Source organism: Triticum aestivum, chromosome 7D, assembly GCF_018294505.1.
Source record: "Triticum aestivum cultivar Chinese Spring chromosome 7D, IWGSC CS RefSeq v2.1, whole genome shotgun sequence".
In the NCBI taxonomy this organism is placed as follows: domain Eukaryota; kingdom Viridiplantae; phylum Streptophyta; class Magnoliopsida; order Poales; family Poaceae; genus Triticum; species Triticum aestivum.
Window position 1 is genome coordinate 603,502,046 of NC_057814.1, and position 72,089 is coordinate 603,574,134.

The window sequence follows — 72,089 nt, forward strand, 5'->3', positions numbered from 1 at the left end:
GGCCCGAACCAAAGCCCTGTTTTCTACTAGTGTCAATCTGTCAACTAAGATACTATGTCAGCTAAAAGATGGAAAATAAATTTTTCTAGATATTTGGACTTCATACTCAGACGAACTCAGATAGTACATAGTAGACTATGTAATAAGGCTAGGCTGTCAATTTAGTGGAAAGAAAGGTGATGAAAGGTGCTCTCCCGTTGAGAGGTATCAAGGATTTAGCATCACGTAGTCTTCTTACTAATAGTAAAGCAAGATATGCTAGGAGATGAGCATGCTAGGAAGGGGATCTCCTGCTTCAGCTGGTATCAGGTTAATCAAAGTCTGCTAACACCGGGAAAGGTTCTTCGCCAACTCAGGTTTGTTTGGTTTGTTTTCTTCTTGCAAGAAGTTGTAATCCCAGTGGCTTAAATTTTATATAAAGATATTCCGGTCCTAAAAATTATCAGAGTTTGCACGTATTTTTCTCTTTCTTTCGTATTCACTAGATAAAGTGATTTTGTATTTCATTTGGTGGTACAGTTTGACGTTTCCCCTTTCTGCTCATTTTGTCTGCTCTTTGAACAATGACAACCTTTCTCGACAAAGGGTAAAAAAAGAAGACAAAGGGTAATAGATAACATCAAGATGATACCAATTAAACCTTAGTCTGAACTATTATGTTCCTCTTGCAGGAAGGGAAGAAATGGTCGTATCCCTTGCATAGATTACATAGGCTCAAAGCTGACACGTCTATTACAGTCCTCTTTGGGAGGCAATGCAAGAACGGCACCATGAACCCTGGACACACTCATATTGACCAATCCACGAACACACTTCTGTTTGCGACTTGCGCAAAGGAGGTTGTTACAAATGCACAGGTCAATGTAATGATGTCTAACGAAGCACTACTGAAGTATCTACAAAGAGAGCTTGTAAGATTAGAAAATGAACTGAAATTACAAGACTAAATAGAACCTTTCAGTTGAGGTCCCCAGGGGCATGTTTCTCCATATTACTTTCTTTTTAGATTGTTGTTTGGTGGTCCATATAGAATCACAGATGCAAAGGTAGAGATGCAGATTTGGAGATTGATCAATAGTTCTTTACTTTATGTGTATTGATAACAAGGATTTAATATCGGAAACAAAATAATTTCGGATGTGACTGAAATATGTGAAATTTCAGAAATTTCGCATATTTCGAAAATTATTTCTGATTTAGAGCTTTCAAATTTCACTTAATTTTAATGAATTATAACATAATTCAAATTTATTTTGAAATAAATTTGAATCTGCCTCAAAATTTCAGGGTTATTGAACCCCACTGAAATATGCGAAATTTCAGAAATTTCACCAAAATTTCCTTGGAATTTATAAGAACTACTCTACTTGTTTTTTGCGGATCGATTGTGTGGACATGATGGTTTAAGAAGTGATGTGCATATTGAGGCCTAAAACTTTTATCTGCATTTACAACTTAGTGTCCTCTGTTAAAAAGGTCTCCCATCTTCCTTCGTAGCCATGATATGCATTCATGCCTGGTTTAAACAATTCCTGACGCCGTAGGCAAGTTGCGACATATCCGATCATTTATCGGTCTTTTTTGACCGATAAAACTCTAGAAAATGCAAAAAATGTCGAAAACCAAACTTGGCATCTTGCCTTGAATTTGTCATACAAACAATGAAAAAATTGGGGTCATTTGATGTATGTCGAGAAACAATGTGCTCTCAAATGGATTCTTCTAGCATAACGGGACTCCATATGATGAACATGGTGTTTTTTGGAACATTCTTGAAATGATCACAACTTGCGAGAAGGTGAGGCATGCCCATAGTAGGCATTCATGCTAGGTTAAAAAAATATTTAGACTAATAATTTAAACAGGTACATAAAACTATTATTTTAAAATTTTAACATAATTAATAATACAAAGTGATAAAATTGAAAACAGTAAACATTTTTCGTAAAAAAAGCATTGAATAAATGTTTGACGGAAAAAGAATTTAAAATTATAATTTAGAACATTTCCATGAAAATGTTATTTTGGTAATCCACACTATTTTAAAATTTAGAACTAGTTTCAAAAAGAATAATAAAGTTCAAAATGAGAAAAATGAATTAACAAAAAAGGGACTAATAACCAAAAATTAGAAAAACAATGCTTAGGCCTTGGCCCAACTAGGCGACTGTGTCGCACCTGTGAGGCCCTTGTTGGGAATTCTTAAAACTGTTTGCATTTGAAAAAAATTCTTCACGTCTTCAAAAAAATATTAAATTTTCAAAATTTGTTCACATTAACTTTTTTTTTCAAATTTAAAGAAATGTTCCTGTTTCCATTGATTTTTGTAATTTCAAAATATGTACAGCAAAATAAAAAATGTCCGCACTTAAAAAAACAGAAGCTAAAAAATATTCTTATTTTCAATTTTTGTTCACAAACTAAAAAACAGGATTTCAAAATTGTTCCCGCTTTAAAAAATAACAAATCCAAATGGTCGGAGTTTGTAAATTGTTTTCAAAAAATGTTCATGTTTTTGAAAAGAAATCTTGTTTTTAATTATTTTTTCTTTTTTTTATAAAAAGTTTGGAATTTCCATTTTTATAAACTTGTAACATTTATCGAAAAATGTCTGGAATCCCAAAAGTTCGTCACACTTTTAGAAAATTGTTTTCGAATTTTGAAAATTATTCTTTTTAGAAAGAGTTTAGAATTTCATAAATTATTTGCATTTTCCAAACGTATTCGGCATTTGCAAATTGTTCACTTTTTTTATTGAAAAGTTTCGATATTTTTGGAAATTGTTTTATATATGAAGAATGTTGTATGGTTAGATCACTTGAGCTGACAAAATAGTGGTCTAGCATACTTTCTAAAGAACAGCCCTTGAGCATTTGTAGGTAAATAAAGCTACTTTCTTGGTACTTTTAGATACATACTCACTACTGGAATTTCCTCGTACTACCACATGCTGGATTTGTGCTCTGTTCAGATTTCAGTATAAGCATGCGAGAAAATAAGCCACTTAAATTGAGCACCTGGTAAATATTGTGTTTCCTATTCCGAGCTTCCGTCACAGCAAGGAACACTGGATATGCAATAAAAAAACGTAAACATCTTTCCGCGGGTGTACTTCACACATACGATAACAAACGGGCCGGTGCTATAGAGTCAAGGTTCGTTTGAATTGGGACGTTGCATCATGGTGTGAGTTATTTCCCTTCAATTCGGCATCACATGTTGTTTCCCCTTGTTCTGATTGTGTTGTTCTTTATTGCGCATGGGAAGGGCGACCAGGTGCAGCTGGGTAAGAAGAAATTCGGCAGTTTGAAATCATGTGGGAGAGGGATCCGACGCTGTATGCGATGGTCCAATAGCTTGGGAAGCGGCTGGTCAGATGCATGATTTGGGCAATGTGGAGGACGCTTTGGCCAGCACTATGAGTTGTTGATTGGAACCCGAAAAAGTTTGGTAGCATAAATAAAGAATTTCAGAAATCACGTAATCAATTGGAAGAGCTTTATGCATATGAATTTTGGAGAAAGAGATTGCATATGCCTTGTTTCAAATTGGTCCACTAAAACCACCTGACCCGAATGGATTTCCGGCAAGATTCTTCCAGAGGCATTAGGGTATACTGAAAGGTCAAATAAATGCCGTCGTTAAGGAGTTCTTCCAAACAATTATAATACCAGTTGGGGCAAACACTACTTCGATTGTATTAATTCCAAAGGTGGACAATCTGTCTAAACTTTCTTATTTTAGGCCTATCATTCTTTGTAATGTTATTTACAAAGTACTCCCTCCCTCCAGAAGTACTCCCTCCACAACTCCCCCAAGTAGCCACCAAGGCCATGAAGTGACACGAGGGTCGCCCATGGATCAACCAAGCGGACTACCGGTGGGGAGGAGCAGGCGGAAGGAAGAAGGTCTCGAAGTCACAGGCGGTGGCGTACTATATGTGGCGGAGCCAGGATTGTGTGACGCGCCGAGTGGGAAACCAAGGGCCAAAAATACCAGTTTGAAGGCATACAAAATTGAAGCTATGTATGTAATAAGAACCTCAACACAATATTCAATGTCAGTATTTGTTCAATGACGGGTCAACTAATAAAGCAAGACATATAAAAAGACAATATATAGCTAGATGATACAAAAGATGGTATCAAATTAAAGGATTGATTGATCTGAGCCTCCTATAACTACATCTTCAATGTTGGATCGGATGCGGGCGAAATTCCCGCCAATGGCTGAGATGTTCAGTCGACTCCTTCCCCCTTTGTGGGGGTCTGGACCCCTACGAGTGAGCAGAAAAGGGAGGAGGAAAGAGGCCCCGGTGAACCTAGAAGAAGCTAAACCTTCAAGGATAAATTTTGAAATGAAAATCAGTGCATAAATAGCAAGTAAAATGGTAAATAACATATGCAAAATGTGGAACTTACCTCCAGAACAAGGCAAAGTGCCTTTGCATGTGTGATAACCTTGAAAACAATCTACGATCTTTTATTTTTCAATACTAACTAATATATCTCACCGGATGTAAAATACCATTATATGATTCATCCAAACAACACCCATCTTGTTCCTCAATCCAGTCTTGATACTGATGTGCCGTTTGTTTGTTCATACGCATAATTAGTTAGTTCATTTGTAGCAAGATCTCTAATGTCCGCGTCCAAATCATCAATTGATATTCTCTTACCAAGTCTGGTTCCATATCACCCGGCTTGAGTTGAGCTGCAATACGAAGGATATTATCAGTTGTTCGAGTTGAAGGACCTGCTTCCCGGGATCTCGTGGTTTGAACATGAAAAGAAGATGTCAATGTCTTGCTTCTTTTATTCATCTTGCCTTCCTGTAAAATTATATAGCTACAAAAATTATTAAATGTCTAAACTGATTTCCATGTATATGCTGAAAAGCGGAAAGCAATAAGAATCAAAGATTATCATCAAACATACAGTGGCATCTAGAAAGAAAAATTAGGATCTGGATAGAGGATACCTTTCACGGAAACTCTTCTGCCATAGACTGCCTCTGCCACCCTTCCTCTGCGTGTATGGTCGCGTTGCCGGGGTCGCCTCCTCGCCCGCCGCGGTGCAGCCTGCACTCCTGCAGCCTCACATGGTTGGGCAGCCGGGAAGGGTTGGGCTGCCAGCAGGGCGAACGGGGAACAAGGTCGCCGCGGGAAGGAGCCAGTGGTGCATGACGGCGTCGGCTGGTAGGGTTCCTCTTCATCGGGTTCGTCCAAGCAAAGGGGCAGCCGGTTCATTTTCTCTAATATTTTTTTTAGGTTTTTTTAAGACAAATCATTTTTTTTAGGGGTAGAACGAAGTTTATGATCAAAAACCACAAATAGTGGAATACATCTTGGATCAGGGGCTGACCAAGCCACAAATGGTGCCCTTGACATAAAGAATATACAAAGTTGGCTAGACTATGAGCATATATATTCGACTCTCTATTTTGAAAAATAAATTTACAATTAAACATGGTAGCTCAAATCTTTTTTTGAGGTTGTTCGTTTTCTCTTGTCGCTAGCTGGTCATGAGGAAAAGCTGGTGTGATTAAGGTTATCTAAAGAAAAGCCCGTAGTGTTATGCCTTGTAGCTTATTCCACTCTCTATAGTAGTTCCCTTCGATTCCTAGACCACCATTATGAACAAAAAAAGCCATACCTAGTGAAGGGAAGCTCTTCCCTGCTGTCAATTAAGGACAGTATAACCGCACCTAAACCGAGCCCTCACGGCGATTTGAGTTTTTGGCCATTCGTTTTCGCGATCTAGACTTTCCTGGCCGTCAGGTCTCGTCTGGAATGCAGTCTGTGCCGCACTGTGTGAACTTTGGCCCAGCTGTCGTGTGGGCTGGCCTTCTGATTAACTGGGCCATCAGCCAGCCTATTCCAGGCTATGCGCTTCGGTCCTAAAAGAACTGTTCGCCCGAGTCATCCAGCCCGCAGCTCTTGCTGATTGATGCAGGCTCCGCAAACCGCAGCCGATCTGATTGCCACCTTTAGTGGCAAAGCCCACCGCGACTTGCTAGCTCTCCCGGCGGAGGTGGTATATAACCAGCCTAAGATGTACGACGTGCTTATGCCCTCTTTTCATGCGTTTGTTCCCCCAACAGGTACTCTCTCTCTCTCGCTTATTGTATATTAATTGAGAGGACTCGTGTCCTGATCGAACCTGACGGGAACACAACTACTATTGGTTGGTAGCTCCTCATGTTGCAAACAGTCCCAGGCTTGAGCTCCTCCTTTGGTGATTTTATTTTCTCTTTTCCCTCATGGTCGAGCTGTCACATTGTTTGGTGCAGGTTTTTCCAAATTTTAAGTACAAATTCTCATTTTGTTCATTGTGAACTGAAGGTTGTTCTGATCAAAATTTATCAGTGACACCTTGCTGTCCTGGGTGACATTTGTTGTCAATTAGTAACATTTCAGCATTGATATCCTGAAGTATTCATGTTCTGGAAGGAGATAAATCTGAGCTTTATTATGAGCTATACCTTGGGTTTTCTCCTGATAAATGTATAAAGAGAGAACATAGCTGAATCTCTGAGTACATTGTGTCAGACAGTGGCAATGTGAACATTACAAGTCTTGCTACTATTTTAATTACGAAGGTGTTGTTGCCTGGTACCAAGATGCAAGCATAAAAATAAGCACCTTATTTCTTACGGTATACTTATCATAGTTGCTTCCTTTGATTTACAGGCATATCAACTCCAGAAGATGTGCACAACGAAGTTAAGGTAACAAGCATCCTGAAAACTAACTTTTGGTGACACTTGCTACAAAGGTGTCAAACTTATCGTTTAGTCAGATTATTGTTTCCAGACTTGTTCATGGTTATATATTCTTTATAAACATGTAGATGTATTGAAATTCCTTGAATGATTTTTTGATCTTGTGCAGCAGGATATGCAAGAAGGAAGATGTTCGATCATGTTGACCACTATAGATTTGAAGTCCAGTTCTGGAGCACTTGAACATGTGAGGTTGGCAACTCCCTGATTGCATTCGTTCTGCCACAAAATTATGGTCTCGAACAATTTTGAGTTTCTCCTTGCCTACTTTTTGAGACATTGACCTTTATTGAAGGTACCACCTTTGTCTCTTTTACTCGCCGGTCGAAGGTTATTCTTTGCCAGTAGTTCCCTCTGTAGGAAGAATCGCTAAATGGAAAGGCTCTCTTAGTTACGCTGTGCCCCAACCCGAGTCCCCATGTCCGCTTTTATCCGCCCGCAACCCGGCCAACACAACATTAATTAGGGCCGTCCCCCCTCCCCATTCTATGCTGACCTGGGCAGGGGCTCGCTCAGATACAATCGGCCCGAAGAGCATCAATGAGCAGGCCTGGGCAGGGGCTTAGCAGGACAGGTGTTTCATTCACAGGAGCTTAGCTCATTTGACTGTCCCAGCCAGTTTCCATGGCCATAAAAAACTAGCGGTTCGACTCTTGCTTGAGTTTGATAGGTGAGATATTTATTTAAAGACAGAGGTACGTCATGTTTCTTTTCCTTTGTTTTATTCTGGCTGGATGGTGTACTATCTTGGTTTGGCTGACACTATTGAGTATCGTGGGGGTGATCCTTTTGAACCTAAATTCATATTGGCTCTTTTTGGCATACAACTTTTGTGTTTTCTGTGAAAGTCCTCCTTCCTGTGGACAAAGATTACATTAGAGGTGCCTCGACCCGAAAGAGGATGATACAATCGATTAGGACGTAGCTCTGCTACAAGAAAGGGTATGACTTTTGCCAGGTCTAGAGTTCGACTTCTAAAAAGAAAAAGAGGAGGAAGCTGGACATACCTCTGTTCAAGATACAATAAATCGAATAAATAAGTCTTATGGATGAATGTTGAAGATGGACGATACAACCCTACTAAAAGTCACAAAGCTCACTTCGATATTAGGATTCAGCGATTCTCACATAGCGGTCTTGGTTTGAAATCCCTTTTGAAACGTGAAATCATAAACAAGTTGGTTGAAGTAGTAATACCATTTTCTGATGAGAATTCTAAGTCGTATGTGTACGGTTATTTTGCTTTTCTAGAATACATAGGATTATTTTGTACTATCTGGTATAAGTATATACCTTGGGATCCATATACAAAACCTGTTGATTTAGCTCCACCATCACTGGATATATTTAACACCTATCAGGGCTGCTCCCCAGGCCTAATTGTTTTTTCCTCCGCTGAGAAAACATCAGTGCTTCTCGCGGATGCAAATTTATGCCTCCGCGACAAGGAAATCTGTGCTTCTCATGGAAGCAAAAATAATTGGTTTTCTTTTTCTTTTCGAGAGGCACGATTGTGCTTCCCGCGAAAGAAAATTTGTGCTTTTTGTAAAAGAAAGAAAAAACACGTATTTTTTCTTTTTCGAAAGGCACAACTGTGCTTCTCGCTGAAGTATATGTGCCTCCATGAGAAGCAAATTTATACTTCTGTGGAAGAAAAAAAATCAAGAGGCACAGTTGTGCTTCTACCATCCGCCGGTCGACCACCGGGGCAACATGCACTGGAATCCTCACGTCTGTGACGTGACGGGAGGCGCCAGAGACATCATTGTGTTTGACACAGCAGCCGAGTCGTTCCGGTTTATGCGCAGTCCCAGGCATCTCATGAAGTTGTTCGACATGGAGGGGAAGCTTTGCTTTGTGCAGCTACGATTGCCAATTCACCGCCTTGGATGTCTGGGCAATGGAGGGCTACGAGGCCGAAATCTGGGACCTCAAGTACCGGATTGACGTGGCAGCGATGGCGGCATCACGGCCATTTGTGTTAAACTGGATCATGAAGGAGAAGAAAAAGGGAACAACACACCCACTGGAGTCAACTACAGCAATATTCCATGGAATGAACGTGCTCAACGACCGTGAACTGCTGGTCCAGTTTTGCGATGAATATGTGTCACACTACGACGTCCATGGCAAGCTTGTAGGAATGGCAAACTTCAAAAAGATAGTGTACCATATGGAGCTTACTCCGTATCGTCTCCAGGAGAGCATTGTTCCAATTCCGTTCCGTGGGATGCGAGAGGATGGGGCGCCTCCATTTTCCACAGGGCATGCGTGAATATCCTGGTTTGTTGTACGCCGTCATCTTTTGGTGCTGGTTATGATGTCTGGAACATCATATCATGCTAATGTTCTAAACTATGGAGTAACTATCTAGTATGCTATTATAACTACTTTTGTAGCGTTTCTTCCTGTTGCCCAAATTTGCTTTCAGATTGCTAATGTTCTGGACTATTGAATATATGTCTATTATGCTGTAGTATTATGCTAGTATTGTTACCCATGCTCTTTCAGTGAAGGAATTCTTTGTCTGACAGGAATGAACTCCCATCATTTCCTTAAAAGTTCCAATTGCAGTTTTGGCTGTCGAAATGTTACTCTGTTCTCGCCAAAAAAAGAAAAGAAAGGAATGTTACTCTGGATCTCTGCCTCTATAGGTTGTTAGTTTGATCTCTCAGTGTGCAATTCTGCCGTAACTCCTAAAGTAATACTCCTACCTGTTATTAGTTAACACAGTTTTGCGTATGTTTTTTACTTAAGTGCTCCCTATGGCTGAAGAAAGAACCTTGGTACTATGGTCCTGTGTTGCAAGTATTGCATGGGCCTCTGTTCCCTGTTATTTTTCGTGTCCAGAGCTTCCCCTTTTTGGGGCAGAAGCAAGTTGAAGATGAGCATGGTAAATGTGCTGGTTCATAGTTCTTTGCCATGATAAAGATGTGTAAGTTTATCTATTATAAACTCGTGTATTAGATTACATGGAAAACCCAAGGATTTCAGGGATGATATGAATGTGTACCGATTTCCAGAGCAAAATTCGAAGAACAAGCTAACGTTAAGCTGCCAGTAAATAACAAAGCAGCTCTGTTATTTATGTACCGTTTTTCTTCTTTTAATACATGTGTTACTGTAAATGCTGAACAAGTAAAGAGGATACTGTGATCACTTGCCCTCGACATCATTGAGTTCATCACTCCTGCTGGACGATGAGCTTGGATGCATCCAGGGAGCCCAGCCTCACAGCACAGTCAATGCTTTCGTCTAGTATCTCCTCCACCCCATACTTGTACCTGAAGCCCAGCTCCACAAGCTTGTTCTTCTCGGGTTGCACCCTCGCTACCTCATCAGCCCTGGCACCAATTCAGCTAGTCAGCCGATTGCAGCAGCAAAACACATCATCACTGATGTCATCGACTTTGAGAAGAAGTTCACGATGAATCAACGGATCGAGAGACCGACAAAATATGTAGCATGTGCAATACGAAGGAATTCATAATTCTTGATGTGTTGCGGGGGAAGAATTCAGGGCTTACTCTCTGAGGAGATCCAGATGGGGGTACTTGCTGCTGTAGTGGTCCAGGATGTCGTGGATTGTCGGGTAGGCAGCGGCACAGAGGAACCGACCTGAGAGGGCAGGTTGCTCGATGCAGAAGATGAGCGCGGAGCACACGTCGTCGACGTGCACCAGCGGCAGCGAGCCCAGCAACCTCTGCAGGATCCTCGGCAGCATGAAGTAGGGCTCTTGCTTTGTTACCGGGGCCACCATGCTCTCCACCGTCTCTGGGAGGTGGCTGAGCACTGTGTCGCCCCCGACAAGGCCCAACGACAGGGTGACCACCTCGAACGCCGGGCTCTCGCCGTCGTTGTAGCTGAGGAGCTCCTTCTCTGACAGGACCTTGGACTCTATGTACTTCTGCAGATGAGCACCCAACACTGTCACCATGATGATTTTCCTATGAATTTGTACTTCTGTAGGTGTTAAGTTTGGCATTTTGCATCTATGTACAGATCATGAATCCATGCTTCAGTTTGAACTTTGAAGGACAAGAAGAACACTGCGACTTACATCGAAGTGCACGCTCCGGAGAGGGTAATCGACATCCAACAGAGTCCAACAAGATTCAGAGATGAAATCGCTGTACACAGCGGCCGCGGCGCTGGAGGACTTTGTCAGCGGCGAAGCGGCCGTCACCGATGCGGTGTGGATGACGCGCTTCACCGTCATAGATTCCGCGCATAGCCGGAGGATGATGCGCACCCCATCCGTGGCGGCTTCCGCCGATGTCTTGTACTGCCAGCCAAAATGGAAGCCAAATGACCCAATCAGCATCGACTGGTGGACTCTGAAGAGTCTGAACTCTGAAACTGCAGTTGTGCACAGCCCTATGCTTTTCCCCAAATTGATCTCAGAAATTCCATGTGATTCGGTTTGCGATCAGGAACCGGATCATGAACTTGGATCTCTGAAGAGTCTGAACCGGATCAATCGAATCTAACCACGCTACAACCGCAAATGACAGATCGAAGTGCCGGAATTTTCAGTTTGAGTTTGAGTTTCAGTTTGACTGACCTTGGAGGCGGCGGCCTCGTGCGCGGAGGGGTTGGCGACGAGGAAGACGAACTGGCAGCCGGCGATGGCCGGCGCGAAGCTGGCGGCGTCGAAGAGGTCGGCCTCGAACAGCACCAGCCGCTCCGGCGGCGCGGCGCCGGGGACGAGCCGCCGCAGCAGCCCCACTTTCCCCTCGTCCCCTGCAGCCAACCACACCAACCAGATCGGATCAGCCGGCGAATCAGACACGCGGCCACAAAGCACATCACCTACGGCGAGTAAATTAATCGAACGAGCGTACCGATGCTCCGCAGGGTGGCGTGGACGGTGTACCCGGCCTGGAGCAGCTTCCTGACGAGCCAGGAGCCGATGAACCCGGCGCCGCCGGTGACGCACACCCGGACGCCGCGCCCGCCGCTGCCCGCGCTGTTCCCCTCTTCCGCCATTGCTGCCGCCTGACTGACTGACGGGGTGGAGATGAACCTGCTGTGGAGTGAGGAGGAGCTGGGCTGCCGCTTCCGGCGGTTCTTGGCCATTTTTATACCGCGAGAGAGAAGACCGTGAGGGGCAAGGCGGTTTGACTGTTGACCGCGAGAGAGAAAAACTTGTTTTTCGCTTCTTCTTTTTTTTTGAAAACAAGGAGAAAATGGTGGAAGGCCTTGAAAAATAGGGCCAATCCGTAATATATAAGGAATAAAAAAAGTATAATTTTCCTCTTTCCTCACATGAAGGGGTTGACTGGTTTTGTGGTTGAGACTATACCTGGCCATGGGCAGCCCGACCCGATCCTGGCCCGGTCTTGCCCGTGCGTCAGGCTAGGCCTTAGTTTTGAGCCTGAAGGCCAGCCTTCAACTTGGCATATTTGCATTTTAGGGAACAGGCCCGGCCGAGGCACGAGGCCTGACGGGCTTTTCCTCCGATTGCCGGGGTTTAAGCGTGAAATCTAGGCCCGACAGCCGGGCCGGCCCGGGCCTAGGTTTTTCTTCTACGGGCTTTATTAGGCCCGGCCCCCGACTTGTGGCCAGGTACGGTTGAGATGTTGAGTTGTTCTATTTCGAAAGAGGCTTTCCTCCCGTTAATACAAGGTAGTGAGGAGACTCTGTTACAAAGCAAATCTAAAGAGTAAAGATACAGTATGAAGCATAGAATGACTAATACATTGTCGCAGCCCGATGGACGACGCTTGAGCTCCACGACAATTACTCCAAGAGGGTGACATGGATTTTTAGTCGGAGCCCTAGCAGGAAAGAGATTCGCGACAAAGTTCTCAAGAGGATACTGGCACCTGCAGCCGGCGCCGTTGCCTGTGTCAAAACGCGAAGCTTTTGCTCGGGAACTCACCAGCACCACCATTAGACACCTAGGTCACCACCGCGACGAAGACTGACCCGTCCAAACCAGATATGGGCGCCGACACTTCCGCTAGAAGAGAGCAGGCAAGACCTGAAGCCAGTACTCCGCTCGCCGCCCTCATGAACAAGAGTTGAAGCCACCACTGCCACCATAGACTCCACTGGAGAGGTGATTGGGTAGCCCACCAAACGGGGCCACCTTCCCAGCAAAGACAAACTCATCACCAACGCCATATCATGCAAACGTCACCCCAACCAACCCACGAATCTCCACCTCGACATGGTCGGTGGTGACCTAGAGCACGCACGAGGAGACACAAGCCCCGGCCAGGGGGCCTGTGTTAACCCATGCACCAGCGGCTAGCCCGCGTCGCCTTCCGACTGCAGCCAACTCTACTGGGAGGGACAGGCATGGCGCCATCAGATCTGGTCGTCTAGATCCAAAATGGCATCGGGTTCCTCAGATGCCCTGTGGCAGTCAGCGCCTCCGAGCACCAATCGCAATCACCTCATTCGCCTCCTAAAGACGGTCGCCTCATCGATGAGGGTCGCCGCTTAAACCAACACATGCGCATTGTAACATACCCGTGGGAGGAGAGCGCCCCACGCCTGAGCCTGCTGGGGGGCAACCGGCCAAGCCGCCATCGTAAGAACCCCACCACCACCATATCGCCACCTCCACTGGCCAATTCAGAGGCGGCAAACCGTAGGCCAAGCTGCCCGCAACGCGCCTCCGCCTGCACTGCCTGTCAGATGTCTGGAATCATATCAGGCTAATGTTCTAAACTATGGATGTTAGCATGCTATTATAATGACTTCTATAGTGTTCCATCCTTTTGCCAAAATTTGCTTTCAGAGTGCCAATGTTCTGATCTATAGAGTATGTATCTATATATTATGCTATTATAATGAATTCTTTTGTCTGACAGGAATGCACCCCATCATTTCATTAAAAAGTTGCCCATTGCATTTTTAGTGTTACAAATGTTATTTTGGATCTGCTCCTCCAAAGGCCCTAACCCCTAAAGTTACCCATTGCATTATTAGTTAACACAGTTTTGAGCGTGAGTTGATTGACAACAACAAGAAGGGGAGGTGAAGATATGCGAGGACGATAATTCAGGAAGAGGACCAGGTATGCCATGTGAAACATTACGACAAGAGGTGTCCTGCAAGAGAAAAAAACAAAGAGATGGGGACATCTAGCAATCAGCAGCGTGGCGAGGACGAGTACAACGATGTCACCAGACATGATCACCAGTACATGTAATTAGTCATGTATTCCTTAATATTTAGGCTTGCTATATAAAGCTACCACGTCTATGTTTGTTAATTTTCAGTCCATTGGTGTTTCCCTCATTATCATCTTGCGGACTTTGTATCTATCAGTACATGAATTCAGTTTCTACAATTTGTTTCTTGGTAATTTTCAGTCCATTGGTGTTTCCCTCATTATCACCAATTTGTTCTCAATTAAACTGCATATACTCGATGCTGCGTAATTAGTCATGTATTCCTTGGTAAAACGTCATATTTCTATCAGTTCTGGTCTTCTGGACCTTCTGGGTGACTCGAATAAAATGTAATTTCTCGATCTAGTATGAAGTCGATCGGTAGTTTCCATGAAACAAATTGTAGAAACTGAATTCATGTACTGATAGATACAAAGTCCGCGAGATGATAATGAGGGAAACACCAATGGACTGAAAATTAACAAACATAGACGTGGTAGCTTTATATAGCAAGCCTAAATATTAAGGAATACATGACTAATTACATGGACTGGTGATCATGTCTGGTGACATCATTGTACTCGTCCTCGCCACTCTGCTGATTGCTAGATCTGTCCCCATCTCTTTGTTTTTCTCTCTTGCAGGACACCTCTTGTCGTAATGTTTCACATGGCATACCAGGTCCTCTTCCTGAATTATCGTCCTCGCACATCTTCACCTCCCCTTCTTGTTGTTGTCAATCAACTCACGCTCAAAACTGTGTTAACTAATAATGCAATGGGTAACTTTAGGGGTTAGGGCCTTTGGAGGAGCAGATCCAAAGTAACATTTGTACCACTAAAAATGCAATGGGCAACTTTTTAATGAAATGATGGGGTGCATTCCTGTCAGACAAAAGAATTCATTATAATAGCATAATATATAGATACATACTCTATAGATCAGAACATTGGCACTCTAAAAGCAATTTTTGGTAAAAGGATGGAACACTATAGAAGTCATTATAATAGCATGCTAACATCCATAGTTTAGAACATTAGCTTGATATGATTCCAGACATCTGATAGGCAGTGCAGGCGGAGGCGCGTTGCGGGCAGCTTGGCCTACGGTCTGTTGATTGGACTGTGACGATATAGCCAATCATAACCCAGTATAACATCATTGCTTTCCAATTTCAGTAGCTTGAAGGTGTCTTGAAATGTGTGCCCTTTAATAAGTAGTATCTGCAGTGTAAGCTCCAGTAGTTAATTGACCTCCTCCAGCCACTTTGACAGTAAACAAATGTTTCTGACTCTCATATTAGTGAAGCCCACACCACCACATAATCTTTAGGGGTGCATAGGTGTTCTCATCTGACCATGTGAAATTTCTTCTTCTTACTCCCAGTAGAAGTGATTTCTTATTGTATCAACTTGTTTCTGTATTTTGACAGGCAAAGTGTAGCAACCCAGAAGGTACATAGGGACATTTGATAAACATGCATTGATCAATATATCTCTTCCTCCATAAGAGAAATGTTTGCATTGCCAAGAGTCCAACTTCTTTTCTACCTTTTAATGAAAAAAAATCATTAGAAGAGATCTTGTCTTTGCTGATTGGTAATCCGAGATATTATATTTTATTGGAAATTTGCCTATCTCACAGTTATATCAGCTACCCTCTACTCCTCCTCTACACTCAACCCTACTGTGAAAATATCACTCTTCAAGTAATTGACTTTCATGCCAGACATTTCCTCTAAACAGTAGAGAAGGAATTAGAATCCAGTAATAGACTCCATGTCATTATGCAAAAAAAGCAAAGTATCAGAAGCATATTGCAAATGACTAATCCCCCCTGGTATCAGATGTGGTACCAAACCTCTAATCACACCTGCTTCCTTAGCTCTATCCAGAATTGCAGATAGTGCATCACCTATTAGGTGAAAAAGCAAAGGAGAAAGAGGATCTCCTTGCCTCAAACCTCTGAAAGTAGAGAAATATTCTCGCCAATCTCCATTCATATTCACACACACTTTGCCTCCTTCCACTACTTGTCTAATTGTAACACCCCGGTGTAATGATGCTGCAGTAAACCTTGGGGTTAAGCTAATATTTTTGCTAAACATGTGTTTGTTCATCCTTGGTTCTCACTCCTTTAAAATTCCAGTTGAATTCAAATTCAAATTCTAAGTGAATTTCAAAATGCTCAGACATGAAAACTAAAATGTTCATCATGTGGACAATATTCTTCTGATAATATTGGTGGTGGTCCAACATTTTTCCTAAATGTCTAAGTGGCCTAAAATAGCTAAAACAGAAAAGCTTAAAAAAACTGTTTAAAAAGAAAGAAAAAAAAGGAAGAAGGGCCTCAGCCCCTGGCCTTCCCATGGGCCTCGGCCCACCACAGCAAGCCGGCCTAGCTCCCAGCACCGCGCCCCCTCCCTGTTCCTCCGACCAAGCGGGACAGCGCGCGCGCGCCCGTCGCCATCCAACCACCTCGCCGGCGACGCCCGGGCGAGGGGATAAGGCTCCACGCCTCCCCGCCTCCACTCACCCCCACTCCCTGGCGTCCTCATCCACTTCTTCCCCTGTCCCTCGCCCGCTTTCTTCCTTCTCCACGGGCACCCGTCGTCGCCGCCACCATGGCCGTGTCTTAGCGCGGCCACCGAGCCCCAAGTGCCTCTCCGACAAGCCCGACCGCTCCACCTTCTTCATCTAGTTCCTCTCCGCCCTCGGGATCGAGCCCGACGCCACCACAGCCTCGGGATCGAGCTCCTCCCCAACCCCGGCCGTCGCCCATCGCCGTCGCCGTACGCCTCCGACGAGCCTCCCCGAGCACGTTGCCGTCCCCCTACAGCCTCGTCGTGAGCTTCTCCCCCTCCTCCCCCTGTCCTTTCGCTCTCGCGCGCCTCCTAGCTAGCTCGCCCGCCGTCGCCCGAGCGCGTTGCCGCCGACGAGCTCGGCGCCGTGGTCATGGTCGCCGTCACATGCGGCCGAGCACCGCATCGTGCTCCTGGGGTTCCCAGGGGCCCAACGCGCGCGTCCGCTGCTCTCGCCGAGCCCCGTAGCCCGATCCCCGCCAACGCCCGTTCCGGCCGTCCGCCCCGCTCGACGCCGTCGTCGTTGCAGCCCGCCCCCGCCCGAGCTAAGGTCGCAGTTGGATGCGCCGCCCCTCCTGTGTCCGAACGAGCCCAGCCGCGCTCGAAACGGCCCCCTGTGGCGTTTTTCCGGCGAAGTCCGGCGAGCCCCGCCGCTGTTTTGGTCGCCGGCGTCGCGACTCCGGCCACCGCCGACGTGGCACACCTGGGGCCACCCCTGGGTCACTGCCAGCGGGCCCCGCAGGCCCCGTTGACTGGGTTTGACCCAGTCAACGTGCTGACTGGGCAGCCCAGTGGCACTGACGTGCGGGCCACACACATAATTAATTTACCTAAAACGTTTTCTAATTAAAATCAATAGTTAAACTAAATAGTCACTGACATGTGGGGCCCAGCTGCTAATTAGCCACGTTTAATTAAAATAACCCAATGTTAGTCCACTGTCTATGACATGTAGGACCCACTGGTCAGTTTGACCTGGTCAGCGAGTCTGTTGACTGCTGACGTCATCAGCACGCCATGCTGACATCATTTTATCTTTTTTGTTAATTTAAATAAATCCAGAAAATGGTTTAATCTTTGAAAATTCATAGAAAATAAACCGTAACTCGGATGAAAATGTTTTCTATATGAAAGTTGCTCAGAAAAATCCAATGAATCCGAATACGCGGTCCATTCATCAGTCAGATGCCTCTAACTATCTGAACATGGAACATTCCCCCTCCGATCATCTGTCTGACACAGGTCCGGAACCAGGAAAACATTCACGGTTGAATTCCCCCTTCACCTATATCATGTAGCCTAACGTTAGGTCACACCCGGCACCGCATATTGCCATGTTATGCTTTGTGATGCTTTGTCTGCTTTATATTTACTGTTTCTTCCCCCTCTTCTCTCCGGTAGACCCCGAGACTGATGCCGCCCCTGTGAGCGACTACGTCAACGACGACCCCTCCTTGCCAGAGCAACCAGGCAAGGCCCCCTTTGATCATCCCGATATCGCCCATTCCATTCTCTCATGCTTGCATTAGATTTTGCTACTGTTATTGTTTGCTCCTATTCTGATGCATAGCCTGCTTTTGTAACCTGCTCATTGTATCTTACCTGCTTATCCTAAACTGCTTAGTATAGGTTGGTTAGTGATCCATCAGTGACCCCCACCTTGACCTTGTTGCCCCTGCTTCATCATCGAAGACCTGATCAACGGGATCGAAGACCAGGCCCCGGCATCGCACATCACTTTCTCCTTAGTTGCTCGACACTGCTGGGTTACTATCGAGTGCCGAGGGTGAGACCTCTACAGCACTTCTGATGTTAACCCTATAGTGTAGCTATTCGGTCGTGGTCATCGAGGGTGATTCCGCCTTAACCACTTCCGATACGACTCTGTCGTGCAACCCCTCAGGTGTGAACCTCGGGGGTGATTCCTCTTACGTTCACCTTGATGATTACATCGAGTGGAATTCACCGGGGGTGATTCCTCGGGTTTTCCCCTTGATGTTTGGACACGCAGTTACTATGGTTACTATGACTTTACACTGAACCACGTTACTAGAGACGGGTCGGCCCTGAGGGGTACCCGCGCGAGCTTAATTGCGAGTGATGTGGAGTCGGGTTGACCTGGAAGGTGCCCGCGAGATAATTACGAGGCGTGGCCGGGCATTCCTAGCCCTTGCCGCAATTCCTCGAGACGGGGCGACGGGGTCACATCTTTCGTGAGTCTCTGCTTGTTACCGCGCGTTCCTAACCCACTACGATTTGGATATTTGATCCAAGGGGCCTCTGGCCAGATAGCACTAACCATCACGTGGGCATAGTATGGGCGCTCTGCGTCGTATGCATCAGCCGAAGCTTAATAGACGTCAAGCGACTGAGCGGCGCGCGCCGGGTTGGACTGGTAAGCTCCTACCTTTTTAAGGAGGTAGCTAGGTCTGCTCACCGGCCGCCCACGCAACGTGCAGGAGTTCCCGGGGCGATGGCCCATGAACCCTGGGGGCATAGGTTTAGTCCGGCGTGCTTGACCTCTCTATTAAGCCTAGGTCGGGTTGCGGCGTATTGTTTGGCCGAGGCCGGGCATGACCCAGGAAAGTGTGTCCGGCCGGAGTTAATCGAGCGTGGTGGGTAAGTTGGTGCACCCCTGCAGGGAAGAAAACATCTATCGATAGCCTGTCCTACGGTAACAGACACTTGGAGTTGTATCCCGATCGATACAACTAGAACTGGATACTTGTGATGAGACTTGGATATGAGAATTGGATTATAATTGGAACTGGATAGTATGGCTCTGGGATTGCTTTCTCGCAGGGAGTCGAGAAAGGATCTCTGGCCGAGGTTGATAACACTTCTACTACTTTACTTTATGCTACTCTACTCCCTCCTGTTGCTGCAAGATGGTGGTTTCCAGAAGATGCTAGTCTTCGATAGGACTAGGCCTTCTCTCTATTCTGGCATTGCTGCAGCCCAGTCCACATATACAACCTTCCTTTGATAATGTTGCATATGTAGTGTAGATCCTTGCTTGCGAGTACTTTGGATGAGTACTCACGGTTGCTTTGCTCCCCCTTTGCCCCTTTCTTCTTCTTTCCGGTTGATGCAATCAGATGTCGGAGCCCAGGAGCCAGATGCCACCGCCGATGCCTGCTACTACGTGGAGACCGCTGACGACCAGGAGTAGTTAGGAGGCTCCCAGGCAGGAGGCCTTGCCTCTTCGATCGTGTTGCTTTTTGTGCTAGCCTTCTTAAGGCATCCCTGTTCAACTTATGTCTGTACTCAGATATTGTTGCTTCCGCTGACTCTTGTGTTTTCGAGCTCATGTATTCGAACCCTCGAGGCCCCTGGCTTGTAATATAAAGCTTGTATTTTTTTAATTGTGTCTAGAGTTGTGTTGTGATATCTTCCCGTGAGTCCTTGATCTTGATCGTACACATTTGCGTGTATGATTAGTGTACGATTGAATCGAGGGCGTCACACTAATCCAATCTATCCACCTGTCAGGGAAGTTTTTCCTATGCATTACCTCTGCCAAGAAAGGCCACTGAGCTCTATCATAAGCTTTTTCAAAGTCCAACTGAAGCAAAATTCCTTCAGAGTGAGAGGTTTTCAACTCATGCAAAACTTCATGAAGAATTACACATCCATCCAAAATGTACCTCCCAGGAATAAATCCAGTCTGAAGAGAGCTGATTACTTGTCGAGCCAGAGGAGTAAATCTAAGTGTCAGAGCTTTGGTAATAGCTTTAAACATAACATTTAGAACACATATGGGTCTATACTGTAGGATACTATTAGCATCCTTAATCTTTGGCAGTAGAGAAATGACACCATAGTTTAGTCTGGACAAGTTCAACCTGCCATGATACAGCTCCTGAAGCATTTATATTAGTATATCTCTCAACTGGGGCCAAAAAGCTCTAAAAAGCTAACAGAGAAGCCATCTGGACCTGGAGCAGTATTTGGTTTCATGCTTTTCACCACCTTGTCTATCTCTTCACTCATGAAGTTAATACAAATGAGGACTGATTTCTGTCATTCATATAATTCAGAAGAGGAAGGCCGGTTGAGTGCTTTCCGCGTAAGACTATTGAGTTTCCAGCTGATTTCCCATATTTTCCAGGATAGGATTTGTCCACTTGATTGAATTCATGTCATTGAAGCAATGAACTTGCTAGCCAGCGTGCCAAAAAGGTTGCTGACTTTGGGTACACAGAGTAGTGGCGAGAAAAGGGCTTGCGCCTCAGCCGTTTCGCTTGATTCGGACCTTGTGGTTGTAGTCACAGGGTAACAAAGATAACCCCACAACCATTTGTTGTATTCTTTAAGTCAATCGCTCGTAGTATGTGCTAGAATGAGATGAGATCCAGCTCAAAGGTGAAGACCTCATTCTTTGAACCCTCCCGGGCAGTTCCTGTTCTAGCTTCTCTATCTCTAGCAAGTGATACGAATAACACAACATCTTCTCCGGTCGTAGGTCGGTAGGGCTTGCCCTGGCTAAGAAATGGAATAAAAAATTCCCGGTTTCTTGACAGTTTCTGAGATTATTTACCTTTGTTTACATGAAGATGCACGGTCTCTTACACTTTTCCTAGCTTAAGTTGGTGGATTGGTAAACAAACGGCTCTGCAGCTCCGTTCGCTTCGGCACCACTCCCTTGCTTCTTATCGAGGTCGGTGCCAACAAACAAGTCCCATTCGAGCAATGGAATCTACATAAGAATGTAACCACTGTTAAGTATTCCACTCACTGATGCCCAAGAAAATGGGCCTATGAAGAAAGCAAAGACGTGGCCTAGACTGAAAAAGGAACTTGATCACCCGGAGAAGATTTCTTTTCTTTGCTGATTCCTCTCAATGAAATTTGCCATGTTGCACTAAGTTACTTACGGATGTATGCATGCAGTCCGGGAACACTTTGGGGTGAACACCCATCCGAACAAGTAGGGTCAATAGTTCAGCATTTAGGCCGTAACATTTAGCAAAAAACGAATCTGAAACCCAACAAGTGCTCTCCAAACCAAGCTAGATAGTCTCCTATCACTAGGCTCACCAACCAACCTGGACTTTGATTCTTTCTTATTATTCTAACCGGATATAAAAACCATAAGGATTGTTTCCATCCGAGAGTTCCCATATGACATAAGCGCTCTTGGGTGGGGTGGCCCCTCATTCGCCAGGTCTTTGAGTGCCCGTCGTACCACGTGGTTGGTACACTAGGCTGATAGATACTTTACTTTAAGGATCTGGCACCTTCGCTAGACGGAGAGTAAGCGACTTCTATTAGCACTGGACCGTTGAGTCGAATTTCTCGTGTCATGTGCAACGTCCATCAATGGTGGTTCATTAATGTCCATAGATTTAGACTCCTTCCCCCTTCCCTTATACGCAAAAGATCGAGAGGGGCCCGAACCCAAACCGAGAACGTAAACAGAATTCGACTCACTCTCGTATGGCTCGCCCTCGAGCCCTGGGCGAGTCGGTCGGGTCTTTCCCTCTTGTTCTTTTTCCGCCACGATAAAGACGCACGGAAGAACTATGGTATGCCCAGTGCGTGGAGGATCCGTTGAGAGTGTCCCTTGTCTCGGTAGGGAACAGTACCTATTGTATTGAAAAAGAAAGGTCAGTGCTACGGTCCCCTATTGTTTGATCCAATATTGACCGGTGCGGATCACGTTCTACTACATCCGGTCCGTGGTTCGACCTCCCGTAGTGGTCCTTTCTTTTCTTTTTGAAAGCTCCACAGGGCCAATTTTCCGTACTTGCTCAGCGTGCCCCCTTTCGTCGAGTGCCCCGCCCGGTTCACAGGGCTGTTGGCCTACCAAGCAAGCACTTGCCCGCTGCTCCTGCCGCCTGCCAAGTGGGCTCCGCGCTCGTTATCCTGACTGTTCTCTCTGCTGGGCCCTTTCCTATTGCTCTAGCCATAAGCTATGGCAATTCCAGCTCGCACCCACTCTGGCCCGCCCAGCGGGGCCTGAGTGAGCTCAGTGGTCAGCCCCTGACGTTAGGGGTCTTTCGCTTTTGCCAGATCTATAGAGATATTACGAGTCCTCCGTCCTAGATTCCCTTGCCGCAGCCATGGTTCACCGGTACTACCAAAAAGTCTCATGCTTACGTTACTGTGACTGATATATAAGTATGATCTCGGACTACAAAGACCCAGTCGTGCTTCTGGTTTCCATTCTCATCATCATATTGAAGGAAACTCCTCGTGCTCTGCCATAAGAACTTGGAGTCCGTATCATGGTGAAGGTAAGGTAACGTTGTGATTCTTGCTCAAAAAACTGACCGAACACGTTCGAGTTATTGGCTCGTCCGACCCGGCAGCATTCATGAGTCGCTCGTTCAACTGTCCCTCGGAGACACGGTCGAGAAGTGCCATGCATGGTTGCCCCCCCGTCCTTTCTTTCTCTCAGTCCAACCAGGGTCGGCCCCTCTGGGGTAATAAAGAAATGGATAAAAAAAGGGGACTTCTGCTACGGGCTATGCCACCCATTACTTATGAGGGAAGTCGCATCCGTCCCATCGCAAGCACCTATAATGTCATGATCACATTGGTTTACCCTTTTTTGCTAGTTCAACGGACGGTCGCCCCTCCAACAAGAAAAGGTAGAAATATGGAAACTTCTCTGCCATTTAGATCGGAGAATTTATAGAGGAAATCGGGTTTTAAATTTCCAGAAACCACACGATTATATAGCCAAAGGGAATACGCCGCGCCTAAAATCATCCCAAGCGCAGCTAATGTGGCTACTAAGCTATTTCTTTGGAAAGCTCCTACTAAGATTAGAAATTCCCCGATAAAGCTGCTAGTGCCGGGTAAACTCATATTGGCTAAAGTGAAAAAGAAGAAAATGGTAGAGAAATTCGGCATGGTGCTCACTAAACCTCCATAATATCTAACAAGTCGAGTCTTATGTCGGTCATATAGAACACCAACACATAGAAAAAGGGCTGAAGAAACCAGTCCATGACTTAACATAAGTAAAATGCTACCTCCAATTCCCTGTATGTTCGATAGAGCCTAATATTCCCCCAGAGTACGCCGCTTACCCCCCGAACCGTACAAGATAGTTACCACCTATCATACGGCTTTCTAACTCCACTTCTTTTTCTGGTCGTTCCGCTCTGTCGGATCGATGGTAACCTCCGACATTTTTGACAACACACTTCCTGCTTCCGTTTTAAGTTGCGCATCTTTCTCCCCGGGGCATACTATAGTATCACATCGTAGACCCCCACCCCAACTCTATCTTCCTTATCAGTGAACCGAAACATAGTGCATAGGTACTCTTCGATGCTGCGAGGACGAGACGAGGTGACATACTACGATCACGCACTGAAGTTCTGCCTTCGGCTCGGCATATGGAACCTCTCAGCTGCTCCCTCGGGATAGGTAGGCCCACCCCCCCTTTCCCGAGAGGCGGCGGGGCTGTGTTTCCCCTGCGGCCATCCAGTGGCGGCAGAAAACGAAAAAGGGTGGGCTCCGCGCGGTTCGTGTTTTATTGTAAAAAGAGAGCTTTTCATTCTCTTATGGAAGCCCGCGCCCATGCGGGTAAAGCCCAGCGAAGCTGCAGGGAGCACTGAGCAATGGGGGGATGAGCGCGACTCCGCCCACGGGTTGGACCACACCACAGGCAAAAGTCCTTCCACGGCAAGAGAAGGGTGACCGGAACAAGAAAAGGGAGCTAGTCGTTGGAGGGAAGACGAGGCTCGTTCCGTGCGACTCCACAGAAGAGTACGCGCGCTAGAAAAGGTAACCAGCTTAAAAACGCTAGCTAGCTACTTTTGTAGCCTTATTTAGTTTGGTTGCCTACGCTTGCTCTCCGGCGCGCTATGGCAACACCCCTTCTTGCTTCTTTCTGTTCGACGCAGAGCTCGAAGCCTCCCCACCCTTGCTTAGCGTTCCACTTGTGATCCTGGAGGATTTGGAGAAATGCGCCCGACCATGAAGAATGGATTTTGTATTTTCTTTCATGTGAACGGCCCTATCTTGTAAAGAATGGTTTTTCGTGCTATGGACCACGTTGAGAAAGACCAACCAACAACACAAATAAAGACCGTTCCATTTGGGTACCTCGAAAGGGAGGTGCTCCTTATGATGGTACGGACGGTTGTCCAAAGTGCATGCAATGACGGGCTCGGATAGGATAGGATTGTGCGCGCCGGGCCCTTCGGGTGTCCATATTTTGGCCGACCTTAGCGTATATACTATGTTATGCGGCCGTAATATTTTGATACCTTCCACCGCTGTTACGCCAGAAATCCAAGGTTCCACACGAGCTCCTGTTTTGCGGCGTGGTGGCAGGACCGCTAGGGGATTGACTCCGGGTGTAGGTAGGGTCAAATCCGCAGGGGTCATGCAAATACATAGGCCCCTTCCCTTCTGCCGAGTTGTTTAGAAGGCACTTTCTGTTCTACAGTCCCTCGGAGCGAAGGGTTAGGCAGGTAGTACGGGCCCTCTGACTTCCAGCTATATGCTGTGTGCGACTCCCGCGAAGCGAATGAAGGGAAGCTCTTCGAGCTTTCTCCGCCAGCGGCTTATGTAGTGGTCGGCATTCCTACATGCTCCGACTGATCCCTACTGGAGATTATATGAGGGGTCTTGGAAACTGTCGTGACGCTTTGGTGATGAAGGTCACCGGGGTGACTATGGAAGGATTCCGTGGTAGTCTCTGACTCCCTCCAACTCAATTAATATCAAGAACATGTCGTGAGCATGGGGGTTTGGCCGACTACTAAACTATTGGCTAGGGCTTTTCTAGTTATAGCTTCTATAGTGAGTGGCCCTTCCGCTTTGATCTAGTTGTAGTTTGTATTGTACTAAATTGAATACATATCAAAGAAAGGCGATCAATCAATAAGTAGTTGCCCTTCTCTGGCCTGGGAAAAGCAGCGAACTCGTTAAACAAGGGGCTTTTTTATTCATGGTCGCTACTGTTGTATTGTATATTGTCGGGGCAAGCTACTGCTTCTACGACAGCTCCACTTCCTCGTCTTGCTTCTACTTTGCTTGTTTGCGCGAAGGCTTAGAGTCCTTTTCGCTAGGTCCAAATTCGTCAAAGCGAAAGATCCGATACAAGGGAAATCCCGCATATTGAGCGCAGCTGATATGTGGCTACTAGGCGCGATCATCCCGCATGCCATAAAAAAATACTTCTTTTTTTATGACACGTCATATAAAGATAGAATAGATATGGATAGAGAGACATTCTATTGATTCGTGAAATGGCTCGTCGATCCAAATGAATCATTCTTCTGGTCTCTCTCTGCCCCCCCCCCAAAACTGACCCACGACACAGCGCCCATTCGTTTCGCGCGCGGGAAGGCAACGAAGTTCAGTTCAAAAGACCGCAGCGGAGTGGAGCAGCCGCGACACAAATTTCCTTACCTTAGGTGGATCTCGCTGGTGCCACCTAAACGGTAGGTATAGGCGGTGGATGTCTGACGTTTGGAGTTGTCGTTCGTGCACCTGTCCCCAATAGAAGAATGAGTGATCCCTTCCCCTGCGGATCATGGCCTTACCACTAGGTCCCCGATGGCCAGCGGGGGATTCGGTATAGCAGCTCATGTTCGTTTGCGCTTCGCGTTCCCGCTGGACTGGGCACGTGTTAGCTGTAGGAAGTATGGTTACGAAAGTGACTTCGGTTCGCCAGTTCAGGCTCAACTCCTCGCTTTACGTTAGCGGACTTACAGGTCGGGCCGGGGCTCCATGCTCTTTCTTTCTGTGTGGGACGATGCCGGGGAATGTGTCGAGGCGGCGAACAACAACAAGACAACTAACTACATTTGCTTTTTCCCTCCATGAGATGAGCCAGTGCATTGGACCGATGGATAATAGAACTGAGCTGGCCAAACGCTTGGGCGCTCTACATACGATGTAGAAAAAATCAGATACATATGATTTCTTTCTGATGGATCCAGAATAGATAGATATCTTGTATCATCAATAGATAGAAAGAGGTCAACCCTTATTATTGATAGAAAACCTTTCGATCTATCAGAACAGATCAGGCCATCTATCAATCGATTTGAATCATCTCGCTTTTCGTTCATTTCAGCCACGCCATAATAGCCGCCACAATAAGAAAGAAGCAAGCGAAACAGCTAGAAGCGCTTGCTTCGCCGCGCCCAACAATTCTTATTCACGGGAAAGCCAACCGAAAGATTCGATTCGGACTTCATAGCGCCGGTGCTGCTGCTGTCTGCGTAGGGCCGTCCCCCACTCCCGTCCCGGGGCGCTAAGGGGTTTTGTTTTAGGAACAGACGGCGGTGTTTTGCTGACGGCTCGAATCGACGCTTTTGTTGCGACATGCTAAGTTTTCTCCCCTATTGCTAGTAGGTTGATGGGTCGCACGCCCGGCACACATGTTTTGGCCTTGCTTGTGTGTCCATAACTCAAAATAGGTGACCTAACGGCCGCCGCCCGACTAAACATACCAATAGTCACCAAATTCAGATGGGCTACTGAGGAGTAGGCAATGATCTTCTTAAGATCGATCTGTCTTAAAGTGGTCAAGGAAGTATATATTATAGCAATCGCGCTTAGAGTATAAATGAAAGGAGTGAAACAAAGTGTCGCTTCGGGAAACATGGGTATTGAAAATCTTAAAAACCCCTAGGTTCCCAATTTTAAAAGAATTCCAGCCAAGATGACGGATCCAGCCGTAGGTGCCTCTACATGGGCTTCAGGTAACCAAATATGAACTGGTACCATAGGCACTTTGACGGAAAAAGAGGCGAAAAAAGCAATCCATAGAAGGATTTGGCGCCGCTCACTAAATTCAATGGTTAATAAAATTTGTAAATCGGTGGTTCCTGTTTGGAGAAGAATCAACAGAATGGCTAATAGCATAAAAACGGATCCAAGTAAAGTATATAGGTAAAACTGATATGCTGCCTTGATCTTTCTTTGTCTCGAACCCCATACCCCTATAATGATGGTAGAGTCAGGGGTGGCCCCAAAGCGGAATTGACCGGTGGTAGTTGGTCGAAGCTCCAGTGGGTAGCCACTCCCTTCTCAGGGAACCGTACGTGAGACTTCCGCATCATACGGCTCCGTCCCGAGCTTCCGTCGTCGGCCCTTGTCATTAGACCACTATGCTTGTCTTTTCCGCCTTGACTCTCGAATCTTTTGCTTCTCGGGTGGTGGCGAACAATGCTGCTTGCGTGGCGGGAGATGCCCGCCCGTCGTTTAGGCCTGCTTCTTGCCCGAAAGAAGGCTAGCCGGACTAGTGGTAGGGGACCCGACCGTAAAAAAACCCTACCCTATTCTCAAACCCTCTGCCGAGCTCTACCCTGCCCGCATTTATTTGGAAGGGGGCCAAAGAAATGTCTCCACCTACTGCCAACAGTCTTTCTTCGGAATTCTACTGAACGGGTCGATCCTCCCCTCCGTTTGTTTTAGCAACTTATCCTAAGGTCTCTTCGCCAAGAACTCTCTGGCAACGACAGTGGAACTAACCTGCCTGCAGTGGCGGGGCGGCTTTTTTTAAATAAGACCTGGACGATTATCCCTACCCACGGTAGCTTACGAGTTTACGTCCATCCCTGGTTGGGTACAGTTTCCTTTATTTTTATCCCTTGTAGCCGTTACCCGAATTCGCGCAAGGGTGTCCACACCCCCCTGACTTGACGAGGAATTCATTCTCGCGAACAAACACACCCCCTACACACACCTAGGAGCACCCCTTCCTGCATATCCATACAAGACCTGAGTAGGCGGGTCGAGGTCCTACGAGGTACCCACTACTCGGAGTACCCACCCACCAAAAAAAGATGTGTGGTTCGGTGGTTCGACCAGAAATGCTATGCTTACGCACAAGACTACCCCTCTTCCCGAAAGCTTCGCGGGGACCTTTACTACTTTACGACGACGGGGGACCGCCCGTAGGGGGTTTACTGCACAAGGCCCCTGCAGAGGAAAAGCTTGATCCCAGCGAATAGAAGATGCTCAGCTCCGCACAACATAGGAATTGGCACGCTTTCGGAAAGAACATAGAATAGTAGAGGATCCAGCATGCAGGACACGGCGATCATTAGAAATTCACGAATTAGAAATGCTGTAATATACTCTTTCCCAAAACTTCTCATACCAGACCAACCCACTGAAATGCAAATAGGGATCAGAAATGTGGTCAATATCACGAAGAATAATGAAAGACCGTCTATACCCATATACAAATGGATGTTTTCATAAGGAAGCCATCGAAGGCTTTCCACAAATTGAGACTTGGCCGTAGAAGGATCAAATTGTATCCGAGGAACAGGGGGATACAAAAAAGTAATAAGAGAAACGCACAGACCAATCAATCGTATCGGTCTTATTGAAGAATTTGGAATGAAAAGAGGAGTAATGCTTCCTAGCACGGGACAGAGAATAGGACCACTTAGATCGAAATAGCATTCACAGAAATGTTCTAACATAGAGTAGAATTGAACACTGAAAAGATTAGTTGACAACAGTCAATCAAAAGATGGGGCGCCAAATTACTAAACAATAGGGGTCTTTCTGTGCAAGTCAGCTAAACACCGTAATTGATGAGCGAGTAGGTGGGTTAGGTGCACCCCTCGCCCAGTGGGAAGTCATGAGGCTAGCCCCCCCCCTGAATGAAGAAGTAGTGGGGCCCCCTGCCCGCCCACGTATGCGCCTTTATTTAGATTCTAACTAAATATTATACTGAACTTTATCCGGGAATCTTTCTAAAGAATCCATCTGGCAAAACGCAATTTGTCGATTTCAATCTAAGGTGCACCTTGCCTTTTTCAGGTAGCTTTGTTACGCCTATTCAGCTAGGTGGGGCATTGGTCATAGCCGAAGTCGAAGGGAAAAAATAAGGTAATGAGATGATGGTGCCATCAAGAAGTTTTCGACGAACGTAGTAGCGGCCAAAAATGAAACTCTTGCATGAAAGACCGGATTTGACGCAAGATGAATGGCGTTGGGGTTTTTCAAATGAAACCCGCGATCAGAAAGTCACCAACGGAGCCATACAATCTATCTAGTAGTGTGCCATGGCACGGTACTCCGCTTCGGCAGTGGAAGGAGCAACTGTCTATTGCTTTTATCTCATCCAAGATAGTGTCTCGTCTCCCCATAAAATAGATAAGCCTGTAGTTGAGCACCTATCTGAAGGCCCAATCGGCATCAGTAGTTGCACGCAACTCTAAAGAAGACGATGACGGAAAAAAGGACGGCTCGAGAAAAGGTACCTCGAATATATCTAAGAATCCGATGAACTGCTGCAAAGTGAACTGACCGGGGGGCAGCCATGAAAGGCTGACTTTCTTAGGAAAAGCCATCTGGGCAAGAGATCGTCAGATAAACCAAACTGCCGACCTACTGTCTGTACTGCGTCGGATCAGATAATGGTGAGCCATCAGTCGGACGGAGTTTAACGTAAAGCTCCAAGGGAGTGTCAACAGTCTTCTCATCATTGAGTTGAGCTCGAGTGATCAAGTCATGACGTTATTTGATCTGAGATACCAAATATCCACGAGGAGAATGTGCGACCTCCAAGCCAAGAAAAGGCTTAGGGCGCGTCAGCGCCTTCATAGCAAATAATTGATGAAGGCGACACTTGATCAGCGATATGGTAACGGAGTAATCACCAGTCAGTTTGATATCATCAACATACAACAACAGAATAGCACGTCCTCGAGGATAAACTGATACGAACATGGCCGAATCATGATCACTCCGAGCAAACCCTGCCTGGATAACATAACCACTGTGCTGAACTTCAAAAACCGACGCTATCGGGGCTTGTTGAGACCATAGATCGCTTTGCGTAAAGGACAGACAAGAGAAGAAGTCAGAAGGGCAGGTTCTCTTTCATCCGTCTTTTCTAGGTGCGCATCTCCATCTACTAAAAGTAGGGGTGGTTGCCATAGATAGATTGGGTCATTCGTAACCTGAGCAATAACCGATGCTACTACAGCAATAACGGAAATAACCGATGCTACAGCAGAAACTACAGCTATACGTGGCGGCCCCACACGCAGCTTTGTTTAACAAGCATCACCCTTCCTTTCTTTTCAAATGCTTCCTCAGTCAATCAGCAGCTTATTCGATTCCTATTCTTATTAAACATCTGATATAGATGGTGGGAACAATGAAGCAGATTCTTCATCTGTAGGTTGCAATCCGTATGATTTCTTTTCTCGATCTCCTGCTTGTGTTTCACCTCGCACCTAAGCATCACGTTCCTAGGGACAGAGACATCTGCGCTCTAAGGCAATCATAGTACTACCAGCATGGTTACATCGTTCTGCGGGCAAGCTTCAACTTCAAAGTCACCTGATTTGGCACCAGCCAAAGGAGTAGGAACAGCAGCTGGGGAAGCACCATTACCATCCATGGGATGCTTTGTGAACAGCCCCCTCTGTTCAATACCGATACCTGTCAGATTCCATAGCTGATGAATCTCTTTCTTTTTCCACTCTTTCCCCGTCACGCAAGACGCTTTTCTGGCACAAACCTAGTAGTTATTTGTCCTGCTGATCTTGGGTGAACTGATGACACTGATGCTCCAAGACCAAGAGTTTTCACAGCCAAAGCTATTGAAGCTGCTCCCTCCCATGAATCACAGCTTTCTGGACGCACTGCTTGAACACCATGGAGCAAGATAGAGAAAAAACTCCTATCCCAGTTGATCGAGCTGAACCCACCCACCGCCGGGCAGGTGCATCAGCCTCTTCTTACTAGTTTCCGACAGGGCTACCCGCACTAGCCTCTGACCTCTACTCCAAAACCTGAACTTCACATATCCGAAGCTTAAACCTTCACTACTTCCATCACTTCACAGAGCAGGTCTTGTTTTCAAACTTGCTTTCGGGTTAAGTGCAGAAAATCAATTCAATATTCCTGTCATTGAGGATCTATTAGATGAGCTACTCTGAATTGGCCAGTGGAGGTGGCGATATGGTGGTGGTGGGGTTCTTACGATGGCGGCTTGGCCGGTTGCCCCCCAGCAGGCTCAGGCGTGGGGCGCTCTCCTCCCACGGGTATGTTACAATGCGCATGTGTTGGTTTAAGCGGCGACCCTCATCGATGAGGCGACCGTCTTTAGGAGGCGAATGAGGTGATTGCGATTGGTGCTCGGAGGCGCTGACTGCCACAGGGCATCTGAGGAACCCGATGCCATTTTGGATCTAGACGACCAGATCTGATGGCGCCATGCCTGTCCCTCCCAGTAGAGTTGGCTGCAGTCGGAAGGCGACGCGGGCTAGCCGCTGGTGCATGGGTTAACACAGGCCCCCTGGCCGGGGCTTGTGTCTCCTCGTGCGTGCTCTAGGTCACCACCGACCATGTCGAGGTGGAGATTCGTGGGTTGGTTGGGGTGACGTTTGCATGATATGGCGTTGGTGATGAGTTTGTCTTTGCTGGGAAGGTGGCCCCGTTTGGTGGGCTACCCAATCACCTCTCCAGTGGAGTCTATGGTGGCAGTGGTGGCTTCAACTCTTGTTCATGAGGGCGGCGAGCGGAGTACTGGCTTCAGGTCTTGCCTGCTCTCTTCTAGCGGAAGTGTCGGCGCCCATATCTGGTTTGGACGGGTCAGTCTTCGTCGCGGTGGTGACCTAGGTGTCTAATGGTGGTGCTGGTGAGTTCCCGAGCAAAAGCTTCGCGTTTTGACACAGGCAACGGCGCCGGCTGCAGGTGCCAGTATCCTCTTGAGAACTTTGTCGCGAATCTCTTTCCTGCTAGGGCTCCGACTAAAAATCCATGTCACCCTCTTGGAGTAATTGTCGTGGAGCTCAAGCGTCGTCCATCGGGCTGCGACAATGTATTAGTCATTCTATGCTTCATACTGTATCTTTACTCTTTAGATTTGCTTTGTAACAGAGTCTCCTCACTACCTTGTATTAACGGGAGGAAAGCCTCTTTCGAAATAGAACAACTCAACATCTCAACCGTACCTGGCCACAAGTCGGGGGCCGGGCCTAATAAAGCCCGTAGAAGAAAAACCTAGGCCCGGGCCGGCCCGGCTGTCGGGCCTAGATTTCACGCTTAAACCCCGGCAATCGGAGAAAAAGCCCGTCAGGCCTCGTGCCTCGGCCGGGCCTGTTCCCTAAAATGCAAATATGCCAAGTTGAAGGCTGGCCTTCAGGCTCAAAACTAAGGCCTAGCCTGACGCACGGGCAAGACCGGGCCAGGATCGGGTCGGGCTGCCCATGGCCAGGTATAGTCTCAACCACAAAACCAGTCAACCCCTTCATGTGAGGAAAGAGGAAAATTATACTTTTTTTATTCCTTATATATTACGGATTGGCCCTATTTTTCAAGGCCTTCCACCATTTTCTCCTTGTTTTCAAAAAAAAAGAAGAAGCGAAAAACAAGTTTTTCTCTCTCGCGGTCAACAGTCAAACCGCCTTGCCCCTCACGGTCTTCTCTCTCGCGGTATAAAAATGGCCAAGAACCGCCGGAAGCGGCAGCCCAGCTCCTCCTCACTCCACAGCAGGTTCATCTCCACCCCGTCAGTCAGTCAGGCGGCAGCAATGGCGGAAGAGGGGAACAGCGCGGGCAGCGGCGGGCGCGGCGTCCGGGTGTGCGTCACCGGCGGCGCCGGGTTCATCGGCTCCTGGCTCGTCAGGAAGCTGCTCCAGGCCGGGTACACCGTCCACGCCACCCTGCGGAGCATCGGTACGCTCGTTCGATTAATTTACTCGCCGTAGGTGATGTGCTTTGTGGCCGCGTGTCTGATTCGCCGGCTGATCCGATCTGGTTGGTGTGGTTGGCTGCAGGGGACGAGGGGAAAGTGGGGCTGCTGCGGCGGCTCGTCCCCGGCGCCGCGCCGCCGGAGCGGCTGGTGCTGTTCGAGGCCGACCTCTTCGACGCCGCCAGCTTCGCGCCGGCCATCGCCGGCTGCCAGTTCGTCTTCCTCGTCGCCAACCCCTCCGCGCACGAGGCCGCCGCCTCCAAGGTCAGTCAAACTGAAACTCAAACTCAAACTGAAAATTCCGGCACTTCGATCTGTCATTTGCGGTTGTAGCGTGGTTAGATTCGATTGATCCGGTTCAGACTCTTCAGAGATCCAAGTTCATGATCCGGTTCCTGATCGCAAACCGAATCACATGGAATTTCTGAGATCAATTTGGGGAAAAGCATAGGGCTGTGCACAACTGCAGTTTCAGAGTTCAGACTCTTCAGAGTCCACCAGTCGATGCTGATTGGGTCATTTGGCTTCCATTTTGGCTGGCAGTACAAGACATCGGCGGAAGCCGCCACGGATGGGGTGCGCATCATCCTCCGGCTATGCGCGGAATCTATGACGGTGAAGCGCGTCATCCACACCGCATCGGTGACGGCCGCTTCGCCGCTGACAAAGTCCTCCAGCGCCGCGGCCGCTGTGTACAGCGATTTCATCTCTGAATCTTGTTGGACTCTGTTGGATGTCGATTACCCTCTCCGGAGCGTGCACTTCGATGTAAGTCGCAGTGTTCTTCTTGTCCTTCAAAGTTCAAACTGAAGCATGGATTCATGATCTGTACATAGATGCAAAATGCCAAACTTAACACCTACAGAAGTACAAATTCATAGGAAAATCATCATGGTGACAGTGTTGGGTGCTCATCTGCAGAAGTACATAGAGTCCAAGGTCCTGTCAGAGAAGGAGCTCCTCAGCTACAACGACGGCGAGAGCCCGGCGTTCGAGGTGGTCACCCTGTCGTTGGGCCTTGTCGGGGGCGACACAGTGCTCAGCCACCTCCCAGAGACGGTGGAGAGCATGGTGGCCCCGGTAACAAAGCAAGAGCCCTACTTCATGCTGCCGAGGATCCTGCAGAGGTTGCTGGGCTCGCTGCCGCTGGTGCACGTCGACGACGTGTGCTCCGCGCTCATCTTCTGCATCGAGCAACCTGCCCTCTCAGGTCGGTTCCTCTGTGCCGCTGCCTACCCGACAATCCACGACATCCTGGACCACTACAGCAGCAAGTACCCCCATCTGGATCTCCTCAGAGAGTAAGCCCTGAATTCTTCCCCCGCAACACATCAAGAATTATGAATTCCTTCGTATTGCACATGCTACATATTTTGTCGGTCTCTCGATCCGTTGATTCATCGTGAACTTCTTCTCAAAGTCGATGACATCAGTGATGATGTGTTTTGCTGCTGCAATCGGCTGACTAGCTGAATTGGTGCCAGGGCTGATGAGGTAGCGAGGGTGCAACCCGAGAAGAACAAGCTTGTGGAGCTGGGCTTCAGGTACAAGTATGGGGTGGAGGAGATACTAGACGAAAGCATTGACTGTGCTGTGAGGCTGGGCTCCCTGGATGCATCCAAGCTCATCGTCCAGCAGGAGTGATGAACTCAATGATGTCGAGGGCAAGTGATCACAGTATCCTCTTTACTTGTTCAGCATTTACAGTAACACATGTATTAAAAGAAGAAAAACGGTACATAAATAACAGAGCTGCTTTGTTATTTACTGGCAGCTTAACGTTAGCTTGTTCTTCGAATTTTGCTCTGGAAATCGGTACACATTCATATCATCCCTGAAATCCTTGGGTTTTCCATGTAATCTAATACACGAGTTTATAATAGATAAACTTACACATCTTTATCATGGCAAAGAACTATGAACCAGCACATTTACCATGCTCATCTTCAACTTGCTTCTGCCCCAAAAAGGGGAAGCTCTGGACACGAAAAATAACAGGGAACAGAGGCCCATGCAATACTTGCAACACAGGACCATAGTACCAAGGTTCTTTCTTCAGCCATAGGGAGCACTTAAGTAAAAAACATACGCAAAACTGTGTTAACTAATAACAGGTAGGAGTATTACTTTAGGAGTTACGGCAGAATTGCACACTGAGAGATCAAACTAACAACCTATAGAGGCAGAGATCCAGAGTAACATTCCTTTCTTTTCTTTTTTTGGCGAGAACAGAGTAACATTTCGACAGCCAAAACTGCAATTGGAACTTTTAAGGAAATGATGGGAGTTCATTCCTGTCAGACAAAGAATTCCTTCACTGAAAGAGCATGGGTAACAATACTAGCATAATACTACAGCATAATAGACATATATTCAATAGTCCAGAACATTAGCAATCTGAAAGCAAATTTGGGCAACAGGAAGAAACGCTACAAAAGTAGTTATAATAGCATACTAGATAGTTACTCCATAGTTTAGAACATTAGCATGATATGATGTTCCAGACATCATAACCAGCACCAAAAGATGACGGCGTACAACAAACCAGGATATTCACGCATGCCCTGTGGAAAATGGAGGCGCCCCATCCTCTCGCATCCCACGGAACGGAATTGGAACAATGCTCTCCTGGAGACGATACGGAGTAAGCTCCATATGGTACACTATCTTTTTGAAGTTTGCCATTCCTACAAGCTTGCCATGGACGTCGTAGTGTGACACATATTCATCGCAAAACTGGACCAGCAGTTCACGGTCGTTGAGCACGTTCATTCCATGGAATATTGCTGTAGTTGACTCCAGTGGGTGTGTTGTTCCCTTTTTCTTCTCCTTCATGATCCAGTTTAACACAAATGGCCGTGATGCCGCCATCGCTGCCACGTCAATCCGGTACTTGAGGTCCCAGATTTCGGCCTCGTAGCCCTCCATTGCCCAGACATCCAAGGCGGTGAATTGGCAATCGTAGCTGCACAAAGCAAAGCTTCCCTCCATGTCGAACAACTTCATGAGATGCCTGGGACTGCGCATAAACCGGAACGACTCGGCTGCTGTGTCAAACACAATGATGTCTCTGGCGCCTCCCGTCACGTCACAGACGTGAGGATTCCAGTGCATGTTGCCCCGGTGGTCGACCGGCGGATGGTAGAAGCACAACTGTGCCTCTTGATTTTTTTTCTTCCACAGAAGTATAAATTTGCTTCTCATGGAGGCACATATACTTCAGCGAGAAGCACAGTTGTGCCTTTCGAAAAAGAAAAAATACGTGTTTTTTCTTTCTTTTACAAAAAGCACAAATTTTCTTTCGCGGGAAGCACAATCGTGCCTCTCGAAAAGAAAAAGAAAACCAATTATTTTTGCTTCCATGAGAAGCACAGATTTCCTTGTCGCGGAGGCATAAATTTGCATCCGCGAGAAGCACTGATGTTTTCTCAGCGGAGGAAAAAACAATTAGGCCTGGGGAGCAGCCCTGATAGGTGTTAAATATATCCAGTGATGGTGGAGCTAAATCAACAGGTTTTGTATATGGATCCCAAGGTATATACTTATACCAGATAGTACAAAATAATCCTATGTATTCTAGAAAAGCAAAATAACCGTACACATACGACTTAGAATTCTCATCAGAAAATGGTATTACTACTTCAACCAACTTGTTTATGATTTCACGTTTCAAAAGGGATTTCAAACCAAGACCGCTATGTGAGAATCGCTGAATCCTAATATCGAAGTGAGCTTTGTGACTTTTAGTAGGGTTGTATCGTCCATCTTCAACATTCATCCATAAGACTTATTTATTCGATTTATTGTATCTTGAACAGAGGTATGTCCAGCTTCCTCCTCTTTTTCTTTTTAGAAGTCGAACTCTAGACCTGGCAAAAGTCATACCCTTTCTTGTAGCAGAGCTACGTCCTAATCGATTGTATCATCCTCTTTCGGGTCGAGGCACCTCTAATGTAATCTTTGTCCACAGGAAGGAGGACTTTCACAGAAAACACAAAAGTTGTATGCCAAAAAGAGCCAATATGAATTTAGGTTCAAAAGGATCACCCCCACGATACTCAATAGTGTCAGCCAAACCAAGATAGTACACCATCCAGCCAGAATAAAACAAAGGAAAAGAAACATGACGTACCTCTGTCTTTAAATAAATATCTCACCTATCAAACTCAAGCAAGAGTCGAACCGCTAGTTTTTTATGGCCATGGAAACTGGCTGGGACAGTCAAATGAGCTAAGCTCCTGTGAATGAAACACCTGTCCTGCTAAGCCCCTGCCCAGGCCTGCTCATTGATGCTCTTCGGGCCGATTGTATCTGAGCGAGCCCCTGCCCAGGTCAGCATAGAATGGGGAGGGGGGACGGCCCTAATTAATGTTGTGTTGGCCGGGTTGCGGGCGGATAAAAGCGGACATGGGGACTCGGGTTGGGGCACAGCGTAACTAAGAGAGCCTTTCCATTTAGCGATTCTTCCTACAGAGGGAACTACTGGCAAAGAATAACCTTCGACCGGCGAGTAAAAGAGACAAAGGTGGTACCTTCAATAAAGGTCAATGTCTCAAAAAGTAGGCAAGGAGAAACTCAAAATTGTTCGAGACCATAATTTTGTGGCAGAACGAATGCAATCAGGGAGTTGCCAACCTCACATGTTCAAGTGCTCCAGAACTGGACTTCAAATCTATAGTGGTCAACATGATCGAACATCTTCCTTCTTGCATATCCTGCTGCACAAGATCAAAAAATCATTCAAGGAATTTCAATACATCTACATGTTTATAAAGAATATATAACCATGAACAAGTCTGGAAACAATAATCTGACTAAACGATAAGTTTGACACCTTTGTAGCAAGTGTCACCAAAAGTTAGTTTTCAGGATGCTTGTTACCTTAACTTCGTTGTGCACATCTTCTGGAGTTGATATGCCTGTAAATCAAAGGAAGCAACTATGATAAGTATACCGTAAGAAATAAGGTGCTTATTTTTATGCTTGCATCTTGGTACCAGGCAACAACACCTTCGTAATTAAAATAGTAGCAAGACTTGTAATGTTCACATTGCCACTGTCTGACACAATGTACTCAGAGATTCAGCTATGTTCTCTCTTTATACATTTATCAGGAGAAAACCCAAGGTATAGCTCATAATAAAGCTCAGATTTATCTCCTTCCAGAACATGAATACTTCAGGATATCAATGCTGAAATGTTACTAATTGACAACAAATGTCACCCAGGACAGCAAGGTGTCACTGATAAATTTTGATCAGAACAACCTTCAGTTCACAATGAACAAAATGAGAATTTGTACTTAAAATTTGGAAAAACCTGCACCAAACAATGTGACAGCTCGACCATGAGGGAAAAGAGAAAATAAAATCACCAAAGGAGGAGCTCAAGCCTGGGACTGTTTGCAACATGAGGAGCTACCAACCAATAGTAGTTGTGTTCCCGTCAGGTTCGATCAGGACACGAGTCCTCTCAATTAATATACAATAAGCGAGAGAGAGAGAGTACCTGTTGGGGGAACAAACGCATGAAAAGAGGGCATAAGCACGTCGTACATCTTAGGCTGGTTATATACCACCTCCGCCGGGAGAGCTAGCAAGTCGCGGTGGGCTTTGCCACTAAAGGTGGCAATCAGATCGGCTGCGGTTTGCGGAGCCTGCATCAATCAGCAAGAGCTGCGGGCTGGATGACTCGGGCGAACAGTTCTTTTAGGACCGAAGCGCATAGCCTGGAATAGGCTGGCTGATGGCCCAGTTAATCAGAAGGCCAGCCCACACGACAGCTGGGCCAAAGTTCACACAGTGCGGCACAGACTGCATTCCAGACGAGACCTGACGGCCAGGAAAGTCTAGATCGCGAAAACGAATGGCCAAAAACTCAAATCGCCGTGAGGGCTCGGTTTAGGTGCGGTTATACTGTCCTTAATTGACAGCAGGGAAGAGCTTCCCTTCACTAGGTATGGCTTTTTTTGTTCATAATGGTGGTCTAGGAATCGAAGGGAACTACTATAGAGAGTGGAATAAGCTACAAGGCATAACACTACGGGCTTTTCTTTAGATAACCTTAATCACACCAGCTTTTCCTCATGACCAGCTAGCGACAAGAGAAAACGAACAACCTCAAAAAAGATTTGAGCTACCATGTTTAATTGTAAATTTATTTTTCAAAATAGAGAGTCGAATATATATGCTCATAGTCTAGCCAACTTTGTATATTCTTTATGTCAAGGGCACCATTTGTGGCTTGGTCAGCCCCTGATCCAAGATGTATTCCACTATTTGTGGTTTTTGATCATAAACTTCGTTCTACCCCTAAAAAAAATGATTTGTCTTAAAAAAACCTAAAAAAAATATTAGAGAAAATGAACCGGCTGCCCCTTTGCTTGGACGAACCCGATGAAGAGGAACCCTACCAGCCGACGCCGTCATGCACCACTGGCTCCTTCCCGCGGCGACCTTGTTCCCCGTTCGCCCTGCTGGCAGCCCAACCCTTCCCGGCTGCCCAACCATGTGAGGCTGCAGGAGTGCAGGCTGCACCGCGGCGGGCGAGGAGGCGACCCCGGCAACGCGACCATACACGCAGAGGAAGGGTGGCAGAGGCAGTCTATGGCAGAAGAGTTTCCGTGAAAGGTATCCTCTATCCAGATCCTAATTTTTCTTTCTAGATGCCACTGTATGTTTGATGATAATCTTTGATTCTTATTGCTTTCCGCTTTTCAGCATATACATGGAAATCAGTTTAGACATTTAATAATTTTTGTAGCTATATAATTTTACAGGAAGGCAAGATGAATAAAAGAAGCAAGACATTGACATCTTCTTTTCATGTTCAAACCACGAGATCCCGGGAAGCAGGTCCTTCAACTCGAACAACTGATAATATCCTTCGTATTGCAGCTCAACTCAAGCCGGGTGATATGGAACCAGACTTGGTAAGAGAATATCAATTGATGATTTGGACGCGGACATTAGAGATCTTGCTACAAATGAACTAACTAATTATGCGTATGAACAAACAAACGGCACATCAGTATCAAGACTGGATTGAGGAACAAGATGGGTGTTGTTTGGATGAATCATATAATGGTATTTTACATCCGGTGAGATATATTAGTTAGTATTGAAAAATAAAAGATCGTAGATTGTTTTCAAGGTTATCACACATGCAAAGGCACTTTGCCTTGTTCTGGAGGTAAGTTCCACATTTTGCATATGTTATTTACCATTTTACTTGCTATTTATGCACTGATTTTCATTTCAAAATTTATCCTTGAAGGTTTAGCTTCTTCTAGGTTCACCGGGGCCTCTTTCCTCCTCCCTTTTCTGCTCACTCGTAGGGGTCCAGACCCCCACAAAGGGGGAAGGAGTCGACTGAACATCTCAGCCATTGGCGGGAATTTCGCCCGCATCCGATCCAACATTGAAGATGTAGTTATAGGAGGCTCAGATCAATCAATCCTTTAATTTGATACCATCTTTTGTATCATCTAGCTATATATTGTCTTTTTATATGTCTTGCTTTATTAGTTGACCCGTCATTGAACAAATACTGACATTGAATATTGTGTTGAGGTTCTTATTACATACATAGCTTCAATTTTGTATGCCTTCAAACTGGTATTTTTGGCCCTTGGTTTCCCACTCGGCGCGTCACACAATCCTGGCTCTGCCACATATAGTACGCCACCGCCTGTGACTTCGAGGCCTTCTTCCTTCCGCCTGCTCCTCCCCACCGGTAGTCCGCTTGGTTGATCTATGGGCGACCCTCGTGTCACTTCATGGCCTTGGTGGCTACTTGGGGGAGTTGTGGAGGGAGTACTTCTGGAGGGAGGGAGTACTTTGTAAATAACATTACAAAGAATAATAGGCCTAAAATAAGAAAGTTTAGACAGATTGTCCACCTTTGGAATTAATACAATCGAAGTAGTGTTTGCCCCAACTTGTATTATAATTGTTTGGAAGAACTCCTTAACGACGGCATTTATTTGACCTTTCAGTATACCCTAATGCCTCTGGAAGAATCTTGCCGGAAATCCATTTGGGTCAGGTGGTTTTAGTGGACCAATTTGAAACAAGGCATATGCAATCTCTTTCTCCAAAATTCATATGCATAAAGCTCTTCCAATTGATTACGTGATTTCTGAAATTCTTTATTTATGCTACCAAACTTTTTCGGGTTCCAATCAACAACTCATAGTGCTGCCCAAAGCGTCCTCCACATTGCCCAAATCATGCATATGACCAGCCGCTTCCCAAGCTATTAGACCATCGCATACAGCGTCGGATCCCTCTCCCACATGATTTCAAACTGCCGAATTTCTTCTTACCCAGCTGCACCTGGTCGCCCTTCCCATGCGCAATAAAGAACAACACAGTCAGAACAAGGGGAAACAACATGTGATGCCGAATTGAAGGGAAATAACTCACACCATGATGCAACGTCCCAATTCAAACGAACCATGACTCTATAGCACCGGCCCGTTTGTTATCGTATGTGTGAAGTACACCTGCGGAAAGATGTTTACATTTTTTATTGCATATCCAGTGTTCCTTGCTGTGACGGAAGCTCGGAATAGGAAACACAATATTTACCAGGTGCTCAATTTAAGTGGCTTATTTTCTCGCATGCTTATACTGAAATCTGAACAGAGCACAAATCCAGCATGTGGTAGTACGAGGAAATTCCAGTAGTGAGTATGTATCTAAAAGTACCAAGAAAGCAGCTTTATTTACCTACAGATGCTCAAGGGCTGTTCTTTAGAAAGTATGCTAGACCACTATTTTGTCAGCTCAAGTGATCTAACCATACAACATTCTTCATATATAAAACAATTTCCAAAAATATCGAAACTTTTCAATAAAAAAAGTGAACAATTTGCTAATGCCGAATACGTTTGGAAAATGCAAATAATTTATGAAATTCTAAACTCTTTTTAAAAAGAATAATTTTCGAAATTCGAAAAGAATTTTCTAAAAGTGTGACGAACTTTTGGGATTCCAGACATTTTTCGATAAATGTTACAAGTTTATAAAAATGAAAATTCCAAACTTTTTGTAAAAAAACAAGAAAAAATAATCAAAAACAAGATTTCTTTTAAAAAACATGAACATTTTTTGAAAACAATTTACAAACTCCGACCATTTGGATTTGTTATTTTTTTAAAGCGGGAACAATTTTGAAATCCTGTTTTTTAGTTTGTGAACAAAAATTGAAAATAAGAATATTTTTTAGCTTCTGGTTTTTTTAAGTGCGGACATTTTTTATTTTGCTGTACATATTTTGAAATTACAAAAAACAATGGAAACAGGAACATTTCTTTAAATTTGAACAAAAAATTTAATGTGAACAAATTTTGAAAATTTAACATTTTTTGAAGACGTGAAGAATTTTTAAAAAATGCAAACAGTTTGAAGAATACCCAACAAGGGCCTCACAGGTGCGACACAGTCGCCTAGTTGGGCCAAGGCCTAAGCGTTGTTTTTCTAATTTTTGGTTATTAGTCCCTTTTTTGTTAATTCATTTTTCTCATTTTGAACTTTATTATTCTTTTTGAAACTAGTTCTAAATTTTAAAATATTGTGTGGATTAGGAAAATAACATTTTCATGGAAATGTTCTAAATTATGATTTTAAATTCTTTTTCCGTCAAACATTTATTCAATGCTTTTTTTTACGAAAAATGTTTGCTGTTTCAATTTTATCACTTTGTATTTATTAATTATGTTAAAATTTTAAAATAATAGTTTTAAGTACCTGTTTAAATTATTAGTCTAAATATTTTTTTAACCTAGCATGAATGCCTACTATGGGCATGCCTCACCTTCTCGCAAGTTGTGATCATTTCAAGAATGTTCCAAGAAACACCATGTTCATCATATGGAGTCCCGTTATGCTAGAAGAATCCATTTGAGAGCACATTGTTTCTCGACATACATCAAATGACCCCAATTTTTTCATTGTTTGTATGACAAATTCAAGGCAAGATGCCAAGTTTGGTTTTCGACATTTTTTGCATTTTCTAGAGTTTTATCGGTCAAAAAAGACCGATAAATGATCGGATATGTCGCAACTTGCCTACGGCGTCAGGAATTGTTTAAACCAGGCATGAATGCATATCATGGCTACGAAGGAAGATGGGAGACCTTTTTAACAGAGGACACTAAGTTGTAAATGCAGATAAAAGTTTTAGGCCTCAATATGCACATCACTTCTTAAACCATCATGTCCACACAATCGATCCGCAAAAAACAAGTAGAGTAGTTCTTATAAATTCCAAGGAAATTTTGGTGAAATTTCTGAAATTTCGCATATTTCAGTGGGGTTCAATAACCCTGAAATTTTGAGGCAGATTCAAATTTATTTCAAAATAAATTTGAATTATGTTATAATTCATTAAAATTAAGTGAAATTTGAAAGCTCTAAATCAGAAATAATTTTCGAAATATGCGAAATTTCTGAAATTTCACATATTTCAGTCACATCCGAAATTATTTTGTTTCCGATATTAAATCCTTGTTATCAATACACATAAAGTAAAGAACTATTGATCAATCTCCAAATCTGCATCTCTACCTTTGCATCTGTGATTCTATATGGACCACCAAACAACAATCTAAAAAGAAAGTAATATGGAGAAACATGCCCCTGGGGACCTCAACTGAAAGGTTCTATTTAGTCTTGTAATTTCAGTTCATTTTCTAATCTTACAAGCTCTCTTTGTAGATACTTCAGTAGTGCTTCGTTAGACATCATTACATTGACCTGTGCATTTGTAACAACCTCCTTTGCGCAAGTCGCAAACAGAAGTGTGTTCGTGGATTGGTCAATATGAGTGTGTCCAGGGTTCATGGTGCCGTTCTTGCATTGCCTCCCAAAGAGGACTGTAATAGACGTGTCAGCTTTGAGCCTATGTAATCTATGCAAGGGATACGACCATTTCTTCCCTTCCTGCAAGAGGAACATAATAGTTCAGACTAAGGTTTAATTGGTATCATCTTGATGTTATCTATTACCCTTTGTCTTCTTTTTTACCCTTTGTCGAGAAAGGTTGTCATTGTTCAAAGAGCAGACAAAATGAGCAGAAAGGGGAAACGTCAAACTGTACCACCAAATGAAATACAAAATCACTTTATCTAGTGAATACGAAAGAAAGAGAAAAATACGTGCAAACTCTGATAATTTTTAGGACCGGAATATCTTTATATAAAATTTAAGCCACTGGGATTACAACTTCTTGCAAGAAGAAAACAAACCAAACAAACCTGAGTTGGCGAAGAACCTTTCCCGGTGTTAGCAGACTTTGATTAACCTGATACCAGCTGAAGCAGGAGATCCCCTTCCTAGCATGCTCATCTCCTAGCATATCTTGCTTTACTATTAGTAAGAAGACTACGTGATGCTAAATCCTTGATACCTCTCAACGGGAGAGCACCTTTCATCACCTTTCTTTCCACTAAATTGACAGCCTAGCCTTATTACATAGTCTACTATGTACTATCTGAGTTCGTCTGAGTATGAAGTCCAAATATCTAGAAAAATTTATTTTCCATCTTTTAGCTGACATAGTATCTTAGTTGACAGATTGACACTAGTAGAAAACAGGGCTTTGGTTCGGGCCTGGCCAGCCCATTAGTCCCGGTTCAGTCACGAACCGGGACCCATGGGGGGCATACGTCCCGGTTCGTGAGCCCAGAGGGCCGGCCGGGCCTTGGGAGGCATTTGTCCCGGTTCGTGTGGACCCATTTGTCCCGGTTCTAGGCACGAACCGGGACCAATGGTCCTCGCTCCTGGCCCACAGCCATTGGTCGCGGTTCGTGCCTAGAGCCGGGACAGAAGGGTAGCCTTTAGTCCCGGTTCCAGCCACGAAGCGGGACCAATGAGGTGGCTATATATACCCCCTCGCCGGCGAGCAGAGCACTCCACGCTCCTCTGTTTTTTCTGGCCGGCGAGAGGAGAGCTTTGTGGTGCTCTAGCTCACCTCCTATGCACATTAGGTGTTCGATGAAATGCCCGGGCCACAGTAGTTATGCTTTCTGCTCTCGAAACTCGACCACCGAGCTCCATTTTCCCCAATATTTGTCTAGGTTTAGCGGTCCGTCACGTCCCGTCCCTGTCTTCACCGCCGTCGATCGCCCGCGCCGATCTCGTCGCCGGCACCACCGTGGTGAGCCTCTTGTTCTTATCTTCTTTCTGAAAGAAAAAAAAATTCTTACTTCAGATAGGTACTTGTCTAATTTTCTTACTTTTATTATTCCTTGTTATTATATAGTGCGATTGTTTTGGTATCTGCCCCCGTCGGCCCTCGTCCTGTCTATGATTCGGATGTGGTATTTATTATCTTTTTATAACTATTTGGTTCATTTATTGTTTATGACAATTATGCCGACCAACGTGACATATATTTTATTTATCTAGGAGGTAGTTGAACCGGAAATTCCAACCGACCCTATTATCGAGAGGTTAAATTTAGTTGAATAAGAAAACAATTACTTGAAGGAAAAAACAAAAAAAATAGAGGAGGAGACGATGATATTGGAGTTGCATGTTACGGATGTCGTCGATGATCACAAGATCAAGATGGATGCAATGCGGTTGAAGATTAGAAAGATTAGAAAATATGCCATTCATACCGAGGCTTGGTACCATTATGCCGTTGGATCAATTGTTACCTTTGTTGTGATTATGATCGCATTTGTTGTTGCATTGAAAGGTTTTACATAGTTCCAATGTATGGTTTAACTAGATGCTTTGGAGAGCTATATGTTGTTCAATTTGAACTATGTATGTACTTTGGTTTTAATGTGATGATGAACTTCTATTAATTTGGTCACTTATCTATCCATGTGAATCTGTAATGGTTTTTGACACACATAATTATATATAATGCACGCAGATGAACCGGCAATGGATGTACGGTGACAGACACACCTGAAAAAAATCAGTAAATGCTTGAAAATAAAAAATGAAGTCAGAAAGGGTTGAAAAATTGATGATGTGGCTTTGAATGTTGCATTTTGAACACACAAAAAGTCTGGAGTTCAAATAAGTTAAAAAAAATGAAATCCCTTTGTAACAGATGAGTTTCCGTATGAAACCCTGATACTTCGAAAGAGATTGTCCGTTTTGTACACGAAGTGCATCTAGTTTTTGCCGTAACCCTCTCAACTTTTTTGCACATGCTATGTGGGTGAAATGATGATACCATGCCAACTTTCAACCTTTACAGAGTTTATTTGAAATGCTTTTGAATTTCAGGGTCTTATAGCTCAAAAAAAATCAGTAAATACATGTAAAATAACAAATGAAGTCAAAAAGGGTTGAAAATTGATGATGGGGCTTTGAATGGTGCATTTTGAACACACAAAAAGTCTGGAGTTCAAGTAAGTTAAAAAAAATGAAATTCCTTTGTAACATATGAGTTTCCATATGAAACCCTGATACTTCGAAAGAGATTGTCCATCTTGTACACGAAGTGCATCTAGTTTTTGCCGTAACCCTCTCAACTTTTTTGCACATGCTATGTGGGTGAAATGATGATACCATGCCAACTTTCAACCTTTACAGAGTTCATTTGAAATGCTTTTGAATTTCAGGGTCTTATAGCTCAAAAAACCCAGTAAATGCATGAAAAATAACAAATGAAGTCAGAAAGGGTTGAAAATTGATGATGTGGCTTTGAATGGTGCATTTTGAACACACAAAAAGTCTGGAGTTCAAATAAGTTCAAAAAAATGAAATCCCTTTGTAACAGATGAGTTTCCGTATGAAACCCTCATACTTCGAAAGAGATTGTCCGTTTTGTACACGAAGTGCATCTAGTTTTTGCCGTAACCCTCTCAACTTGTTTGCACATGCTATGTGGGTGAAATGATGATACCATGCCAACTTTCAACCTTTACAGAGTTTATTTGAAATGCTTTTGAATTTCAGGGTCTTATAGGTCAAAAAAATCAGTAAATACATGAAAAATAATAAATGAAGTCAGAAAGGGTTGAAAATTGATGATGTGGCTTTGAATGGTGCATTTTGAACACACAAAAAGTCTGGAGTTCGAATAAGTTCAAAAAAATGAAATCCCTTTGTAACAGATGAGTTTCCGTATGAAACCCTCATACTTCGAAAGAGATTGTCCGTTTTGTACACGAAGTGCATCTAGTTTTTGCCGTAACCCTCTCAACTTTTTTGCACATGCTATGTGAATGATGATACCATGCCAACTTTTAACCTTTACAGAGTTCATTTGAAATGCTTTTGAATTTCAGGGTCTTATATCTCAAAGAAATCAGTAAATACATGAAAAATAACAAATGAAGTCAGAAAGGGTTGAAAATTGATGATGTGGCTTTGAATGGTCCATTTTGAACACACGAAAAGTCTGGAGTTCAAATAAGTTCAAAAAAATGAAATCCCTTTGTAACAGATGAGTTTCCGTATGAAACCCTGATACTGCGAAAGAGATTGTCCGTTTTGTACACGAAGTGCATTGCTACCTCTTGAGCACTGCGTTGGTTTTCCCTTGAAGAGGAAAGGGTGATGCAGCAAAGTAGCGTAAGTATTTCCCTCAGTTTTTGAGAACCAAGGTATCAATCCAGTAGGAGGATACGCGCGAGTCCCTCGCACCTACACAAACAAATAAATCCTCGCAACCAACGCGAGAAGGGGTTGTCAATCCCTACACGGTCACTTACGAGAGTGAGATCTGATAGATATGATAGGATAATATTTTTGGTATTTTTTATGATAAAGATGCAATGTAAGATAGAAGGCAATAAAAATAACTAAGTGTTGGAAGATTAATATGATGGAAAATAGACCCGGGGGCCATAGGTTTCACTAGTGGCTTCTCTCAAGAGCATAAGTATTTTACGGTGGGTGAACAAATTACTGTTGAGCAATTGACAGAATTGAGCATAGTTATGAGAATATCTAGGTATGATCATGTATATAGGCATCACGTCCGAGACAAGTAGACCGACTCCTGCCGGCATCTACTACTATTACTCCACACATCGACCGCTATCCAGCATGCATCTAGAGTATTAAGTTCATAAGAACAGAGTAACACTTTAAGCAAGATGACATGATGTAGAGGGATAAACTCATGCAATATGATATAAACCCCATCTTGTTATCCTCGATGGCAACAATACAATACGTGCCTTGCTGCCCCTACTGTCACTGGGAAAGGACACCGCAAGATTGAACCCAAAGCTAAGCACTTCTCCCATTGCAAGAAAGATCAATCTAGTAGGCCAAACCAAACTGATAATTCGAAGAGACTTGCAAAGATAACCAATCATACATAAAAGAATTAAGAAGATTCAAATATTGTTCATAGATAAACTTGATCATAAACCCACAATTCATCGGTCTCAACAAACACACCGCAAAAGAAGATTACATCGAATAGATCTCCACAAGAGAGGGGCAGAACATTGTATTGAGATCCAAATAGAGAGAAGAAGCCATCTAGCTAATAACTATGGACCCGAAGGTCTGAGGTAAACTACTCACACATCATCGGAGAGGCTATGGTGTTGATGTAGAAGCCCTCCGTGATCGATGCCCCCTCCGGCGGAGCTCCGGAACAGGCCCCAAGATGGGATCTCACGGGTACAGAAGGTTGCGGCGGTGGAATTAGGTTTTTGGCTCCGTATCTGATCGTTTGGGGGTACGTAGGTATATATAGGAGGAAGGAGTACGTCGGTGGAGCAACGTGGGGCCCACGAGGGTGGAGGGCGCGCCCAGGGGGGGTAGGCACGCCCCGCTACCTCGTGGCTTCCTGGAAGCTTCCTTGACGTAGGATCCAAGTCTCCTGGATCATGTTCGTTCCGAAAATCATGTTCCCGAAGGTTTCCTTCCGTTTGGACTCCGTTTGATATTCTTTTTCTGCGAAACTCTGAAATAGGCAAAAAACAGTAATTCTGGGCTGGACCTCCGGTTAATAGGTTAGTCCCAAAAATAATATAAAAGTGTATAATAAAGCCCAATAATGTCCAAAACAGAAGATAATATAGCATGGAGCAATCAAAAATTATAGATACGTTGGAGACGTATCAAGCATCCCCAAGCTTAATTCCTGCTCGTCCTCGAGTAGGTAAATGAGAAGAACAAATTTTTTGATGTGGAATGCTATTTGGCATAATTTCAATGTAATTCTTCTTAATTGTGGTATGAATATTCAGATCCGAAAGATTCAAGACAAAAGTTTAATATTGACATAAAAAATAATAATACTTCAAGCATACTTACTAAGCAATCATGTCTTCTCAAAATAACATGAACAAAGAAAGTTATCCCTACAAAATTATATAGTCTGGCTATGCTCTATCTTCAGCACACAAAGTATTTAAATCATGCACAACCCCGATGACAAGGGAAGCAATTGTTTCATACTTTTGGTGTTCTCAAACTTTTTCAATCTTCACGCAATACATGAGCGTGAGCCATGGACATAGCACTATATGTGGAATAGAACAGTGGTTGTGGAGAAGACAAAAAGGAGAATATAGTCTCACATCAACTAGGCGTATCAACGGGCTATGGAGATGGCCATTAATAGATATCGATGTGAGTGAGTAGGGATTGCCATGCAACGGATGCACTAGAGCTATAAGTATATGAAAGCTCAACAAAAGAAACTAAGTGGGTGTGCATCCAACTCGCTTGCTCACGAAGACCTAGGGCATTTTGAGGAAGCCCATCATTGGAATATACAAGCCAAGTTATATAATGAAAAATTCCCACTAGTATATGAAGGTGACAAAATGAGAGACTCTCTATCATGAAGATCATGGTGCTACTTTGAAAAACAAGTGTGGTAAAAGGATAGTAACATTGTCCCTTCTCTCTTTTTCTCTCATTTTTTATTTGGGCCCTTTTTTTTCTTTTTTTATGCCTCTTTTTTTCTATTTAGTCCGTAGTCTCATCCCGACTTATGGGGGAATCATTGTCTCCATCATCCTTTCCTCACTTGGGACAATGCTCTAAAAAATGATGATCATCACACTTTTATTTACTTCCAACTCATGAATTACAACTCAATACTTAGAACAAAATATGACTCTATGTGAATGCCTCCGGTGATGTACCGGGATATGCAATGAATCAAGAGTGACATGTATGAAAGAATTATGAACGGTGGCTTTGCCACAAATACGATGTCAACTACATGATCATGCAAAGCAATATGACAATGATGGAGCGTGTCATAGTAAACGAAACGGTGGTAAGTTGCATGGCAATATATCTCGGAATGGCTATGGAAAGGCCATGATAGGTAGGTATGGTGGCTGTTTTGAGGAAGGTATATCGTGGGTGTATGGTACTGATACGTCTCCAACGTATCTACAATTTTTGATTGCTCCATGCTATATTATCTACTATTTTGGACATTATTGGGCTTTATTATTCACTTCTATATTATTTTTGGGACTAACCTATTAACCGGAGGCCCAACCCAGAATTGCTGTTTTTTGCCTATTTCAGAGTTTCGCAGAAAAGGAATATCAAAGGGTGTCCAAATGGAATGAAACCTTCGGGAACGTGATTTTTAGAACGAACAAGATCCAGGAGACTTGGACCCTACGTCAAGAAAAAAAGGAGGAGGCCACGAGGTAGGGGGGCACGCCTACCCCCCCAGGGCACGTCCTCCACCCTCGTGGGCCCCCTGTTGCTCCACCGACGTACTCCTTCCTCCTATATATACCTACGTACCCCAAACGATTAGATACGGAGCCAAAAACCTAATTCCACCGCCGCAACCTTCTGTACCCACGAGATCCCATCTTGGGGCCTGTTCCGGAGCTCCACCGGAAGGGGCATCGATCACGGAGGGCTTCTACATCATCACCATAGCCCCTCCGATGAAGTGTGAGTAGTTTACCTCAGACCTTCGGGTCCATAGTTATTACCTAGATGGCTTCTTCTCTCTTTTTGGATCTCAATACAATGTTCTCCTCATCTCTCATGGAGATCTATTTGATGTAATCTTCTTTTGCGGTGTGTTTGTTGAGACCGATGAATTGTGGGTTTATGATCAAGTTTATCTATGAACAATATTTGAATCTTCTTTGAATTCTTTTATGTATGATTGGTTATCTTTGCAAGTCTCTTCGAATTATCAGTTTGGTTTGGCCTACTAGATTGATCTTTCTTGCAATGGGAGAAGTGCTTAGCTTTGGGTTCAATCTTGCAGTGTCCTTTCCCAGTGACAGTAGGGGCAGCAAGGCACGTATTGTATTGTTGCCATCGAGGATAACAAGATGGGTTTTTTATCATATTGCATGAATTTATCCCTCTACATCATGTCATCTTGCTTAAAGCGTTACTCTGTTTTTATGAACTTAATACTCTAGATGCATGCTGGATAGCGGTCGATGAGTGGAGTAATAGTAGTAGATGCAGGCAGGAGTCGGTCTACTTGTCTCGGACGTGATGCCTATATACATGATCATACCTAGATATTCTCATAACTATGCTCAATTCTGTCAATTGCTCAACAGTAATTTGTTCACCCACCGTAAATACTTATGCTCTTGAGAGAAGCCACTAGTGAAACCTATGGCCCCCGGGTCTATCTTCATCATATTAATCTTCCAATACTTAGTTATTTCCTTTGCTTTTTACTTTGCTTTTATTTTAGTTTGCATCTTTATCACAAAAATACCAAAAATATTATCCTATCATATCTATCAGATCTCACTCTCGTAAGTGACCTTGTAGGGATTGACAACCCCTTATCGCGTTGGTTGCCAGGATTTATTTGTTTTGTGTAGGTGCGAGGGACTCACGCATAGCCTCCTACTGGATTGATACCTTGGTACTCAAAAACTGAGGGAAATACTTACGCTACTTTGCTGCATCTCCCTTTCCTCTTCAAGGGAAAACCAACGCAGTGCTCAAGAGGTAGCAAGAAGGATTTCTGGCGCCGTTGCCGGGGAGGTCTACGCAAAAGTCAACATACCAAGTACCCATCACAAACCCTTATCTCCCACATTACATTATTTGCCATTTGCCTCTCGTTTTCCTCTCCCCCACTTCACCCTTGCCGTTTTATTCGCCCTCTCTTTTTCGTTCACCTCTTTTTTCGCTTGCTTTTTGTTTGCTCGTGTGTTGGATTGCTTGTTTGTCACGATGGCTCAAGATAATACCAAATTATGTGACTTTACTAATACCAACAATAATGATTTCCTTAGCACTCCGATTTCTCCTCTTACCGATACTGAATCTTGTGAAATCAATGCTGCTTTGTTGAATCTTGTCATGAAAGATCAATACGCCGGCCTTCCTAGTGAAGATGCCGCTACTCATCTGAATAGCTTCGTTGATTTGTGTGATATGCAAAAGAAGAAAGATGTGGACAATGATATTGTTAAATTGAAGCTATTTCCTTTTTCGCTTAGAGATCGTGCTAAAGCTTGGTTTTCGTCTTTGCCTAAAAATAGTATTGATTCATGGAATAAGTGCAAAGATGCTTTTATCTCTAAATATTTTCCTCCCGCTAAGATCATCTCTCTTAGAAACAATATTATGAATTGTAAGCAACTTGATCATGAACATGTTGCACAAGCTTGGGAGAGGATGAAATTAATGATACGTAATTGCCCTACTCATGTTTTGAATTTGTGGATGATTATACAATTTTTTTATGCCGGATTGAATTTTGCTTCTAGAAATCTTTTAGATTCGGCCGCGGGAGGCACTTCTATGGAAATTACTTTAGGAGAAGCTACTAAACTCCTAGATAATATGATGGTTAATTATTCTCAATGGCACACTGAAAGATCTACTAATAAAAAAGTGCATGCGATAGAAGAAATTAATGTTTTAAGTGGAAAGATGGATGAACTTATGAAATTATTTGCTACTAAGAGTGTTTCTTCTGATCCTAATGATATGCCTTTGTCTACTTTGATTGAGAATAATAATGAATCTATGTATGTGAATTTTGTTGGTAGGAATAATTTTGGTAACAACGCGTATAGAGGAAACTTTAATCCTAGGCCTTATCCTAGTAATTCCTCTAACAATTATGGTAATTCCTACAACAAGTCTTATGGAAATTTTAATAAGATGCCCTCTGAATTTGAGACTAGTGTTAAAGAGTTTATGAATTCGCAAAAGAATTTCAATGCTTTGCTTGAAGAAAAATTGCTTAAAGTTGATGAATTGGCTAGGAACGTTGATAGAATTTCTCTTGATGTTGATTCCTTGAAACTGAGATCTATTCCTCCTAAGCATGATATCAATGAGTCTCTCAAAGCCATGAGAATTTCCATTGATGAGTGCAAAGAAAGAACCGCTAGGATGCGTGCTAAGAAAGATTGCTTTATAAAAGCGTGTTCTTCAAATTTCTATGAAAATAAAGATGAAGATCTAAAAGTTATTGATGTGTCTCCTATTAAATTCTTGTTTTGCAATATGAATCTTGATAATGATGAGACTAAATATGATCCACCTTTACCTAGAAGGCGTTCCAAAAATACAGAGTTTTTAGATCTTGATGCTAAAATTGATAAAAGTGGGATTGAAGAAATCAAAACGTTGGATATTAATAAACCCACTATTTTGGATTTCAAGGAATTTAATTATGATAATTGCTCTTTGATAGATTGTATTTCCTTGTTGCAATCCGTGCTAAATTCTCCTCATGCTTATAGTCAAAATAAAGCTTTTACCAAACATATCGTTGATGCCTTGACGCAATCTTATGAAGAAAAACTTGAGTTGGAAGTTTCTATCCCTAGAAAACTTTATGATGAGTGGTAACCTACTATTAAAATTAAGATTAAGGACCATTAGTTCTATGCTTTATGTGATTTGGATGCTAGTGTTTCCACTATTCCCAAAACTTTGTGCGATTTGCTAGATTTCCGTGATTTTGATGACTGCTCTCTAAACTTGCACCTTGCCGATTCCACTATTAAGAAACCTATGGGAAGAATTAATGATGTTCTTATTGTTGCAAATAGGAACTATGTGCCCGTAGATTTTATCGTTCTTGATATAGATTGCAATCCTTCATGCCCTATTATTCTTAGTAGACCTTTCCTTAGAACGATTGGTGCAATTATTGATATGAAGGAAGGGAATATTACATTCCAATTTCCATTAAAGAAAGGCATGGAACACTTCCCTAGGAAGAAAATAAAATTACCATACGAATCTATTATGAGAGCCACTTATGGATTGCCTACCAAAGATGGCAATACCTAGATCTATCCTTGCTTTTATGCCTAGCTAGGGGCGTTAAACGATAGCGCTTGTTGGGAGGCAACCCAATTTTATTTTTAGATTTTTGCTTTTTGCTTCTGTTTAGGAATAAATATTTGTTCTAGCCTCTGGTTAGATGTTTTTTATGTTTTAATTAGTGTTTGTGCCAAGTTAAACCTATAGGATCTTCTTGGATGATAGTTATTTGATCTTGCTCTAATTTCCAGAAACTTTCTGTTCACGAAAATAATTGTTAAAAATCACCAGAACGTGATAAAATACTGATTCGAATTGCTGCTGATAAATAAACAAATTGCCTAGGTCTTCCTATTTTGGCTGATTTTTTGGAGTTCCAGAAGTTTGCGTTAGTTACAGATTACTACAGACTGTTCTGTTTTTGACAGATTCTGTTTTTCGTGTGTTGTTTGCTTATTTTGATGAATCTATGGCTAGTAAAAGAGTTTATAAACCATAGAGAAGTTGGAATACAGTAGGTTTAACACCAATATAAATAAAGAATGAGTTAATTACAGTACCTTGAAGTGGTCTTTTGTTTTCTTTCGCTAACGGAGCTCATGAGATTTTCTGCTGAGTTTTGTGTTGTGAAGTTTTCAAGTTTTGGGTGAAAGATTAGATGGATTATGGAAAAAGGAGTGGAAAGAGCCTAAGCTTGGGGATGCCCATGGCACCCCCAAGATAATCTAAGGACAACAAAAAGCCAAAGCTCTTTCGTCTACTTCCATCGGTAACTTTACTTGGAGCTATATTTTTATTCACCACATGATATGTGTTTTGCTTGGAGCGTCTTGTATGATTTGAGTCTTTGCTTTTTAGTTTACCACAATCATCCTTGCTGTAAACACCTTTTGAGAGAGCCATACATGATTTGGAATTTGTTAGAATACTCTATGTGCTTCGCTTATATCTTTTGAGTTATATAGTTTTGCTCTAGTGCTTCACTTATATCTTTTAGAGCACGGTGGTGGATTTGTTTCATAGAAACTATTGATCTCTCATGCTTCACTTAGATTATTTTGAGAGTCTTAAATAGCATGGTAATTTTCTTAAATAATCCTAATATGCTTGGTATTCAAGATAGTAAAAGAAAAGTTCTTATGAGTGTGTTGAATACTAAGAAAAGTTTGATGCTTGATAATTGTTTTGAGATATAAAGATGGTGATATTAGAGTCATGCTAGTTGAGTAGTTGTGAATTTGAGAGATACTTGTGTTAAAGTTTGTGATTCCCGTAGCATGCACGTATGGTGAACCGTTAGGTGATGAAGTCGGAGCATAATTTATTTATTGATTGTCTTCCTTATGAGTGGCGGTCGAGGACGAGCGATGGTCTTTTCCTACCAATCTATCCACCTAGGAGCATGCACGTAATACTTTGCTTTGATAACTTGTAGATTTTTGCAATAAGTATACGAGTTCTTTATGACTAATGTTGAGTCCATGGATTATACGCACCCTTCTCCCACCATTGCTAGCCTCTCTAATACCGCGCACTTTTCGCCGGTATCATACACCCACCATAAAACTTCCTCAAAACAGCCACCATACCTACCTATCATGGCATTTCCATAGCCATTCCGAGATATATTGCCATGCAACTTTCCACATTCCGTTTATTATGACACGCTCCATCATTGTCATATTGCTTTGCATGATCATGTAGTTGACATCATATTTGTGGCAAAGCCACTGTTCATAATTCTTTCATACATGTCACTCTTGATTCATTGCATATCCCGGTACACCGCCGGAGGCATTCATATAGAGTCATATTTTGTTCTAAGTATCGAGTTGTAATTGTTGAGTTGTAAGAAAATAAAAGTGTGATGATCTTAATTTTTAGAGCATTGTCCCAAGTGAGGAAAAGGATGATGGAGACTATGATTCCCCCACAAGTCGGGATGAGACTCCGGACGAAAAATAATAAAAAAAAGAGGCCAAAAAAAGGGAAAGGCCCAAATAAAAAAATATGAGAGAAAAAGAGAGAAGGGACAATGTTACTATCCTTTTACCACACTTGTGCTTCAAAGTAGCACCATGATCTTCATGATAGAGAGTCTCTCATTTTGTCACATTCATATACTAGTGGGAATTTTTCATTATAGAACTTGGCTTGTATATTCCAATGACGGGCTTCCTCAAAATGCCCTAGGTCTCCGTGAGCAAGCGAGTTGGATGCACACACACTTAGTTTCTTTTGTTGAGCTTTCATATACTTATAGCTCTAGTGCATCCGTTGCATGGCAATCCCTACTCACTCACACTGATATCTATTGATGGGCATCTCCATAGCCCGTTGATACACCTAGTTGATGTGAGACTATCTTCCCTTTTTTTGTCTTCTCCACAACCACCATTCTATTCCACATATAGTGCTATGTCCATGGCTCACGCTCATGTATTGCGTGAAGATTGAAAAAGTTAGAAAATGTCAAAAGTATGAAACAATTGCTTGGCTTGTCATCGGGGTTGTGCATGATTTAAAAACTTTGTGTGGTGAAGATAGAGCATAGCCAGACTATATGATTTTGTAGGGATAACTTTCTTTGGCCATGTTATTTTGAGAAGACATAATTGATTTGTTAGTATGCTTGAAGTATTATTATTTTTATGTCATTATTAAACTTTTGTCTTGAATCTTTCGGATCTGAATATTCATACCACAATTAAGAAGAATTACATTGAAATTATGCCACGTAGCACTCCGCATCAAAAAATCTGTTTTTATCATTTACCTACTCGAGGACGAGCAGGAATTAAGCTTGGGGATGCTTGATACGTCTCCAATGTATCTATAATTTTTGATTGCTCCATGCTATATTATCTACTGTTTTTGACATTATTGGGCTTTATTATTCACTTTTATATTATTTTTGTGACTAACCTATTAACCGGAGGCCCAGCCCAGAATTGCTATTTTTTGCCTATTTCAGAGTTTCGCAGAAAAGGAATATCAAACGGAGTCCAAACGGAATGAAACCTTGGGGAACGTGATTTTTAGAACGAACAAGATCCAGGAGACTTGGACCCTACGTCAAGAAATAAAGGAGGAGGCCACGAGGTAGGGGGGCGCGCCTACCCCCCCAGGGCGCGCCCTCCACGTTCGTGGGCCCCCTGTTGCTCCACCGACGTACTCCTTCCTCCTATATATACCTACGTACCCCCAAACGATCAGATACGGAGCCGAAAACCTAATTCCACCGCCGCAACCTTCTGTACCCACGAGATCCCATCTTGGGGCCTGTTTCGGAGCTCCGCCGGAAGGGGCATCGATCACGGAGGGCTTCTACATCATCACCATAGCCCCTCCGATGAAGTGTGAGTAGTTTACCTTAGACCTTCGGGTCCATAGTTATTAGCTAGATGGCTTCTTCTCTCTATTTGGATCTCAATACAATGTTCTCCCCCTCTCTCGTGGAGATCTATTCGATGTAATCTTCTTTTGCGGTGTGTTTGTTGAGACCGATGAATTGTGGGTTTATGATCAAGTTTATCTATGAACAATATTTGAATCTTCTCTGAATTCTTTTATGTATGATTGGTTATCTTTGCAAGTCTCTTCGAATTATCAGTTTGGTTTGGCCTACTAGATTGATCTTTCTTGCAATGGGAGAAGTGCTTAGCTTTGGGTTCAATCTTGCGGTGTCCTTTCCCAGTGACAGTAGGGGCAGCAAGGCACGTATTGTATTGTTGCCATCGAGGATAACAAGATGTTTTTTTTAATCATATTGCATGAATTTATCCCTCTACATCATGTCATCTTGCTTAAAGCGTTACTTTGTTTTTATGAACTTAATACTCTAGATGCATGCTGGATAGCGGTCGATGAGTGGAGTAATAGTAGTAGATGCAGGCAGGAGTTGGTCTACTTGTCTCGGACGTGATGCCTATACACATGATCATACCTAGATATTCTCATAACTATGCTCAATTCTGTCAATTGCTCAACAGTAATTTGTTCACCCACCGTAAATACTTATGCTCTTGACAGAAGCCACTAGTGAAACCTATGGCCCCCGGGTCTATCTTCATCATATTAATCTTCCAATACTTAGTTATTTCCTTTGCTTTTTTACTTTGCTTTTATTTTACTTTGCATCTTTATCACAAAAATACCAAAAAAATTATCCTATCATATCTATCAGATCTCTCTCTCGTAAGTGACCGTGTAGGGATTGACAACCCCTTATCGCGTTGGTTGCGAGGATTTATTTGTTTTGTGTAGGTGCGAGGGACTCGCGTGTAGCCTCCTACTGGATTGATACCTTGGTTCTCAAAAACCGAGGGAAATACTTACGCTACTTTGCTGCATCACCCTTTCCTTTTCAAGGGAAAACCAACGCAGTGCTCAAGAGGTAGCAGGTACCGGCGGAAAGTGCGCGATATTAGAGAGGCTAGCAGTGGTGGAAGGAAGAAAAGTGCGTATAATCCATGGACTCAACATTAGTCGTAAATAACTCATATACTTATCGCAAAAATCTACAAGTTATCAGAGCAAAGTATTACGCGCATGCTCCTAGGGGGATAGATTGGTAGGAAAAGACCATCGCTCGTCCCCGACCACCACTCATAAGGAAGACAATCAATAAATAAATCATGCTCCGATTTCATCACATAACGGTTCACCATACGTGCATGCTACGGGAATCATAAATTTTAACACAAGTATTTCTCAAATTCATAAGTACTCAACTAGCATGACTCTAATATCACCATCTTTATATCTCAAAACAATTATTAAGCATCAAACTTTTCTTAGTATTCAACACACTCATAAGAAGTTTTTTACTAATCTTGTATACCTAGAATATTAGGATTATTTAAGCAAATTACCATGCTATTTAAGACTCTCAAAATAACCTAAGTGAAGCATGAGAGATCAATAGTTTCTATAAAACAAAAGTTATAAGTGAAGTACTAGAGCAAAACTATATAGCTCAAAAGATATAAGTGAAGCACATAGAGTATTCTAATAATTTCCGAATCATGTGTGTCTCTCTCAAAAGGTGTGTACAGCAAGGATGATTGTGGTAAACTAAAAAGCAAAGACTCAAATCATACAAGACGCTCCAAGCAAAACACATATCATGTGGTGAATAAAAATATAGCTCCAAGTAAAGTTACCGATGGAAGTAGACGAAAGAGGGGATGCCTTCCGGGGCATCCACAAGCTTTGGCTTTTTGGTGTCCTTATATTATCTTGGGGGTTCCATGGGAATCCCCAAGCTTAGGCTATTTCCATTCCTTGTTCCATAATCCATCAAATCTTTCACCGAAGACTTGAAAACTTCACAACACAAAACTTAACAGAAAATCTCGTGAGCTCCGTTAGCGAAAGAAAACAAAAAGACCACTTCAAGGTACTGTAATGAACTCATTATTTATTTATATTGGTGTTAAACCTACTTTATTACAACTTCTCTATGGTTTATAAACTATTTTACTAGCTATAGATTCATCAAAATAAGCAAACAACACACGAAAAACAGTATCTGTCAAAAACAGAACAGTCTGTAGTAATCTGTAACTAACGCAAACTTCTGGAACTCCAAAAAATCAGCAAAAATAGGAAGACCTAGAAAATTTGTTTATTGATCAGCAGCAATTGGAATCAATATTTTATCACGTTCTGGTGATTTTTAACAATTATTTTCGTGAACAGAAAGTTTCTGGAATTTTCTGCAAGATCAAATAACTATCATCCAAGAAGATCCTATAGGTTTAACTTGGCACAAACACTAATTAAAACATAAAAACACATCTAACAAGAGGCTAGATTAAAGATTTATTCCTAAACAGAAGCAAAAAGCAAAAAACTAAAAATAAAATTGGGTTGCCTCCCAACAAGCGCTATCGTTTAACGCCCCTAGCTAGGCATAAAAGCCAGGATAAATCTAGGTAGTGCCATAGTAATAGGATAGATCATTAAAACTCATTTCATATTCTCTACGTTCAGCAGCAAGTTTCCTTTGAGGCAAGCAAAAGTAATCAAAAGGGCTAAATTTAATGGGACAAAACTCCCCAAGATCAATTTTAGGAGGTATAGGTTCCTCCTTCGGTCCTTCGTATTGCACAACCAATTCATCATTATAAGCATTCTTTTGACAGAACTTTGTGAGCCTATACTCGAGAGAATATCCTAACTCATTATTTCGAATAGCCAAATCATCATTAAGTTCAGAAATTTTATCAACTAGAACATTGGTAGGGTCCTTTTTCCTAAGGTTTTCATTGAAAGCAACATAGTCTAGAGATTGAAAACGCATTATTTCTTCTTGATCAAAGAGGATAGCTTCTATGGGAGGACGGCCAGCGTCCACCGTATAATGCGCAAAGATTTCCTTGGCCTCTTTTATTATAAATCTGAACTCATGAGCCAAAAATATAGTAGCGGCACGCTTAACAGAAGAGTGCTCTATATTAGAAAATTCTAGGAAAATCCTTTGTATGCAAGGGTGCAAGTGCATAAATTGCCTTTCAAGTTCAACTATAAGCATGGCAATAGCATCCGCAAGACTACTAGTTCTATGAAGAATGGAACTGCCCATAGAAGGCAAAGCACCGGCACAAGTAAAGAAATCTTGAATAACCCCTTTTCCAATAATATTACCACTACCAATTCAATTTTTTTGTATGCAAGGTAGGGGGTTCTTCAGCAGGAGCGTCAGAATTTTCCATGATATTATTATTGTCCATATCGACAATAATTTCCCCAATTTCAGACATAACGGAAGAAAAGAGCGAGGGGCAAAAAGGAAAGAAGAAGGCGAATAAAACGGCAAGGGTGAAGTGGGGGAGAGGAAAACGAGAGGCAAATGGCAAATAATGTAATGCGGGAGATAAGGGTTTGTGATGGGTACTTGGTATGTTGACTTTTGCGTAGACCTCCCCGGCAACGGCGCCAGAAATCCTTCTTGCTACCTCTTGAGCACTGCGTTGGTTTTCCCTTGAAGAGGAAAGGGTGATGCAACAAAGTAGCGTAAGTATTTCCCTCAGTTTTTCAGAACCAAGGTATCAATCCAGTAGGAGGATACGCGCGAGTCCCTCGCACCTACACAAACAAATAAATCCTCGCAACCAACGCAATAAGGGGTTGTCAATCCCTACACGGTCACTTACGAGAGTGAGATCTGATAGACATGATAGGATAATATTTTTGGTATTTTTTATGATAAAGATGCAAAGTAAAATAGAAGGCAATAAAAATAACTAAGTGTTGGAAGATTAATATGATGGAAAATAGACCCGGGGGCCATAGGTTTCACTAGTGGCTTCTCTCAAGAGCATAAGTATTTTACTGTGGGTGAACAAATTACTGTTGAGCAATTGACAGAATTGAGCATAGTTATGAGATTATCTAGGTATGATCATGTATATAGGCATCACGTCCGAGACAAGTAGACCGACTCCTGCCTGCATCTACTACTATTACTCCACACATCGACCGCTATCCAGCATGCATCTAGAGTATTAAGTTCATAAGAACAGAGTAACGCTTTAAGCAAGATGACATGATGTAGAGGGATAAACTCATGCAATATGATATAAACCACATCTTGTTATCCTCGATGGCAACAATACAATACGTGCCTTGCAGCCCCTACTGTCACTGGGAAAGGACACCGCAAGATTGAACCCAAAGCTAAGCACTTCTCCCATTGCAAGAAAGATCAATCTAGTAGGCCAAACCAAACTGATAATTCGAAGAGACTTGCAAAGATAACCAATCATACATAAAAGAATTCAGAAGATTCAAATATTGTTCATAGATAAACTTGATCATAAACCCACAATTCATCGGTCTCAACAAACACACTGTAAAAGAAGATTACATCAAATAGATCTCCACAAGAGAGGGGGAGAACATTGTACTGAGATCCAAAAAGAGAGAAGAAGCCATCTAGCTAATAACTAAGAACCCGAAGGTCTGAGGTAAACTACTCACACATCATCGGAGAGGCTATGGTGTTGATGTAGAAGCCCTCCATGATCGATGCCCCCTCCGGTGGAGCTCCGGAACAGGCCCCAAGATGGGATCTCATGGGTACAGAAGGTTGCGGCGGTGGAATTAGGTTTTTGGCTCCATATCTGATCATTTGGGGGTACGTGGTATATATAGGAGGAAGGAGTACGTCAGTGGAGCAACGTGCGGCCCACGAGGGTGGAGCGCGTGCCCCGGGGGGGTAGGCGCGCCCCCTACCTCGTGGCTTCCTGGAAGCTTCCTTGACGTAGGGTCCAAGTCTCCCGGATCATGTTCGTTCCGAAAATCACATTCCCGAAGGTTTCATTCCGTTTGGACTCCGTTTGATATTCTTTTTCTGCGAAACTCTGAAATAGACAAAAAAACAGCAATTCTGGGCTGGGCCTCCGGTTAATAGGTTAGTCCCAAAAATAATATAAAAGTGTATAATAAATCCCAATAATGTCCCAAACAGAAGATAATATAGTATGGAGCAATCAAAAATTATTGATACGTTGGAGACGTATCAAGCATCCCCAAGCTTAATTCCTGCTCGTCCTCGAGTAGGTAAATGATAAAAACAGAATTTTTGATGTGGAGTGCTATTTGGTATAATTTCAATGTAATTCTTCTTAATTGTGGTATGAATATTGAGATCCAAAAGATTCAAGAGAAAAGTTTATTATTGACATAAAAAAATAAAAATACTTCAAGCATACTAACTAAGCAATCATGTCTTCTCAAAATAACATGACCAAAAAAGTTATCCCTACAAAATCATATAGTCTGGCTATGCTCTATCTTCACCACACAAAGTATTTAAATCATGCACAACCCCGATGACAAGTGAAGCAATTGCTTCATACTTTTGGTGTTCTCAAACTTTTTCAATCTTCACGCAATACATGAGCGTGAGCCATGGACATAGCACTATATGTGGAATAGAACGGTGGTTGTGGAGAAGACAAAAAGGAGAAGATAGTCTCACATCAACTAGGCGTATCAACGGGCTATGGAGATGCCCATTAATAGATATCGATGTGAGTGAGTAGGGATTGCCATGCAACGGATGCACTAGAGCTATAAGTATATGGAAGCTCAACAAAAGAAACTAAGTGGGTGTGCATCCAACTCGCTTGCTCACGAAGACCTAGGGCATTTTGAGGAAGCCCATCATTGGAATATACAAGCCAAGTTATATAATGAAAAATTCCCACTAGTATATGAAGGTGACAAAATGAGAGACTCTCTATCATGAAGATCATGGTGCTACTTTGAAGCACAAGTGTGGTAAAAGGATAGTAACATTGTCCCTTCTCTCTTTTTCTCTCATTTTTTTATTTGGGCCCCTTTTTTCTTATTTTTTATGGCCTTTTTCTTTTTTTATTTAGTCCGGAGTCTCATCCCGACTTATGGGGGAAACATAGTCTCCATCATCCTTTCCTCGCTTGGGACAATGCTCTAAAAAATGATGACCATCACACTTTTATTTACTTACAACTCATGAATTACAACTCAATACTTAGAACAAAATATGACTCTATGTGAATGCCTCCCGTGGTGTACCGGGATATGCAATGAATCAAGAGTGACATGTATGAAAGAATTATGAACGGTGGCTTTGCCACAAATACGATGTCAACTACATGATCATGCAAAGCAATATGACAATGATGGAGCGTGTCATAGTAAACGAAACAGTGGTAAGTTGCATGGCAATATATCTCGGAATGGCTATGGAAAGGCCATGATAGGTAGGTATGGTGGCTGTTTTGAGGAAGGTATATGGTGGGTGTATGGTACCGGCGAAACGTGCGCGGTATTAGAGAGGCTAGCAATGGTGGAAGGAAGAAAAGTGCGTATAATCCATGGACTCAACATTAGTCATAAAGAACTCATATACTTATTGCAAAAATCTACAAGTTATCAAAGCAAAGTATTACGCGCATACTCCTAGGGGGATAGATTGGTAGGAAAATACCATCGCTCGTCCCCGACCGCCACTCATAAGGAAGACAATCAATAAATAAATCATGCTCTGACTTCATCACATAACGGTTCACCATACGTGCATGCTACGGGAATCACAAACTTTAACACAAGTATTTCTCAAATTCATAACTACTCAACTAGCATGACTCTAATATCACCATCTTTATATCTCAAAACAATTATCAAGCATCAAAAGGAATCAACTGAAATTATCAAAGTATTTTATGTTCAAAACATTATAAGCAAAAATAAAATAAAATTAATAAGTAGAAACAAAATAAAATAAATAAGTAGAAACAAAATAAACTTTAATAAATAAGTAGAAACGAAATAAAATAAAACAAAATAAAATAGCATTAGTAAGTATTTTGTTGTAAGTAGAAACAAAATAAAATAAATAAAGCAACAAAGAAAACAAAAAAAGTGCCACCTACTGGGCCACCACGGCCTGAATACGACTAGAAACCCAACCATGGGCCAGGATTCAGGCCCACAACAGGCCCAGTAGGCCCATAGGCACAAAGTGACAGGTTAGGCCCGAAAGCCTGCTGTTGAGAGGAGCTCGAGAAGGTGGGCGCAACAGCGCTTATAAACCACTCTCGAGCTCTCTCAGCTAGCGAGGTGGGACTAAACCTTTGGCCGCGATGCGGGCAGCACAAGGCCTTTGGTCCCGGTTGGTGGCACCAACCGGGACTAAAGGGGGGCATTGGTCCCGGTGACACCAACCGGGACTAAAGGGGGGGCATTGGTACCGGTTCGTGGCACCAACCGGGACCAATGCCCCCCCTTTAGTCCCGGTTTGTGCCACCAACCGGGACCAAAGGCCTTCGCTTCCCGCCCTTTGGGCTGCTGAAAAGAGACCTTTGGTCCCGGTTGGTGGCACGAACCGGGACCAAAGAGGCGCATTCGTCCCGGTTGGTGCCACGAACCGGGACCAATGCGCTGTGTATATAAGCAGGACTTGTAAATTTTTCAGTTTCATCGACCATTTGCTGCCTGACGACGCCGAACTCATCGACGCTGCCAGGCTGCCCGTGCTCGCCGTCGCCGTCGCCTTCGCCGCCCGCTCCTCGTCGCCGTCGCCTTCGCCGCCCGCTCCTCGTCGCCGTCGCCTTCACCGACCGCTCCTCGTCGCCATCGCCCTGTGCCCTTGCCCTGCCCTGACGCGCCGCCCCCGGCCCGTGCACCCTGCCCCGACGCGCCGCCCCGGCCGCGCCCGTGCCCCTGCCCCGACGCCGCCCCACGCCCTGGCCTGCCCTGACCACACGCCGCCGCCACGTTCGGTCTGGCCGCCAGCCTTCCTCTCTGTTTTTTCATATATATGATGTTTTTTTCCAGATTATATGTATATGTGTGATTATATGCATGTGTGTATATATGATTATATGTCCTTTTTTTCCAGATTTTTTGTTCATATATATGATGATTTGTTTTTTGCATTTTTATAAAAATGTATATATGTATGTATGTTCTCTGTGTATATATGTTCATATATGCAGAAGTTAGATTTTTAGAAAAGTTTTATCTATGTATGCAAAAGTTAGAAGAAGAAAAAGTTTTATATATGCAAAAGTTACATTTTTAGAGAAGTTTTATATATGCAGAAGTTACATTTTTAGAAAATAAGAAGAGGAAGAATTAAGAAGGAGAAGAAGAGGAGAAGAAGAATAGGAGAAATAAATAAGAAGAGAAAAAAAGAAGAAAAAAAAGAGGAGAAGAAAACAAAAAATAGAATTATTCTATTTTTCCTCTTTTTTTTCTTCTTTTTTTCCTTCGATCTTCTCTCTATTCCTTTCTTCTTCTCCTCTTTTTTCTTCTTCGATCTTTTTCCTCTTCTTACAAGAGGAGTGGGGTGGGTCGATATACCCCCTCCCCGATAGCTTCGACATGAGGGGGGGGGGTCGCCGAGGGTTCGAGGGGCGAGGGTCGGGAACTAGGGTAGAGGTTCGAGGGTCGAGGGTTCGAGGGTCGTCGAGGGGCCTAGGGTTCGAGGGTCGAGGGTTCAAGGGTCGAGGGTCGAGGATCGCCAAGGGGTAACCGGGGCATGATGGTACGAAGTTGTGCAAAGTTGTTCTGGAACGGAGTCTCGGATAGGATAATTATCCTATCTGGGACTCCGTTCCAAAATAACTTTAGAGAGCTTCGTACCATCATGCGCCTGTTACTTTCGCCTAATGATGAAGACATGGTTTTGTTGAATCCTTTGACACTAGACAAACGTTACATGAGGGGGTCGAGGGTCGGGAAATAGGGTACGTAGAGGGTCGTGGATCACCGAGCGGTCGAGGGTTGAGGGTCTGGTGATGACCCACAAGTATAGGGGATCTATCGTAGTCCTTTCGATAAGTAAGAGTGTCGAACCCAACGAGGAGTAGAAGGAAATGACAAGTGGTTTTCAGTAAGGTATTCTCTGCAAGCACTGAAATTATCGGTAACAGATAGTTTTGTGATAAGGTAATTTGTAACGGGTAACGAGTAATGAAAATAAATAAGGTGCAGCAAGATGGCCCAATCCTTTTTGTAGCAAAGGACAAGCCTGAACAAACTTATATAGAGAAAAGCGCTCCCGAGGACACATGGGAATTATCATCAAGCTAGTTTTCATCACGCTCATATGATTTGCATTCGTTACTTTGATAATTTGGTATGTGGGTGGACCGGTGCTTGGGTACTGCCCTTTCTTGGACAAGCATCCCACTTATGATTAACCCCTATTGCAAGCATCCGCAACTACAAAAGAAGTATTAAGGTAAACCTAACCATAGCATGAAACATATGGATCCAAATCAGCCCCTTACGAAGCAACTCATAAACTAGGGTTTAAGATTCTGTCACTCTAGCAACCCATCATCTACTTATTACTTCCCAATGCCTTCCTCTAGGCCCAAACAATGGTGAAGTGTCATGTAGTCGACGTTCACATAACACCACTAGAGGAGAGACAACATACATCTCATCAAAATATCGAACGAATACCAAATTCACATGATTACTTATAGCAAGACTTCTCCCATGTCCTCAGGAACAAACGTAACTACTCACAAATCATATTCATGTTCATAATCAGATGTATATTAATATGCATAAAGGATCTGAACATATGATCTTCCACCAAATAAACCAACTAGCATCAACTACAAGGAGTAATCAATACTACTAGCAACCCACAGGTACCAATCTGAGGTTTTGGGACAAAGATTGGATACAAGAGATGAACTAGGGTTTGAGATGAGATGGTGCTGGTGAAGATGTTGATGGAGATTGACCCCCTCCAGATGAGAGGATCGTTGGTGATGACGATGGCGATGATTTCCCCCTCCCGGAGGGATGTTTCCCTAGCAGAACAGCTCCGTCGGAGCCCTAGATTGGTTCCACCAAGGTTCCGCCTCGTGGCGGCGGTGTTTCGTCCCGAAAGCTTGCTTATGATTTTTTCCAGGGTAAAAGATTTCATATAGCAGAAGATGGGCATCGGAGGCCTGCCAGGGGGCCCACAAGGCAGGGGGCGCGCCCCCCTCCCTCGTGGATGGTGGGTGGCCCCCCTCTGGTTGATTCTTTCGCCAATATTTTTTATTAATTCCAAAAACTGCCTCCGTGAAGTTTCAGGACTTTTGGAGCTTTGCAGAATAGGTCTCTAATATTTGCTCCTCTTCCATCCCAGAATTCCAGCTGCCGGCATTCTCCCTCTTCATGTAAACCTTGTAAAATAAGAGAGAATAGGCATAAGTATTGTGACATAATGTGTAATAACAGCCCATAATGCAATAAATATCGATATAAAAGCATGATGCAAAATGGACGTATCAACTCCCCCAAGCTTAGACCTCGCTTGTCCTCAAGCGGAAGCCGATAACGAAAAATATGTCCACATGTTTAGAGATAGAGGTGTCGATAAAATAAAATACGGACATGAGGGCATCATGATCATTCTTATAACAGCAACATATATATATATATTGTCATATGATTTTTTATGCTAAAGTAACAATCTATTCACAATGTAAAGTATGAATCAGAAACTTCAGTGAGAACCAACAAACTATAATCTCGGTCATTGAAGCAATTGCAATTTATCATAACATCGGAAAGAGTCATTATAAGAACTTTTCAGCAAGTCCACATACTCAACTATCATTTAGTCTTTCATAATTGCTAACACTCACGCAATACTTATGGGTATGGAGTTTTAATCGGACACAGAGAAAGATAGGGGCTTATAGTGTTGCCTCCCAACCTTTTACCTCAAGGGTAATGTCAACAATAATAGTTCATGCTAACTTACATCCAATTGGATATATATATCGGGATCTTTCCAACACAATGTGCTTGCCAAAGGATAAAATGTAAAAAGGAAAGGTGAAGATCACCATGACTCTTGTATAAGGTATAAGACAAGAATAAAAGATAGGCCCTTCGCAGAGGGAAGCAGAGGTTGTCATGTGCTTTTATGGTTGGATGCACAAAATCTTAATGCAAAAGAACGTCACTTTATATTGCCACTTGTGATATAGACCTTTATTATGCAGTCCGTCGCTTTTATTGCTTCCATATCACAAGATCGTACAAAGCTTATTTTCTCCACACTAATAAATCATACATATTTAGAGAGCAATTTTTATTGCATACAACAATGACAACTTACTTGAAGGATCTTACTCAATCCATAGGTAGGTATGGTGGACTCTCATGGCAAAACCGGGTTTAAGGATATTTGGAAGCACAAGTAGTATCTCTACTTGGTGCAAAGAATTTGGCTAGCATGAGGGGAAAGGCAAGCTCAACATGTTGGATGATCCATGACAATATACTTTATTTCGGATATAAGAAAACATAACCCATTACGTTGTCTTCCTTGTCCAACATCAACTTTTAGCATGTCATATCTTAATGAGTGCTCACAATCATAAAAGATGTCCAAGATAGTGTATTTATATGTGAAAACCTATCTTTCTTTATTACTTCCTATTAATTGCAACGATGACCAAAACTATGTTTGTCAACTCTCAACAACTTTTATTCATCATACTCTTTATATGTGAAGTCATTACTCTCCATAAGATCAATATGATCTCTTTACTTCTTTTTATTCTTTTATTCCCTCAAGATCATAGCAAGATAATCAAGCCCTTGACTAAACACTAATCTTTATTATATATAGCTCACGGACTCGATTACATAGAAGGCTCATAAAGCAAAACTCAAAACTAAATCATACTAAAATTTTATCCTACTAGATCAAGATATTACCAAAAGGATCGAACTAAGAAAAAACGGTAAAGATAGGAGTGTGATGGTGATACGATACCGGGGCACCTCCCCCAAGCTTCGCAGTTGCCAAGGGGAGTACCCATACCCATGTGATAATGTCCCCTTCTTCGGAGGTGAAGAGGATGGTGATGATGAAGATAACTGTGCCTTTAGCTTTTTCATATTGTAACTGAGAAGAGCAATTTCCTCCAAATCATCGACCTCAGATTCTAGCTTCAAAATCTTGTCACATAAATCCCCTTTGCTTTTGTGCCGAAAACGAGAAGGAATAGATCAGTTGTTAGATAGTTTAGCCCTCTTAGGGAGACTAGACTTCTTGAACTTCACGTGCATATCCCCAGGTTGAGGTAGAGGAACATCCTCCTCCTCTGAACTTGAATCATTGATCCTCCTCGAATAAGCATCCTCCTCATCATCCGTAGTTCGACCACAAGGAGATAGATCCCCATAGATCTTTGGGTCAGCAATGAGATGTGAGACATAGCTCTCTCCGTCGGAGTCCTGAGATGATATCTTGCTCTAAATCTGCAACAGAAACAGCTCGAAACAAAAACTGAGGATATTTGCGTGGTACGGTGGTCAAAAACTTCGGGAGATTATATAATGAATTTTTACCGACCAAAAGATGTATCGTGCAAGGAAACGGAGTCCGGATGGCACACAAGGTGCCCACGAGGCAGGGGGCGGGCCCTCCACCCTCGTGGACGCCTCGTGTCCTTCCCGGACTACTTCTTATTCTCCTATTTTTTTAAATATTCCAAAACGGAGGAAAATTGCCATTAGAACTGTTTTGGAGTCGGTTTACTTACCGTACCACATACCTATTCCTTTACGGAGTCTGAAACGTTCTGGAAAGTGTCCCTTATGTATTCCTCTGGGATTACGGTTTCAATAACATTGGTTTCAGCATTTATTGGATTACCTGAGATATAATGTTTGATTCTTTGACCGTTCACCACCTTCGGATTTGTGCCTTCGAAGTTGTTGATTTTTATGGCACCGGAACGATAGACCTCCTCGATAACGTAAGGACCTTCCCATTTAGAGAGAAGTTTTCCTGCAAAAAATCTTAAACGAGAGTTGAATAGCAACACATAATCACCTACATTAAACTCACGCTTTTGTATCCTTTTGTCATGCCATCTTTTAACTTTTTCTTTAAACAGTTTGGCATTCTCATAGGCCTGGGTTCTCCATTCATCAAGTGAGCTAATGTCAAATAACCTCTTCTCACCGGCAAGTTTGAAATCATAATTGAGCTCTTTAATGGCCCAATATGCCTTATGTTCTAGTTTGAGAGGTAAGTGACATGCTTTTCCATAAACCATTTTATACGGAGACATACCCATAGGATTTTTATATGCAGTTCTATAGGCCCATAATGCATCATCAAGTTTCTTGGACCAATTCTTTCTAGATCTATTAACAGTCTTTTGCAAAATTATTTTAAGCTCTCTATTACTAAGTTCTACTTGACCACTAGACTCCGGGTGGTATGGAGATGCAATTCTATGATTAACATCATACTTAGCAAGCATTTTACGAAAGGAACCATGATAAAATGTGAACCACCATCAGTCATTAAATATCTAGGGACTCCAAACCTCGGAAAAATAACTTCTTTAAGCATCTTAATAGAGGTGTTATGATCAGCACTACTAGTTGGAATAGCTTCTACCCACTTAGTAACGTAATCAACAGCAACTAAAATATGTGTATACCCATTAGAGGAAGGAAACAGTCCCATATAATCAAAGCCCCAAACATCAAATGGTTCAATAACAAGTGAATAATTCATAGGCATTTCTTGACGTCTACTAATATTACCAATTCTTTGACATTCATCACAAGACAAGACAAACTTACGGGCATCTTTGAAGAGAGTAGGCCAATAAAAACCGGATTGCAATACCTTATGTGCAGTTCTATCTCCAGCGTGGTGTCCTCCATAAGCCTCGGAGTGACACTTGCGTAGGATCTGTTCCTGTTCATGCTCAGGTACACAACGTCTAATAACACCATCTACTCCTTCTTTATAAAGGTGTGGGTCATCCCAGAAGTAATGTCTTAAATCATAGAAAAACTTTTTCTTTTGCTGGTATGTGAAACTAGGTGGTATAAATTTAGCAACAATGTAATTAGCATAATCAGCATACCATGGAGCAGTACGAGAAGCATTTATGACAGCTAATTGTTCATCAGGAAAGCTATCATCAATAGGTAGTGGGTCATCAAGAACATTCTCTAACCTAGACAAGTTGTCTGCAACGGGGTTCTCAGCTCCCTTTCTATCAATAATATGCAAATCAAATTCTTGTAGCAAGAGAACCCATCTAATAAGTCTAGGTTTAGCATCTTTCTTTTCCATAAGATATTTAATAGCAGCATGATCAGTGTGAACAGTTACTTTAGAATCAACAATATAAGGTCTGAACTTATCACAAGCAAATACAACTGCTAAAAATTCTTTTTCAGTAGTAGCATAATTTCTCTGGGCACTGTCT

General features: G+C 43.3%; 2 protein-coding genes and 1 pseudogene across 2 annotated transcripts; 1 reads left to right on the plus strand and 2 right to left on the minus strand.

The window, feature by feature from the left end:
• Nucleotides 1-9,783: 9,783 nt before the first annotated feature.
• On the minus strand, nt 9,784-11,911 carry LOC123167898 (putative anthocyanidin reductase). Its single transcript, XM_044585762.1, has 5 exons — nt 11,631-11,911; nt 11,351-11,529; nt 10,847-11,071; nt 10,314-10,693; nt 9,784-10,130 (listed from the first exon to the last, which is right to left on the minus strand). The coding sequence occupies exons 1-5, from the start codon at nt 11,863-11,865 to the stop codon at nt 9,971-9,973; spliced, it is 1,179 nt and encodes a 392-aa protein (XP_044441697.1). The 5' UTR covers nt 11,866-11,911; the 3' UTR covers nt 9,784-9,970.
• Nucleotides 11,912-21,321: 9,410 nt separating this feature from the next.
• On the minus strand, nt 21,322-28,181 carry LOC123171392 (NADH-ubiquinone oxidoreductase chain 4-like; annotated as a pseudogene).
• Nucleotides 28,182-32,842: 4,661 nt separating this feature from the next.
• LOC123164833 (putative anthocyanidin reductase) lies at nt 32,843-34,970 on the plus strand. Its single transcript, XM_044582426.1, has 5 exons — nt 32,843-33,123; nt 33,225-33,403; nt 33,683-33,907; nt 34,061-34,440; nt 34,624-34,970. The coding sequence occupies exons 1-5, from the start codon at nt 32,889-32,891 to the stop codon at nt 34,781-34,783; spliced, it is 1,179 nt and encodes a 392-aa protein (XP_044438361.1). The 5' UTR covers nt 32,843-32,888; the 3' UTR covers nt 34,784-34,970.
• The last annotated feature ends 37,119 nt before the right edge of the window (nt 34,971-72,089 follow it).

Excerpts from the sequence above, each read along its gene's own strand:
- LOC123167898 (XM_044585762.1), bottom strand. The coding sequence starts at position 11,865 with ATGGCCAAGAACCGCCGGAAGCGGCAGCCCAGCTCCTCCTCACTCCAC. Across the intron at positions 11,530-11,630 it reads CGCCACCCTGCGGAGCATCG|GGGACGAGGGGAAAGTGGGG; the intron begins GTACGCTCGTTC and ends GGTTGGCTGCAG. Across the intron at positions 10,131-10,313 it reads CATCTGGATCTCCTCAGAGA|GGCTGATGAGGTAGCGAGGG; the intron begins GTAAGCCCTGAA and ends AATTGGTGCCAG.
- LOC123164833 (XM_044582426.1), top strand. The coding sequence starts at position 32,889 with ATGGCCAAGAACCGCCGGAAGCGGCAGCCCAGCTCCTCCTCACTCCAC. Across the intron at positions 33,404-33,682 it reads ACGAGGCCGCCGCCTCCAAG|TACAAGACATCGGCGGAAGC; the intron begins GTCAGTCAAACT and ends TTTGGCTGGCAG. Across the intron at positions 34,441-34,623 it reads CATCTGGATCTCCTCAGAGA|GGCTGATGAGGTAGCGAGGG; the intron begins GTAAGCCCTGAA and ends AATTGGTGCCAG.